General features: G+C 47.2%; 2 pseudogenes; one reads left to right on the top strand and one right to left on the bottom strand.

Annotated features, from left to right (window-relative positions):
• The first annotated feature begins 1,556 nt into the window (after nt 1-1,556).
• Nucleotides 1,557-2,543, top strand: LOC127038399 (olfactory receptor 1052-like; annotated as a pseudogene).
• Nucleotides 2,544-11,299: 8,756 nt separating this feature from the next.
• LOC127038398 (intelectin-like protein) lies at nt 11,300-40,753 on the bottom strand (annotated as a pseudogene).
• Nucleotides 40,754-60,948: the final 20,195 nt, after the last annotated feature.

The raw sequence follows: 60,948 nt of genomic DNA, 5'->3' as shown, positions 1-60,948 counted from the left end.
ATTTAGTTGGAAATTGGTCCTGCTTTGAGCAGGGGTGTTTGACTAGATATCTCCTGAGGTCTCCTCCAATCCTAATATTCTATGATTCTACTAATCAATTAAAGGCAGGTAAAGCTGTCACAAACATCTTGGGATTTTAGACCCTGCTTTCAATTTCCTGATTTCAGTGCATTCAAAATCTCATACTGAATAGTTCAGTAAAAGAGGACGTGTTTTTTCCTCTCTGAGTTCATGTACATTTATAATTTGGTGTGAACTTCACCAATCTCTTTGCCTTGAAGATCTCCTGCTCTAGGGAGTGCAGAAGGTTCAGATACACTGAGTGTTACCTTGCCTTGCTTCTCACTCTGCTAGCTGGAAAGACGATCAAATCTGATATTAACAAATAGCCTGACCCAAAGCACACTGAAAGAAATGGAAAACGCCCCTTGGCGTCAATCTGGTTTGGATCAGACCCCCTACAGTGAGTCGGAACACTACATGCCTAGGAAATAGATGAAAATTGCCCTCCTCCCACAAAAACAAACAAATCTCTTTTGCATTGAACTTTTCCATGGAAATGTCAGCATTTTTACAGCAAATAAAATAATAATCAATACAAATATTGTTATTAGGGAGTCCTAGCAATGTAGAGTGGAAGGGACCTCATGGAGTCAAGTCAGGCTCCCCATGCTGGGGCAAGACCAAGTAACACCAAGTAAACATCCCAATGGGTGTTTCTCTGCTCTCAAACACCTTCAGCAGTGAGTGGTCCAGATGTTGATCTGTCTAGCTGAAGTTCCTCACGCATCCCTTCTGCTTTATAGGCCAGTCTTGTTGGTTCGACTACATCTCCCAGTTGTTCCATTTCAAAACCAAAATACTTCAGATTTCAGCCAAAATAGGCCATTGCCAAAATAGTTTGGATTTGGGGTTTTATTCATCAAAGCTCAAAAATTTCCGAGGGGATAGGTGGGAATTTTGACCAGCTCGACATAAAAAACCTCTCTTAACAGGGAGGGTAATTAACCCTTGGGATGATTTACCAAGGGTCTTGATGGATACTCAGTTTACGGACAATTTTTAATTCAAGATTGGATTATTTTTTTAAAAAACATGCTCTACTTTACAATGAAAACTATTGGAAAAAAAATTATGACCTCTGTTATACAAGCAATTAGACTAGATTGGGGGGGGGTTGAATTTATCGTCTGTGAACACCCTGGGATCCACAGACTATATCTAAGGGGTCTTCCAAAGGTTGTTGTTACCACAGAATACCGCTTTTCAAGCTGTGGTCCGTGGATTCCTAGGGGTCCACAGATTATGTCTACAATTTCCATCTCCATTCAAAATTTTGGATTCATCCGCAAATGAGAAAAAAATCCACTAGTCTAGATAACCAAAATGGTTCCTTTGGGCTTTGGAATCTATGACTAAATTGAATTTCCATTGTTTTGGCATCTCTTAAGACATAACACGAGACTCCACTGTACATCAGATTTATTGTTGTGGTACCCATTGCTTCTATCTCCTCCTCTGCCTCTTCTTTGACTCAGAGCGCAGTGACAGGAGAAATGACTCCCGGAAACTGCACCAGAGTGGCTGGCTTCATTTTCCGGGGAATCACTAACAGTCTAAAGCTGCAAAACAACCTCTTTGTGTTCTTCTTGGCCATTTATTTCTGCACACTGGTGGAGAATGTCTGGATGATTGTGCTGATTAGCGTTGACTCCCAATTCCACAGCTCCATGTACTTTTTCCACAGCAACTTGTCCCTCTTAGATGTTGTCTCCTCCCCTGTGATTGCCCCCAAGGCGATGCTCAGTTCCCTAGTGAAGAGTAAAGACATTTCTTTCTCTGGGTGTGTGGTTCAGTTTTTCCTCTTCTCCTTCTGTGCCGATGAGCTTTGCCTCCTGGCTGTGACTCTCTATGATCGCTTTGTGGCCATCTGCAATCCATTGTTTTATGATGTCATCCTGTCCAAGAGAGTCTGCTTCCGGCTGGTGGCTGGATCTTCCCTATGTGCCTGTGTCAATGCCACTGTGCACACTTGAACTGTATTCAGTCTGTCCTTCGGCCACTCCAGTGTCCTTGATTGTTTCTTCTGCGATATTCACCCACTCCCAGAAATCTCCTGCTCTGACTTTTGTATCAATAAGTGAGTGCATTTCTTCTTTGCAGCCATTGAAACAATAGGCATCATTCTCATCAACCTCATCTCCTACACTTATATCATCTTTGCCATCCTGAGGATCCGCTCCACAGCAGGAAGGCACAAAGCCTTCTCCGCCTGCGCCTCCCACCTGACTGTTGTTTCCATTTTATATGGGACCTTGATCTTTACATATTTATGACCCTTTTCTGGCAGCTCAGTGGAATGGGAGAAAATGGTGGCCGTGTCCGATACCCTTGTGATCCCCATGCTGAACCCCCTGATCTACAGCCTGAGGAACAAGGAGGTGAAGGATGCCCTGAGGAGGACACTACACCAGAAAATTATTCCTCACTGTATGCAAATATGGGGACTGTTTTTTCTGATCAGTACTGGAGTGCAGATATGAGCTAGTTCTCGCTCATTAAGTCATTGTGCAGAAATTTCTGTCATCATGTGACTTACAGGAGAAAACAATATGGAAATGGAACTCGAGCCCGATAATGAAGGAAGGCACCATTTCCCTTGAAAAACAGTGTCCAGGAACTGTTTATGCACTGATATGTGATTTCTGCAATAGACACCTCCCCCTGCTTGATCCACTGCCTTTTGAACTACGTTGGTTAACTTAGCAGCTGATATAAAGAGGAGATGCTCAGACTGTAATTATTTCCATTTGTCACCGCTATTATCTCAGTTCCCACAGCCCCCTCCTCAAATCACTGAACACTTAAATAAAGTGAGGGGCACATGGAGAGGTGTTTTGATAGCTAGATAGTCAGACAGATGGGTCTGTCCAGGGACAGATAGGTAGACACTAGATAGACGGATGTTTTGCTATGGGGATAGATAGACAGAGACATGGTTATGTCTCGGGTTAGACAGACAGAAACACGTCATTAGACAGACACAGGAGAAAGGAAGGATGATCCAGAGGTTATCGCACTCGCCTAAGACTTGAGGGGTCTGAGTTTAAATTCCGCCCCCATTGCAGACTTCCTTTGCAACCTTGAGCAAATCACTTAGGGTCAGATTTTTTAGAGGGATTTCAGTTCCTAATTCCCATTGAAATCAATGGGATTTATGTGGCCTAAATACCTTTACAAAACCTGGGTTAAGTCTCCCTTTGCCTCTGTTTGCCACTTGTAATATGGAGGTAAGAGAAGGAGGGTTGTAAGCAAGAGATAAGAAGTGATTCTTCCGCCCTACTCCGCGCTGATTAGGCATCAACTGGAGTCTTGTGTCCAGTTCTGGGCACCACTTTTCAGGAAAGATGTGGCCCAATTGCAGAGAGTCCAGATAAGAGCGACTAAAACGTGAGTGCCATGTCTCCGTGTGGCTCGCAGAAGCAGCAGCACATCCCCTATCTGGCCTCTATGCATAGGGAAATCCAGGAGGCTCCACACGCTGCCCATGCCCCAAGCACTGCCACTGCAACTCCCATTGGCTGGGAACCACAGCCAATGGGAGCTCCAGGGGCGGTGCCTGCAGACAGGGCAGTTTGCCCATCCCTGGTCTAAGGGCTCACAGTGTTCGCAGTTACATGGCCCATGATGCTAACCACCATCACTCCCTTGTTAAATCTTCAAACAAGCCCCTTCGTGCTTCCTCCCATTTCCCCCCCTCACCCTCAGGAGGAGCTCCCTGTAAACATTAGCAAAACAACCTCCTCAACCCAGGGACTGTTTGACTCTTTATTCCCTGTCCAGCAGGATTGTCATCTCCTTATGAACTTGCTGCCATAATGTACCAGTTCTGTGGGATGCTTTGCTGGGTGCAGGTTGTGATCCCACAGTGTTCATTGTGCAAGTGAAATGAATTATATTAAAGAAATAGAATGAATTAAAGAATACTCTATGTGCCTTTAAGTAGAAATGAAAAGAATGCTGCAATCCAGGTGTCAGGAAAGCAGACATTAAGGTAGAACAATCGCTCCACTTCAGGGATATTGGAGATGTATTAGCCTTAGATCAATAAGAGTTAGTAGGATATGCATTTTGCTCTCTTTGGTCTTTTGTTTAGTTTGCACCTTTTTATCTGTATAAATAAGACTGTTTGGGTCTTGTAAAACAGAGTGATCTGACAAACTGAGTCCTGAGTCTAACTTTGACATCATCTTAGGCAATTTCTATGAGTCAGACCTGCCCTGCTTGATAATACCTGCCAGTGAAGCTGCACCACAGCCATGACCATGTCTTTTCACTTAGGGTGACCTCTTCACACACCTCAAAACTCTCGAGTGGGATATCCCTATGGCATTCAGGCCTCAGATCAGGAACAGGGGCTGTCTTACAATCCTCTGCACAGAATAGCATCTTGACAACGGCTTCACTGTTGTGGTGCACTTTTAACCTGTTTGTATGCACAGTCCGAGGTGCATCCCTGCTGCGGAGCCTATGTACTTTGCAGGTAACAGCATGACCCCTCCCTACCATCTCAGAAGGGCCCTCCCATCAGTTTTGCAATTTGTACTTTTCCATGAGGAATAACACCAGCAGCAGATCCCCTGCATCAAACGATCGCTCACAAGGAAAGCAGAACCCCCTTTATCCCATCGAATTGGGACCAGGGCCAGACTGGTGAACCAAAACATCCAATAATCGGATGAATGGGAACATGTCAGGCTGCAGTGCCATCTAGGGACCATAGGAGAGATTGCCCTCTTCTGGACCTGCGTGCGCTGGTTGCTGGGTTAATACGGAGAACCGGATAATGGAGGGTCAGATAAACAGGATTCTACTGTATTGTGATCATCTCATTCTTTCCGAGCTGCTTGGCTTCTAGCGAGGCTTTGCGTCACTATTCCAATCATGGATTTAGGGAAACTTAATTTAGGCTCCTCCCTGTGAAAGAGAAAGGAAAAGTGAAGTGCTTCAGTAAGATCAACCTTCCCAGAATGAAATGTTCCATTTTTGGTTTCAAAAGGACATTTGGCTTCATAAGTTTATTTTATTGTGGAGGAGATTGTGCCTTTCATGGTTTATGGCACCCAAGGAGACAAGTTAGAGAATATATAAAATACTCTTGCTGGACATTCGCAAAGTCTCGCTAATTTGTTTCTTAGCAGCCAGAACAACAACACGTAAGAACCCAAAACTCAGAGGGAAAGGCTACTGCCTATAACAGAGAGGCACAACTCACTAGGTACCTGGTGACTGGCTGCTGCTACGCCCCGATTGCGTGCTGCCCTACCGAGCTCCCTAGCATGCAAGCACGCCCAGGAACCCTGCCCAACACTTAAAGTCACAGTATTCAATTTTAGCACAATCACAAATACACCAGAGTATCAACATTTTCTGTTTTACAAGGTCTCTCCCTTTTTGGAATCCTTGTTTTAAACATGCCATGTGGGATTTGAAACAAATTTCAGCGACTAATTATCATGTGGGTGGAATCATCATTAATGTGCATTCTGGGTAGTTATGTTGTTGGCTTCTGTAGGAAATTTGTGAAAACAGGAACACTGGGAAAGCCTCCCCCCACACACACACAAATACACCACACATTTGCTGCCCACTGGTGCTGGCTGAGCAGTAGCCTTGTGACATCAGAGATAACCCACCACTCAGCACTCCCTCCCTCCAGTCCATTTTCATACTTGGGGAAAATGAGTAGCACCCTGGCTGCCATGGCGACAGCTACCTTTGACAACTAGTTGCCCCCTTGTTACCAGAACATCATCTCCGAAAGGAAGTCTGTAATGAAACATGGCCAGAGCTGGATAACCACGACAGCCCTTGCTGTGCTCAGGGGGGTTTGTGCTGCGGTACCGTGCTGTGTTCCTTCGCAACGGGCAGGTGTTTGCTACTCTCCTCAGTAAGGCCTAGGTGAAAACAAGATGCAAAATTCCAGCTCTTTTTCTTGGATATTGCTTCTCTGCTTCTTGTACATTCAGGGTTATAGCTGAGAACTTTCACTGACCCTGAAGTTGCACAAAGTGAGTTTTGTTTTAATGCAGTTTAATTTAATGACTTTCAATACTCTGAACAGCACAGCACTGAGCAGTGAAACAGGGATTTTCACCAAGATAACAATGGCAATAAAATATAGACTGAACCAACGCATGAGTAAGAGCTTTATTATTTAAACAGCTTGTAGAGGTGCGGATTTACCCCCGTGGCGCCTCCTGCTGGTGACTTCTGGGAATTAGCTCATTCCAGCTCCGGAGCACCCTCTGCAGGCCAGTGATCTGCCTGTTCTTTGGTCCCCGTGCCCCTCCCTGGACCCAGTGCCCCTTTAGCAGGGGTGCTGCCCCCTGGCAGTAACCCCTCAGTCTCAGGGTAACCCCCCACCCACTATCCCCACCTTGCCTCAGTATCAGGTTACTGCCAGTCATCATCTAGCCCCATGCCCTGGGGCAGGCTGTAGTATCAGCCACTCATCACTGGCAAGGAGGGTTTGGACCAGCTGCCTTGGCCTACCCTGGGCTGCCCTCTGCAACCCCCAGGACCCTTTGGCCTTCTGCTAGGCCACAGTCTGGGGCTTTCCAGGCTGGAGCACCCCAGCTCCTCTGCCTTTCCCCAGCCCTGCTGCACTCAGGTACCCTGCCTCTAGCTCCCTGCAGCCAGGCCCTTCTCCCTCTACAGACAGAGAGAGACTGATCCTTCCAGCTTCCCTGGCCTTCTTATAAGGCCCTGTTGCTCAGTTTGGGGCGTGGCCCCAGATGCAGCCACTTCCCCCAATCAGCCAGGGTTTTACCTTGTCTAGCCCCAGACCCTCTGCAGGGCTTTTCTAACCCCTTCTAGGCTGGAGCAGGGGGTGGGGGGTCACCCTGTTACACAGCACAGAGAGAAAAGCTTTTCTTTCTATTAAAAAAAACAAAGGAAATTAACAAACAAAAACCTTTCATTTAACATTACTCACGTTTGCTTTCATCAATAAAATCATTAGGAAATACAAAGTCAAGGTTTCGAAACAGGATGGAAAGGTTACAAAGTGAAGCATTCTCAGGTTAGCAAATGTCCAAAGACGTGTTGCCCAGGCACTCTCAGTTCAGTCCTCTTGTGCATTTGCAGGATGATGCAGATTTTATTGACATGATCCCATAGTATTTTTTTCCAGGGGGCCCCTTCCTTATTCAGTGCACCGAGTGTTCTACTCCGGGGCTGTGTACTGAAGGAGCCTGTTGCCTGTAGGATCCCTGCCTCATTTACTGCAGAGTTAACTCGCACAGGCAATGCTCATTCTGGCGTTTCCTAACCTGAGAGTGCTTCACTTTGCAGCCTTTTAGTCCTCTGGGCGTTTCCTAATGTTTATAGCTTGCTTTACTGAGGAGAACAGTCTTCATGACGAAGGGCTTGGTTATTTGTGTGTGCGTGATGTCTCCATTATTTATCTGGTCAGTGTCACTAGTGTGCGCTTTACAAGACAGAGAAAGTAAGGACACTCCCTCATACAAAACCCCTATGATCGAAGGAAGACTGACGCATACAAAGAAAGCAGAAGATGTAAGAACTAGGAGGTTCTTTCTTTCTTTTGAGGAATAGTCATTTATTTATTATGAATTATTAAGATGATTAAAGAAAGGGGGGTGGGTTGGGGAACTTGTGTGGTGAGGATGTTCTATGCAGAAGTTTCCATTGTTTGGCACATGCAGCTGATCTGAAGTGCCACGCAATGCTAGGTTTTGGGTAGCAAGCCCTCTCACAATGGCAAAGAGCCTTTTCAGAACTATGATGCAATCTTCTCTTGATGCTCATCATCTACGGTGGCCTTTAACCTTAGGCTCATCTCAAGTTCTTTCCACCTATGGAATGCTCTCTGGTGATTTCCTGCCTTCTCGTGGCATGCCGCATTTCTAGCCAGACTTTTCCAGTCCTTTGTTCCTGTAGAACGCAATGTGGCTGGAACATTAGACTGGAGGAGTTTGCAACAAAACCAATACGCAGCATTCTGGGTTTTTGAGTACCTAAGCCATGGCCTTTCCACTTTGTCACCACTGGGGATTTCACACCAGGAATGTGTTGGATGGAAACTTCTATTTTCATTGTCTTTGGGGAACATGAAATTTTTCACTCCCTGTGGTCCGTGCAGTACAAGGAAGTCCCTCAGGCTACTACTCAAGTGAGTCCACAATCCTGGATGATCTAGACTTAAGGAACTAAACTCGGCAGCAGCTGTTTCTTGTGCCTCCACCACACTCTTCTCTGAGCTACACTTTTCTTCAGGAATGTGATGGTTCCATCCATTTGAGATGGAGATATGGATGCTGCAGTAGCTGCCAGGTCACCTGCACTCTGACTAACTGAAAGATCAGGCATCTCCTCACCATTCACATCCTCACTGGGGCCGGAAGGCTCAGTGTGAACATTTGTGTCTATGTATCTCAGGAGAGCTCCTTCCTGCTTAGACAGAAAAGTTTCCTTTGCTTTCTTTCTTTTTCTGAATGCTGCCCCAAGGGGCATTTTCTTCTTTCACTCATGGCTGCTGTTCTGTGCCAGTTAGAGTGGCTCTCAACACTCCGTTGAAGGGGACAAATAAGCAGGCTGGTAGCAGGGCCTGAGTGAGAGAAGATATCAGCATCTTAAGGGCCTAACCTGCTCCAACTACTTCAGTTGACTGTCTGTTCTCCTCAAGTGGGTTCAGGGAAGCAGCAGGAAATAGGAAGCTCCCTGACAAGCTGGTGTGAATCAGTCCAGGCTCTGGGGGTGCTCGAGAGGTACATAAGAGGCTCCTCCTCTTCTCTCTCCCTGCAGCTCCTGCTGCTTTCTGTTATTCCCTCTCACCTTTCCTCCTGCCTGCCTGTTATGTCTCTTGTGCCCTCCTTCCTGCAGCACAGCACTCCACCATCTCTGTGCATCTCGAGTGGAGAGAAAACATATGCACCAGCACCAGACACAATTTTCTACACTTTGGGTCCTAGTCGCATCCTCCCACAGTCTGGAACCTGTGGCAGCCACCTCAGTTCGCCTCATGGTAAGGCCAGCCCTGTCCTGTGGGCATGGAGAACCTAATTCCTATGGAGGTCAGCCAGGGAGGCTGGATGTGCACATTGCAGGAAATAGATGGTCAGGGCAGCATAATCCACTGAAAAAAATGTGACTTGCTAATTGCAACCCAGGCTCTCCCTGTGTGGCTCTCTGTCCTGCCTCTGTTGACTGGAGCATGTGCAAAGCTTTCTGAGACAGCTGCTGCGGCTGTGGCCAGCCATCGAAGCGAGTTTCCCATCGTCTCTCTTCTGACTGTGGATGTTTGACTGCAGCAGCCCCGCAGAGGTCCCGGCCTCGCTCTCTAATGTCCATTCTCCCCTTGCTTGCATGGCGCTTCTTGGACCATGGCGTAGTCTCATGAAAACATCCCAGTTGTGGATACAGGGACCAGCACCAATTCCCCAAGCCAAAGTCCCCTTTGCAATCCAGGGAAACAGCCTGGGTTGTCTGGAGTGCAGGGTTCGGCCCAAGGTGACTGCAGACCCTGCCCCTGCTGCACAGCGACTCCTAGGACCCCTCTAGCCCATCAGCACTTGGCTATCCCACATTCTGCTGAGCAGCTGAGATCTGGGGGAACAGAAACCCTTTGTTAGAGATGGAAAATCTCCTCCCAGGAACACTCCGTCAATGGCTGCCAGAGGCCATCCCTGTGAAACCCGAAACGTGCAGCCCCTAGGATTCCCACAGGGGAGAACTCAGCTCATTCACTTGTCACCCGTGGCCGCAGTCTCTGACGGGGGGAATGTAGAGGGGGTTTTGCCAATTGTCCCTTCTACAGCGCCCAGAATGGGAGAAGGTTTGGCCTTGTGATGTGAGGCCCGGGTCTGAGAATCAGGGCTCCTGGGTTCTGGGGCTCTGGAATGGGGTGTGGTCTAGAGGCTGGAGCTGGATTTGTTGACAGTGAGTGAGAGGGGTTTGTGCTGAAGGACCCTGGGTCAATCCCCACCAATTCCTGTGATGTCTACATGTGGCCATGATTTTACTTACCTCTCAGTGTAGGTTATTTAGCCCATTTCCAGACACACGTGTTACATCTGCTGCTGGCCACCTCTGAGATGCAGGTCCTTCATCCACACAAGGGCATGGCACATCAAGGTCAATCCAGCAGCTCCCATCCAGTCTTCACCTCCGCAATGGACGGCGAGCTCTTACCTGACCAGAGAGAGACAGGGTGGTGTTCTTTAGGGGAATCTGCTGGAGCTCCTGCATCCCCTGCTCCACCTCACTCCCCGACAGGCTAAGGGTTTTCCAAAGATACCACTAATCTTGGATAAACAAAGCAGCTGAGATGAGGTGAATGTGGGTGGATTTACTGAGCAGACTGGTTCTAATGGAAGAACAGATTTCTCCCCTGCTCTAGGAAGATGCCCATAGAAAAAGTTTCTGATGGTGGGGGTGGCAGCAATGCAAATCAGGACTCGGGGAGTTAAGGGGTGTCTCTGTCCTGCTGGAGGGAGCAGATCCGGAGAGCAGGAAGAGAACGAGTGGCATTGTAGGAAAGACAGTGACTTCTACCTGTGAAGGTGGCTGAAGCTTCTGGTAGACACTAGAGTCCTGGATCCTTACACCTCCTTTGGGGATCCTTTTCCTAGGAATAAAATAGGGACACCACACAGAGAATGACATTTGAATCCCAGGTCTGGGATCCAGGGAAAAGGGATGATCTCAGCCAGGCTATGTACCAGGAACCTGATTTTGGTCCCAAGAGCCACAATTACCCAGATGAGGTTTTCTTCCCCATTTGCTTTCAGGTTATTTACTCACAGTATTCATTTGTTTGCTTTGCTGGGTCTCCACTCTCTGCAGCTGTTCACTGGTTTTAGTAATAGTCTTTCAGTTTTTGCTTCTGGTTTCCTCTTCTTACAGGGTAGCATCTGCTCAGCACTTTTTAAAAAGAAAAATCAATTCAAACCAAAATCCTGATCCTACATTGCAGAGGAAGGTTTCTCAGAATTTGGCTGCAGAACTTTAATGTCTGCATATTTCAGTCCCTATTATTTATTCAGGTGCAGGTCTGATGCAATCTGCACCCCCAAGAATGCCCATATGATGCACGGGGGGCCCTTAGAATACCTGTTAAAAGAGAAGAAGAGAGTAGATTAAAAGGTGGGGAAATCAACCAATGCATCAGCACTTCTCTGCATCATTGAAGCACCAGGCATGGGAGCGAAACAGGTTACAAATCCCCATGGTTCTTTCCCACTAGACAGACGTCCAAAGAGAAAAAGGCCTTCACTGGGTCACGCCAGCCTTTCCGAACTCAGTGGTAGAACAGCAGCACTGTGGATTCAATCATCTCCTTGGATATGCTCCAGTGCTGATGGGTTCCATAGCCATTCCAGTCAAAGGCAGGGAAATCACCGCACTGAGCAGGGTTCGCTTCTGGGAAGAACCCTCCTCCACCTATGCAGTACTGGGGAGAGAACAGAGGAATTGCCAGGCAGGAGCAGAGCAGGGGCCCATCTAGCCACTCTTCTGTCTCCAGGACAGTGCCAGCTGCTTCAGAGGAAGGCACAAGAAACCCTGCAATGGCCCGTTGGTGAATAATCTGCCCACAAAGTAAGCTACCTCCTGACACCCCCTATCAGAGGTCAGCTAATGCCCTGAAGCATGAGGGTTTAAATCCCTTTCTAACTCTTGGGACCAGACTCTCCATTGCCCCGACTGTTGTGCAGCCCCTTGCCCTGGTGCAATGGGTCCCCAGATGCCAGCGTTTGCCACTCCCTTTGCACTGTTGCGAATGTCTGCACAAGGGGCAGGGCCAGTTTAGGCCATTGAGTGGTGGTGGTATTTATCGTTTGCATTGCAGTGCCGCTTCGGAGCCCCAGGCCTGGGCAGGCCCTGGGGGGCTGGGTGCTGTACAGAACAGAAATACAGCCCCTGCCCCAAGGAGCTCACAGTTCAACCCTCACCAGAAAGTTTGGGAAAAACCTGCACTGGGAAGGTAGACAGGGGCCAGAACGCTTGATGCAGGAATCCCTGTGGGAGGTTCTCTGGCGGGAAGTCTGATTACAAGATCCATCATACTGACCCTACTGGCCTTTGCGTCTGTGGATCTGTGAAGGCACCAGAGAAGGGGCTGTGTTGGTGCAGTATCTGTCACTTGTGTCTCGCACCCTGAAACAGAAATCGAATCTTGACCTGGGAAGGCAGTGTGGCCTAGTGGATACAGCACTAGACTGGGACTCTGGCGATCTGGCTTTTATTCCTGGCTGTTCCATTCCATGCCTCAGTTTCCCTTTCTATGAAATAGGGATGATGATATTGACTCCTCTGTGCAGCTTTTAAGATTTGACAAAAAAGCCGTACGTACCAGAGCTAGGGATTATTATGACAAATGTGATCACGCAGAGCCCCGTGGACCTCTCTGGGTCAGGAGCAGACCGTGAGTGGGTCTGATTCACTCCCAACTTACCTGTGGCAAAAGCTTGGGCTGCAGGCCCTCTGCTGGCAGAAATTACACTTTGAAAGACTTCCCAGTGGTGCAAAGTGCCCACAGCAGCCAGCAACCCCTGTGATCTGTTCCCCCCAACATGATCCCTCAAAGAAAAGATGTAACATCCATCCCTCTTGGCCTGTCCTGGGGGATGATTGCCTCTGTGGCACAGCTGTCCCTACTGGCACAGGGGATATAAACTGAACCTACCCTGCACCAGTGCAGAGCTAAAAGGGTCCTTGTGCAGCCGACCAGCTCTGACAATGACACTAGGCAGCCCCAAGGCTGATCAGCTGGTCTTTGCTCCACAGCTAACCCCCACCCTGGCCAGATACTCACAGTCTCGGTGTTACAGCCGGTTACTTTCACCCCAGAACACAGAGCCATGGCCACCTTCTCATTATTAAACACGCGGAACTGGATGTAGCCAGCGATGAATTCAGCTAGTGACAGAAAAGGGCAGGTCAGGACCATTGTTTGCCATGGACAGGTGGAGAGAAGGGACAGAGCTCTGATCCCAGCTGGTCCTGTTGAACTGGGAATGACCAGGGTCTAAGAAGCAGGAACTCCAGTCCCACAAGTGATCAGGAACTGTGAGGCTCAGCCGGGATGTTCACAGATCTGTCACTATCACGGCATCTTTAAATTCCTAAGAGCTGGTTTGTGTTCAGTTGTCTTTTATCATGTTCAAGTGGGAAACACACACCGTGCTGTCTCCTGGGGATTTTCCATTAGCTCTCGTTGCATCGTTTTCCCTTTCTCTAAATGAGTGATGCTTTTACTATGTTAGTAACCAACTAAGTTATCAACTGGCACTAAGTTATTAACTTGTTTGCTGTGAGAATAATAAATATATCTATAAACTAAATAGTTCCCCTGTCATGCTGTTTAAATATGACTAGTACAATAGTAAATGACACAATGAATGTGCACTCCTGTGGCTCTTTTGGGTAATGTTGATTGCTAATTTGGCTCCTGGACCACTGAGGTTTGAGTCTCATTGCTCTAAAATGAAGGTTGTTCAGACTGAAACAACAGGCCCAGGACTTAAATTCAGAGGGGGCTGTCCGGAGCAGAGCTCTGGTAAATGTTTTCTAACCTCCTGGAGATTTTATAGCATATTGGGGCAGAGACACTGGGGGACTGCGGGAAATACTCTGAGAATTTAGTGCAGGTGAAGAGGCAGAACCGCACTCTCACTGCAGACTTACATCGGCTGTTTGGAGAGTAATAGTTGGCGGTTTGCTGGGCATCGCCATAGTCGTAGATGACTGGCACGACGGGGCCATTGTTGGTCTTGCAGAAGCCAGCACCGTATTTCACTGGGTATTTCTGGGAGACACAAACGCAGTGAGCATCCAGTGTTAGTTTGTCCCTGTGGCAGGGCAGCTCCAGCACAGACAAGGCAGCTTCACTGACACATGCTCACTGAGTGATTTGTTCAGTCAGTGCCACCTCCCACACAGGCCAGCCCTGGGACACAGCAGTGACCTCAGCAGTGGGCAGGGAAATCTGGCATGTCAAGGTGCCATTTGGGGTGGATTTGTCACAGACTGTTTGAGGTAGGGACTGTTTTTCTGTTCTGGGTCCGTGCAGCACCTAGCACCATGGAGCCCTGGTCTGCGGTGGGGCGGGAAAGGAGTGTCCGCTAGGAGCTGCCACAGTGCGGGCAGTAAATGATAATAGGTGAGAATCACTGTAACCCTTCTGCCCCTCTGAATTGGCAGCAACAAGGGCCGGGTTCAGTATCTAGGGGTTCCGTTTCAATAACATAATGCATAACCAGCTCGAGCCCCCACCCAGTGACCTGGGACACTTACATACCACACCCCCGTGGGCACCTCTAGGAGGCAATACTTCCCCTCTCGCAAGCACGGAGTCTGAGTGTAGCAAAATCTTTTTAATAAAGGAAGGAAACAATGAGGCATCCCACTGGAGAAACACCACAAACAGGATTATAACACAAACCATAAACAAACAAAAAAATAAAAACCCCACCCCCAGGTACATTTGGCAATGACCTTTTCCCCTTAGGGTCTTAAGTCCAATTACCCCAAAGTCCAACAACCCAAAAGTCTCTGGTCAGTGCCACCCCAGAATTTGAGAGTTTATCTGCAGAGTTTTACCCCCCCAGCCTGCGTGGAAAGGGGGGGGAAGTCCACACAGGGTGTTAAGGGGCACCTTACGTGGGCCAGGGCCAACTGCTCCACCTCTCCGTGGAGTTCTGCTGCAGCCTTCACGACCAGCTCCACCACACCAGCTGTGCTGCTCCTCCAGCTGTCCCTGCAAACCGCTTCACTCCGCTCACTGTTCCATGGGCTGCTCCAACACACTGCAAACTGCTCCGCTCTGCCAGCCGCTTAACAATAGGTCTTCAGGCTCCCCCACTAGTTAGCACAGCACTCCGTGATCTCAATTCAGCTCTTTCAGCTCTTAGTAGAGGAGCCCTGGTGCTGGTGCACCATTGGCCCAACATGAATTCAGCTCAGCAGTCTCCAGACAGACTCCTAATAGAATTAAAAATTAGCTCTATTCTTTAACATTGGAGAGAGGAGAATGTGCAATTGGTGTTCCAGGCCCTCAAAAGGGGCCCATACCATCAGGTACACACACCAGTCCCCAACCTCTCTCTCCATTCATGGGGTTTTGGAACCCATGTCCCATGTTTAGCAAGTACCATCCAATTGAGGCTGAGTCATTTCTGTCACAAAGCAGTCCCATCCCAAGCTGCTGTGCGGTTATGCTAAGTGGGGCGGTACATGCCAGTGCAAATTCTTAAAATTCTTTCCACACTCTCTACAATTCACCACCAGATGTCAGGGTAGCACTCATCCTGACTCTGCTTACATCAGCATGTGTCCAGCACCACTACCCGCTGCCCTGGCACTGAGGAGATGCCACTGCTAGGACAGTGAACCCCAAAGCTGGGTCTCAAGGGTGGGTAAAGGGCTTGGACTGCACCAAAGCACCTGTGTCCAATGGCCCCCCATCTCCAGGGCATGAGGTTAGGTCAGTCTCTGTGGCCCGTTCAGCCCCTCTGCTGAGTCTGCCAGCACATCAGTGCCAAGGAGGTGGCTGGTTTGGGATGTGAACACCAGCAAGTGGCTGAAACCAGCCAGCTCACCTCACACCAAGGTCATGGTCAGATTCCAATGCGTCGAGGGGAAGGCTCCTTCTCCCATTATCAGCCTCTGGCCCCCAAGCATGGAGCATTTGTAGCATGTTGAGGATTTACCCAACTCAATCCCTCCGTCTACACTGAGGCCAACAGAGCCACCGGTCCCTCCTGCACATGTCCTCCAAAAGCCCCCAGCTCCGTGCCATCACCTGGTAGAGTTTAAAGAGGTTCCCCCCCTCCGAGGACAGGAAGCCGGTCTCGGTGTTTTACCTCAGGATGGACCTGTTCTTCCATTCCTTCAAGGGTGTCTTACATGCCACACGGTTACATGCCACACGGACAGGTCCTGGGCTTGCAGATCATAATAACCAGGGTTCTGAAAAGCGAGGACCCAGCTGAAACTTCTTAACCACATCCCCGGTACTTACCCAGCAATCCTCATCCCCAGGGCATCTGGGCACCTCCCCAGCTGTGGCTCATGCCCAGGAAGGCAGAGAAGCACCATCCCCATTGTATGGGGGTGAGGGGGAACGGAGCCACAGAGATTAGATGACTTGCCCTAGGTCACACAGGGGGCCTGTGGCAGGGCAGGGAATGGAAGCCAGGGCTGCCAAGCCCTCAGTTAGCACCTTGACCTCTGGACCATCCCCCCATATAATCCCCATGCCCTTGTCCCCCACCTGCCCATGTGCATTCAACCACCTCTAACGCTCCCTCTCTCCCCAGCAGGTAGCTATTGGCCACGGAGAACGGGACCCCACCTTGTAGTCGTCACTGGTGGAGCCCATCGCGGAGCCGAAGGTGTTGTAATTGGCCCAGTTGCCCTCTCCCTCTGGGTAGTTGATGTTGCTCCCCTGCTGGCTGGACCAGCGATCGCCACTGGTGCACTTGCCGTAGACGTTGTTCTCGTGCACGCTGGCCACCAGGCTCCAGCCGCCCCCTTTGGTGGTCATGTCGCAGAAGATCTGGTAGGTCTCGCCATTCTAGGTGTGCAGGATGTAAATCCCATCTGCAGGGGGCGGGGTGGGAAGGGGGGAGCACTGAGCTGGTCAGCCAGGGCTGGGGAAAGGGGCAGGGCCCTCTCGGAGCCAGTCATTAAATGGAAAACACTCAGGTGAGGAGCTTCTAGTGCCCTGCAGCAGGGTGCAAACCCGGAGTCACTGGAGCAGGACATGCCCCTACATCCAGAAGCAGAGTGGTCCGATTCCCAGGGACACTAAAGCCCCCTTGGCAGTGGGAGGTGAGTGCAGATTACAGGGACTTCCAGAGGACGGGGCCTGAGCCTTTCCACACACAAGCTGTAGCACTTTAATGATACCGGTGTAGTTAAAGCGCTACAACTTGTGGACACAATTGATACTGGCTTTGTTTGTATGGTCACCTACAAAGGATTATCCGGATGTGCTGGAATTATGAGTTAAATGTGTTGAAACCAGATAGACAAGGGGATAAGGGAAGATCTTTTATTGGAGCAACATCTGTTGGTAAGAGAGAGAGACAAGTGTCTTGCGGGTGGCAGTCTCTTCCTCTCCGCAGCTGCTCAGAACCAGGAGCCTGGGGGTTTGCTGTTGAACCTATCTGCTCAGCCCTGCCTGAGGGCTAGAGCTAGTGACTGTTTGTTGCCCCGCCCTGACCCAGGGGCTGCTAATATTGACCTGTTTGCTCAACCCCTGTCTGAGGGTCTGTACTACTGACTATTTGTTGCCCCGCCTTGACCCAGGGCCTAGGCCTGCTAATATTGAACGGTTTGCTCAGCCCCCACCAGAGAGCTGGAGCTGCTGACTGTTTACCACGCAGCCAAACAAATTCCCTGACCCATCTGACCAAAGTAGTGAGGTGGTGTGGCTCCCCGCCGTCCCGGAGAGGGAAAAGCCCATCCAGAGGCCGGAGTGAGCGGAGCTAGGGAGCTCTGAGCCCGCCCCCAGAGGGTCAGGTGGTGACCTAGAAGTATAAAGGCTCCCCCTGAAAGCTCAGTAAGGCCCTAGCCGCCGGAGAAGCTTGATGTCTCCTGTCTATCCTGCAACTAGGAGAGCCCCGCGGCCCAAGGCGGCCGCCAGGACTGGCCGGGCCTGCCCTGCGCCCGCTACCCAGAGGAATTGCTGGGCCTGCCCTGCGCCCGCTACCCAGAGGAATTGCTGGGCCTGCCCTGCGCCTGCTACCCCAAGGAGCCTATGGAGCTGGACCCCCCAGAGGACAACACCCTGACCCAGATACGACCCGAGGGGGAGTGTGGAAGTAGCCCGGGGGCAGCCGACCCTAGTCTGACTGCAGCACTGCCAGCGCCCATGACAGTGTGTTGCAGCCAGGATCCCCACTGACTAAGCAGTGGGTCTTCTGCCACTGTTAGGGCCCCGGGCTGGGACACAGTGGAGTGGGAGGGCCTGTGTCCCCCCTGCCACCCAATTCGTGGGTGGCTGTCTCCCAGGCCTGTGAAGACTTGGGCCTACTGTTGTTGCTCAGCCCTGCATGAGGGCCTGAGCCCCTGACTCTGTACTGCCTGCCCTGACCTAGGGCCTGGGCTTGCTACTAATTGTACTGTTGTTGCTCAGCCCTGCCTGAGGGCCTGAGCACCGGACTCCTTGTTGCCCCGCCCTGACCCAGGGTCTGGGCTCACGGTGTTTGTTCCAGTACCGCAAGGGCTGCCGAGGAAGACCCCGCGGCCAGACTAATTCCCCCGAATATCAACTGTGTGTAGGGAGGCGGTATGGCTCCCCGCCGCTCTGGAGGAGGTCAAGCTGCGGCAAACCCTTGTACAATCCTATAATTAGGTGTGTCATTCCTAAACAAATTGCTGTAATGGGGCACACCAATACTATGGCCCTCGGTGCCATTTTAAAATCCTAGACCAGGAGACAGCTGACTTTCTGGACAGTGACAGCCTCTTGGCTCCAAGCTCACTCTGTCTTTTCAAATATTCTTCCTCCTCTCAAATCCTGGCTCTGCTCTGACCTGACCCATATTTACATCTCCCGCAGGAAGTGATTCCTAGATTCCAAGGCCAGAAGGGAACCACTGTGATCATCTACTCTGACCTCCTGGATCACCCAGGCACAGGACTTGCCTGAATTAATTCGTGTTTGAACCAGAGCAGATCTTCTAGAAAAATATCCAGTCTTCATTTAAAAATTGCCAGTGAGGAAGAATCCACCACAACCCTTGGTAAATTGTTCCAGTGGCTAGATACCCTCACTCTTAAAATTGTGCTCCTTATTTTCAACCTGATGTTGTCTAGTTTCAACTTTCAGCCACTGGACCTTGTTATACCTTTGTCTACCAGAATGAATAGCCTATTATCAAAGTTTTGTTCCCCATGTAGGTACTCATAGACTGTGACCAAGTCACCCCTTAACTTTCTCTTTCACATAAATAGATTCAGCTCTTTCAGTCTCTCACTATAAGGCAGGTTTACCAATCTTTTAATCATTCTCGTGGCTCTTCTTTGAACATCAAAAAGAAAATATGTCTGGAACTTAGGCTTTTACTAATTTTAAAAGAGCAATTCCAAAAACTAAGCACTCAAAATAGCTTTCTTGGGGGTTCAGCTTAAAGGTTAAAAGCAAACAAAAGCATCTGGGGTTAGCACAGAGGAATCCACTTGTACGGGGAGACTTTGGCAAATCAGTAAAGTGCCTGAAACCACTATGGCTTATTGTTAAAGACAGCCTAGTCAGCAAGCTGTTAAAAGCAAGTCTCAGCTTGACCAAGGCAGGAGGGGAGGGGGGTTTAGGGTGCCACCAAAAGGGCTGCTTGACCCCACGTCCTTCCTGATAATTGTGTGGAAGTTGCCGATACATGCATTTTAAGAGTAGGATATGCCACAGGAATGTCTATTGAGGTTTCAAGGCTGCAAGTTCTGGAAAAACCCACACCTGGTTATTCAATAATCAGAAGGAACCTCTTACTTGAAACTTCTTACTTAACAAGGTTTCTTTAAGGGACATGTTTCAGAGTAGCAGCTGTGTTAGTCTGTATCTGCAAAAAGAACAGGAGTACTTGTGGCACCTTAGAGACTAACAAATTTATTTCAGCATGAGCTTTCGTGAGCTACAGCTCACTTCTTTGGATGCATAGAATGGAACACACAGACAGGAGATATTTATACATACAGAGAACATGAAAAGGTGGAAGTATGCGTACCAACAGGAAGAGTCTAATCAGTTGAGATGAGCTATCATCAGCAGGAGAAAAAAAACTTCTGAAGTGATAATTAAGTTGACCCATGGAAGGTGTGAGGAGAACTTAACATAGGGAAATAGATTCAATTAGTGTAATGACGCAACCATTCCCAGTCTCTGTTTAGGCCTGAGTTAATTGTATCTAATTTGCATATTAATCGAGTTCAGCAGTCTCTCTTTGGAGTCTGTTTTTGAAGTTTTTTTGTTGCAAAATTGCCACCTTCAAGTCTGTCACTGAGTGGTTAGAGAAGTTGAAGTGTTCTCCCACTGGTTTTTGAATGTTATGATTCCTGATGTCAGATTTGTGTCCATTTATTCTTTTGCGTAGAGACTGTCCAGTTTGGCCAATGTACATGGCAGAGGGGCATTGCTGGCACATGATGGCATATATCACGTTGGTAGATGTGCAGGTGAATGAACCCCTGATGGTGTGGCTGACGTGGTTAAGTCCTATGAAGGTGTCACTTGAATAGATACGTGGACAGAGCTGGAATCAGGCTTTGTTGCAAGGATAGATTCCTGGGTTAACGTTTATGTTGTAAGGTGTGCGGTTGCTGGTGAGTATTTGCTTCAGGTTGGGAGGCTGTCTATAAGCGAGGACTGGCCTGTCTCCCAAGATCAGTGAGAGTGAGGGATCATCTTTAAGGATAGGTTGTAGATCTTTGATGATGCGCTGGAGAGGTTTTAGTTGGGGGCTGTAGGTGATGGCTAGTGGTGTTCTGTTGTTTTCTTGGTTGGGCCTGTCCTGTAGTACCCAGAAGCCACCTACTACAGGACAAGAACCCCAGGTAACACACTAGCCATAAGAAATAAACAGAAATACCTAATGGCGTCTTTCTAAATATTCCTGATCTACTTACATATTTTGGGGTTCCAAATAAGTAGTTCTAGGTATGATCTGATGATCTATGATCATACCTGGCTTAAAGCTTCTCATAGCATAACTGCTCCCTGTTCCACTCTTTCCTGGAGAACAACAGAGACAACAAAGGGGAAGCTTTTCCCCCCATTTTAAAAAGTTCTAGCCTTCCCATTGGCTCTTCTGGTCAGGTGCCATCTCCATTTCCTTTACCTGGGGGCCTTTTTAATCCTTTAGAGGTAAAGCAAGCAGAGAACAGCCACCAAGAGGGACCTTATAGTTAACTGGCTGGCTGAGTGTCCATAAAAGGGAGCTACCCCACCCCCTTCATTTATCACTCCCTCCATCAGTATGTAGCGGAACCTTGAACTGCTTTTGTCTGAGGATCCCACCAGATCCATATCCTCTCAAACAGTAATTCCACCACCACGAGGGGAATCGGGGTGCCTTGGGTATTCCTTTAGGGCCAATACATTGACATTCTGGACAAGAGGCACAGAAATTGCTCACTTCTTTGTGAATGCTGGGCTAGAAAAACCTAAGGGTTACTAGCTATAGAGTCTTCTCCTGCCCCATGTGTCAAGCCCAGGGCTCCTGAATGCACCAGATACAGCAGGTCTCATCGGAACATTGCCAGAACTTCCGTGGCATGAGCAGTTGTTGGATCACCTCCTGGGTCTGTGGATCCTTGGTCACACAGTATAGGCAGTTACTGTGGACCTCAAAGGAGGGTCTTTGGGGTGCTCATTGGTTGGTAACAAACAGTTCATCACTTGTGACTCAAGGTTGGGTCTTCCCTTTCCTCCCTCATGAAGTCACTATCAACCATCAGCGACTCGTGCTCAGCTTCCTCTGGCACTCCCACCTCTATGGAGCAAGGCCCGGGCTCTTCCATCTGGTCAGGGGGTTCCTTCTTCCACCATTTGTCTTCTCTTTTGCTCAGGAACTCCCTCATTTGTGGTCTTAGGTTTCTTTCCAATGGCAGCTGGTTTTCCCCCACTCCTGCATGACCTCCCTGAAACACCAACAGTCACAACCTAAGACCACAGGGTATGCTAGCTTCTCAGCCAGGCGGACCCAGCATGTCTCTTTGTAACTGCTCACCTCTAGCTTTACCCTTGAGATGGGATATGTCTGTATATCCCCCTGGATGCACTGGAGGTATATGGGGCCTCTTCTGAGCCAATGGCTTCTCTAGATAGGCCTGTATGAGCATCTGGCTGCACCCTGAGTTGACAACACCTGTTACTTGAGTGCCATTGACCTGCATAGTAAGTATCAGTTTGGGTTGGCCTGTATTAAGAGCCAGAATGCCTGCTACATAGGCATGGCAATAATTAGAGTCCATAAAAGGGCAATTACATATGAAGTGCCCCTCCTGGCTGCACTCATAACATCGATTGTTCATTTTCTCTGGGGCCTCTTGCTGGGGTTCAATGTAGCTTCTAGGTTTGGACTTACCCCCCACGATCCAGGTCTAATCCAGGGTCTCAGTTCTTTGGTTTTGTACGGTCTCTCACATGGGTCCTTCTGGTGGCTTCTGGGATTGCCTGGTTTAAGCATCTATAGCCCAGAACCCTCTGCAACTTAGTTATCCTCCATTAGAGACACTGCCTCTGTGAGAGTCATTGGACAGTGTCGATGGACCACCACTCCTTCCCCCCGGGGGAAGGATCTGTGTTCAAGGACAATGACCTCCACCATTGGAGCTCCTGTCACCATCTCGGGACCTAACCATCACCAACAATAGTCTCAGAGTCTCTGGACCACTGCACAAGGTCATGCTCCTGGGAGATATCTCTCCTGTCAAAATCACTCACAGAAAGTTTCTGGGCTAACCCAGAGTGACCTACGATGGCAGCCTTTACTTTGTCATAATCGAGAGCAGCAGTAGGGTCTAAGTTCTGATAGGCAGTTTGTGCAGCCCGGTCAAATATGTGGCAAGTAGTGTAACCCAGTGCTTGGGAGCCCAGTGGGCTGTGCTGGTGACTTGCTCAAAGGTGACTAAGTAGCCCTCTGGGTCATCTCCAGGCCCCATCGTAGCCAGTCTAACTGGTAACCCTGTCAGAGCACTCTACGTTCCCCAGCTCATCCCAGCAGTACCAGGCAATCCCAGTGGTTGTAGGAGCACTACCATCTGTTGAACCAGTCGCTTCTGTTGGACTTGGTGTTGTGCTGCTAGCTCCCTGATCAAGTGCTGCTGTTTTTCTTGGTGTTGGGCCATATGTTGTGGTTGGGCAGCCATTTGCTGTGGCAGCTGGTTCCGTTGCTGCTGTTGTTGGGTAGTCTGCTTCTGATGGTTTTCTGGCATCCATTTTAGTACCTTTTCAGTATCCATACTAGGTTGGGGGTTCTCACATAGTTCTCCTCTTTTGGTCCTCTTAAGAGGGCCTGACCATTGCCCGCATTCTCCACCACATCTCAAGGGGGGCCCTGCGTGTTGGGCAAGGTCGTCCCCCATTGGCCCAGTGCAGGGTTGGTACACTCCATCACACAGTCATCAGGACTCCCTAAGAGATCAGGTAATTGCAGCAAGAAGGGCCCCGTACCCCTGTTGGGGCCAAGCAAACAAACAGTCTGTAGCCCGTGATGCATTTACTATACATTGCATCACACATATTTGGCTTGGCTTGGTTACTTTGCAGGAACCAGTCCCCCTGCAGCAGGTGCTGTGTACAAGCTGATCATGATGTGACTTGCTCTTTATCTTATCTCTACATTATTTGTCTCTTCTTATCCAGTTCATAGTAAATACTTCCCCGAGTGTTTTGCATCTTATTTTAGTTGGCTCAAACATTCTGTCTTCTTGGCCTCCTGACTTATCTGATTTAACACAAACATTCTGTTTGCCACCAAATCATTTATTTCCGTCCCTAAACATATCTTCTAAATATTTGGCCTCCCTCTGTGTGTTAATTACTCATGTCAGGCTAGGCCTTAGTTACATTCCCCTACTTCCTTCTTTTCATATCAGCATTTGTTTCCTTTGCATCATAGCAAAGGAAAGTGGTGGATGTGATATATCTTGACTTTAGCAAAGCTTTTGATATATTCTCCCACAGTATTCTTGGCAGCTAGTAAAAAAAATATGGCTTGGATGAATGTACTATACGATGGACAGAAAGCTGGCTAGATTGTCGGGCTCAATGGGTATTGATCAACAGCTCGATGTCTAGTTGGCAGCCAGTAACAAGTGGAGTGCCCCACGTTACGGTCCGGGGGCCGGTTTTGTTCAACATCTTTATTAATTATCTGGATGATCGGATGAATTGCACCCTCGGCAAGTTCGCAGGTGACATTAAGCTGGGGGGAGAGGTAGATATGCTGGCATCTCCCTCTGGTAGCCTCTGCTGTTCGCCGCTCAGCTGATTCGCTGCTGACTGCTAGGAAGCAGTTCTGCAGAAAAGGACCTAGGGGTTACAGTGGACAAGAGACTGGATATGAGTCAACAGTGTGCCCTTGTTGCCAAGAAGGCTAATGGCATTTTGGGCTGTATAAGTAGGGGCATTGCCAGCAGATCAAGGGATGTGATCATTCCCCTCTATTCGACATTGGTGATGCCTCATCTGGAGTACTGTGTCCAGTTTTGGGCCCCACACTACAAGAAGGATGTGGAAAAATTGGAAAGAGTCCAGCAGAGGGCAACAAAAATGATTTGGGGGCTGGGCTTATGACTTATGAGGCGAGACTGAGGGAACTGGAATTGTTTAGTCTGCAGGAGAGAAGAATGAGGGGGGATTTGATAGCTGCTTTCAGCTACCTGAAAGAGGGCTCCAAAGAGGATGGATCTAGACTGTTCTCAGTGGTGGAAGATGACAGAACAAGGAGCAATGGTCTCAAGTTGCAGTGCGGGAGGTTTAGGTCTGATATTGGGAAAAACTTTTTCACTCAGAGCGTGGTGAAACACTGGAATGGGTTACCTAGGGAGGTGGTGGAATCTCCTTCCTTAGACGTTTTTAAGGTCAAGCTTTACAAAGTCCTAGCTGGGATGATTTAGTTAGGAATTGGTCCTGCTTTGAGCAGGGGGTTGGACTAGATGACCTCCTGAGGTCCCATCCAACCCTGATATTCTATGATTCTACCATAGAGATAGGGTCCAGAGTGACCTTGACAAATTGGAGGATTGGGTCAAAAAAATCTGATGTTCAACAAGAGCAAGTGTAGAGTCCTGCACTTAAGAAGGCAGAATCCCATGCACTGCTACAGGCTGGGCACCAACTGGCTAAGCAGCAGTTCTGCAGAAAAGGACCTGGGGATTACAGCAGATGAGAAGCTGGATATGAGTCAACAGTGTGCCCTCATTGCCAAGAAGGCCAATGGCATATTGGGTTGTATAAGTAGGAGCATTGCCAGCAGATGGCGGGAAGCGATTATTCCCCTCTATTCAGCACTGGTGAGGCCACCCTTGGAGTATTGTGTCCAGTTTTCATCTCCACACTACAGAAGGAATGTGGACAAATTGGAGAGAGTCCAGCGGAGAGCAACAAAAATGATCAGAGGGCTGGGGCACCTGACTTGTGAGGAGAGGCTGGGGGAACTGGGGTTATTTAGTCTGCAGAAGAGAAGAATGAGGGGGGGATTTGATAGCTGCCTTCAACTACCTGAAGGGGGGTTCCAAAGAGGATGGAGCTCGGCTGTTCTCAGTAGTGATAGATGACAAAAGAAACAATGGTCTCAAGTTGCAGTGGGGGAGATCTAGATTGGATATTAGGAAACACTATTTCACTAGGAGGGTGGTGAAGCACTGGAATGGGTTACCTAGGGAGGTGGTGGAATCTCCTTCCTTAAAAGTTTTTAAGGCCCGGCTTGACAAAGCCCTGGCTGGGATGATTTAGTGGGTGTTGGTCCTGCTTTGAGCAGGGGGTTGGACTAGATGACCTCCTGAGGTCTCTTCCAACCCTAATATTCTATGATTCTATGATATTCTTGTCTTTCTGTGCTTTCTTCTTCAAGCTGATTACCCAGCAGCTCATTCCCAGAACTGCAAAGGAGGTAATCATTTGAACCTCCATCAATATTAGGATTAACGTACAAAGTTCACCTCCTCTGGTACATCCCACCCTGGTGTTTCCACTGGCTAAGCAGTACTATTCTCAATTGCTTGTTGGGCACCAATTGCTCTATTTTCCTTTGTACTCAATGAGCTGTGTTAATGGACAAGAGAGGTACAGGTGCAAAGAGCTTGTCACCAGTGATTCCCATGCGGTGCTATCTGTCACAGCCTCTGTCACTTTCTCCTTTACCTTCACACTTGACCATAAGTAGGGTCCTTTGTTTTCAGTTTTTATTTTATTTACTTTTCCCCAGGAATTTATCAGTGTTTATTATCACCACAACAAAAACAGGTGAAACAGGTGCAAAAAACTATTAATGGTTTTACTCGGTAAATATTGGAGTTTATTTGATGGAAGGAAAGACAAAGGGAACAAATATTGAGTAGAGTAATTCTTTGAATTCCGCTCATCAACATGGTTTGCTGCCGAACTAAAACAGAACTCAAAACACAAGGCCACCTTTAAGTTTAAGAAAACAATATATCTCTAATCCTCAAATAAAACTTTTACTTTGAATAAACTGTTAACTGTTGTAGCCTTACAACTATTAGGCTATAAATATTTACATTTAATAATTGGGCCACACCATTTGCAGCACATACACTGAACTTCATCCTTTTCTCCTGTTTTTGTTTTTTTAAAACATTTGAATACTTCCTTGTGTTATGAAGTGTATTCTCCTACAGATTTTCATTTTCTTCCCATTTTAGTATGTCAGATCATTAAACTGTTATCTGCTGACAGCTTGTGTACTTGGTGAGCGTGAGCTTCATCAGTAAGTTCAGATGCACATGCACGTCAGACCTTGCATGTGTGCTTGTTTGTTTATTATGTGTATCTTCTAGAATAATAGCAAACCCATTAACTGCATTTTATGGGCCACTGTACTGGAATTATTACTTAAATATCCTTTTCGTTCTATCTACGAGAAATAACTGATACCAGATATTGCAGTAAACTTTATAATGAGATTTTCTCATCTTGCTTATAAATGTAGGTCCTGATCCTGCCAAGTTTTATATATGTGCTTAATTTTAAGCACTCTAGTCCAATCAGTGGATCTTCTCACATGCTTAAAGTAAACACGTGTATAAATCTTTCAACCCTGAGATTCTGTGTTTTCCTAAATTTAAACTAACATTATTTTTTACTTAATTAGACCCTTTAGTCTTAAAACTAATTACTGTTTTATGTAAACTAAAATGTCCTGATACTGTCACCACTCTTTTTATGTCCAATTAAGAGAAATGTAATTTTGCAATATTTAAGCCCCTTCTGAGATTTTTCTGCAAGCCTCTATTTAAGGTGCTGCAAGATATTTTAAAACAGCTAAAAGCTAAATTTCTTGTTACACCCCAGCTTTCATTTTTTTAAAAAGTAAGATTACTTTTTTAGTAAGATGGTTGTAGGAAAAAAGCTTGTAAATGTGACCCAAGTGCATCCTAAAAGTTCAGAAACCAGCAGGCAAATTAAAAACAACCCATCTTTCCTTTTTCTTTTTTTAACCTCAGGATTTTTTGAGGCCTGATTCTCGATTTTTGAATGTGTGGGATGGGCCGCACTGCCCTGATCTCTGGCATATACCTCTTTTATGTGAAAGGACAAACCTAACAGATCTTATTGGCATGTACATCGGATGCTGTTCTGTGCTAGGGAGGATAAATTAGTAGCCACCTAGTTTGTGTAGAGTCAGGAATGTTTATTGCAACTGGGCTGACTGGTTGTTAAGGTGGGGTTTAAAGAGGTAAAAAAGAAGCCGCTGTCCTACGGACCTATTCGTTTTAATTCTGCTTTAGTCAACCCTCTCCCTCGTTTTGAAAGAAGAGTGTTTCTTGTTTAGTTATGGATAAAATATCTCACCTTGTTGTCAGACCTTCAGCTGCATGTGTGTGTTCTTTGTGTGCTGTCCCAGCTCTGCACAAACAGTTGGCACAGCAGACCTCAATCAACCTGCCTAGTGACCACACGACTGGGTTTAGTAGTGAAGGCGCCCGTCCAGGTGTATTGTCGACCAAGCACGATAACAGCACCTGGCAGACGCTGCGAGGATACTAAGACATGTATGCCCGTGACAATGGATTCAGCTCAGTTAATATTGGGAATTTCCATTGCCCCCTAGGCCGCAAGAAGGGTTAAAGCGAGGTATCCCAATATTTATAGACTGAAACAAACGATCTGGTATAAACAGCTTATGTATCATTTTACGCTTTTCATGCCATGTTTGTTACTGCCCCTTGTACTTTCCTCCACAAGTTTCAGACAAAACACTCCTATTCACTACCTATTTTTGTATTTTCACTCCTAATGGTTCAGACAATATATCCCTAGTCATCACTTTTGTCAAACCATTTAATCATGTGCTAGGCTGGGGTGTTCTTGTGCCTGCCTGCTAGAATGTGTTCACATATTCAGTGTGTTTTAGCAATGCTAGCAATACTGGTGCCAAGTTCGTGTACCAGACGCTGACTTGCAGGCAAGCATCTGCTTTTGACAGGGCCTGATTGTTGCTCAGAGCATAATTTTTGCAGACTTTGGTTCAGGCCTTGCACCAGGCCCAGGCTTCAGGCTCGCTCTTTCTACTACATTCCCCCACTGTTTGTCTTTTTGTGGAAAAATACTGCATGGACTGAAGATGACCCCGTGGGCTAAATACTATTATGTGGTCACCTTACTTTTACCATCCACACATACATGCCCCATCTGTCCCTTGGTCTGCGTATTCCCTTGTACGACTGATGGACAGATTTTATTTTCCAGCTGTGTTTAGTCCCTTAGGGTCGGCCTGGGAATATTAGGCCTGAGACTTTTACTGAGGAATGTAGTTTTATGATTGAGCCCTGGGGCACTTACATATATATATATGTATGTATGTAACTCTTCTGCCAGGCCGAATTGATAGCAGCAAGGGCCGGGTTTAATACATAGGGATCCCTTCCCTAGAACATAATGCAAACCAGCTCAAGCCCCCACCCAGCAAACCAGCTCAACATAATGCAAACCAGCTCAAGCCCCCAGTGACCTGGGAAAATCTTACACACACATCCCTGGGCGCCTCAAAGAGGCAATATTTCCCCTCTCGCAAGCACAGAGTCTCGGTGTAGCGGAAAATGTTTAATAACATGAGATAAACAACATAGCATTAAATTGGGAAAACACCTCAACTAGGCCATGTCCTTTTCCCTGGGCTCATGAGTCCAGCAACCCCAAAATCACCCCAAGACTCCAAAGTCCAATACCTCATATGTCCCAAGAGTCCAGCAACCCAAAAATCACCCACAGTCCCACAACCCAAAAGTCTCTGTTCCCGGGTCAGTGCAGCCCCAGAGTTCAAGAGTCTATCTGCAGGGGTTCCCACCCCCCACCAGCCTGGGTAGAAAGAGGCACCTTACGTGGTCTGGGGCCGACTTCCTGCCTCTCAGTGGGATTCTGCTTCCGCCTTCCCCACGAACTGCTCAGCTCCGCTCCGCTCCGCCAGCTGCTCTGCTCCACCAGCCATCCCATGATCCGTTCCAGCTGTCCCCGCAAACTGCTCGGCTCCTCTCGCTCTGTGGGCTGCTCCAACCATCCCACAAACTGCTCCGCTCTGACAGCTGCTCTGCTCCACCAGCCATCCCCACAAACTGCTCAGCTCCGCTCGCTCTATGGGAACTCCAACTGTCTCACAAACTACTCTGCTCCACCAGCTGCTCCGCTCCGCAATATAGCTTCAGACTCCCCCACTAGTTAGCACAGCACTTCAGCTCAGTAATTTTAGCTCTTTAGTGATTTCAGCTCATAGTAGGGGAGTCCTAGTGCTGGTGCACCATTAGCCTAAAGTAAGTTCAGCTCAGCAACCTGTAACTTAGATTCTTAAGAGAATCAAAAATCAGCTCTGATTTTCAACAGTGGGGAGAAGAATAGGTGGTGCAACTGGTGCTTCAAGCTCACACAATGAGTCCACACCAAGTACAAACACCTATCCTCAGTCTCTCTCAAGTCACTAGGTTTTGGCACCCATGTCCCTTGTCTAACAAGTGCTACTTAAGTGATGGTGAGACTCTCTGTCATAAAGCAGTTTCATAGTTCCTCATTCACGTAATCAGGGTGACAACACTTTATTCCTCCTGCCCCAATAACAAAGAAATTGGGGATCCCACAGCTGTCAAAATAACCATTTTAGGCTACTGTGGGCTATGCTAGGTGGGTGTGCCTATGCAAACACGATCAGCCCCTGAAATTCTTTTCTACACTTGCCATAATTCACCACCAGATGTCAGGGTAGAGCTCATCCTGACTCTGCTTACATATTTTTATATATATATAGTTGTAATGACAAAGTTCCTCCTCTGCCTTGGTGGGTCCTGCTCTTATTGGCAGATTTGCTTGCCTCAGAGATTCACAACAGCAAACCTGCTGTTCACTCAGCTAACCTCATCACTGGCCAGTACGGGGAAAGGAAGGAGAACAATCCCCGCAGTTTTGCTGACCCACCTAGTGGGTCAGGGGACAGGCCAGGGACCTTCCCCTCTGGTGGGACCCACAGTCCAGGTCAACTCCTCTTGTATCAAATAGGGAGTTGGGAGGATGGGAGATACCCAGGCCCACCCTCTACTTCAGGTTCCAGCCGAGGGCCCTGTGGATCGCAGCTGTCTACAGGGTTTCCTGTACAGTACTGTCCAGCCATATTACAGGTTACCCTTACTGCTGGTTGTCCCCCTCTGGGATAAGCTTTACTGGGCAGGAAACAGGAACGGCTAGCTTCTCTGTTCCACTGATTGCATTGCTCTGCGATACCCCAGTAGCTGACATAGGTCCAGTTATTTCTTATTGCTGCTGTCTTCCAGATAACCTACTGAATGGAAAGTAGCCAATTTATCAAACATTGCTGTGTCAGGATTTAGTGTTGGTACCCAGACATTGAACAAGGTTGTTTTGAATAACATGTGTTGTTAGCCCAAAACAGTTTAACTATGGTCTACACAGATCAGAAGATGGGCTGTCTGCAGATCCCACCCCCTCCAGCATCTATCATTGGGTGATTTATTAAGACAGAGGCAGAATAAGATGTAACACACAAATATTTATTATGTCACTACTCAGTAAACTAGACAAGGACCCCTTCAGACAATAAACAACATAAGCAAGACACACTCAGTTGTTAACAGTTACCAGAAGCTCAGGGCCCTTAAACCTCCTTAACCTATGGATGTAAAACAGAGGAAAACCACAATGGGTATTGCAATACCATATCCTGAAGACAAGGACACAATGAGAAAAACTCAGGATACCAACAGGGATAGCGGTGAAAATCAGGGGTGCTGGACACCAAACAGGAACTCAGGAACTGGGTATTCTTCTGTCTCTGGACAGGTCCTCTCTCCCTTGGGCAGATCTTCTCCCTCAGATAGGTCTTCAGTGCTTGCCCACGCAGTCTCTGCGTGACCTCGTAGTCCAGTGCAAGTATGCGCTTACTAATCGTGTGTAGCAGTTGAGTGCAAGGATGTTAATAGAGACCAAGAATCCAAAGTCCTATGAGTCCTGGTCCCTCCGAGGCTCCTCGCAGCTAGCTGAACTGTGTGGGACACTGGCTGCCACTCAGATGCCACTCACTAAATAACCTGCAGTTGCTAGGCAGATTATGGCGGTCACATGACTCTAACTGCCCTGACCTTTCCCCTCCTTGATTTGAAAAAGGCTGAAAGGGCACTAAATCATCTGAGGAGAACGGTATTCAAGATGGAGGCTTAGCAGTCCTTTTACAAATCCAAGATGGACATTACATAAACCAGGTCAGAAACAGATTTGCCCATCCCTTCCCAGTGGAAGGACTTCCCCAACCGGTCCTTGGTTCTGTTCACCCCAGCATGGCCACTGGGATGATTATGGGCTAAGCTTAAGAGCTTCCTCCGGTACTTAGTTGGAACCACCAACTGTTTTTGCGGCTGCCATTCTTCCCGGTGTCCACCAGAAAGAATCTCCTTGTATAAAAGTTATTGGTCTATAACAAACCGGGATCGATTAGAAGAGCTGAGAGGCTGTGGGGTGCTCCATGCCGCCGCCCAAGCTTTCTGCAGGCTGTCATCTGCTTCCTGCTCAGTCTGGAACTGTTTCCTTGAGGCTGGGGTCACCAGTTCTTCCTCAGATTGTGGACTTGGGCTTGGTCCCTCTGGAAGCGATGTAGGTGATGGAGTTGTTTCCGTTGCTGGTGAACCGCTCTCCACTGGTGCACCTGAGGGTATTTCAGGCTCTGGCTGAGCCGTTTGGGTATGGCTGTCTGTTGCTTCTGCCAGTTTTGGCTCGCTGGTGCCCTCTGGCGTTGAGTTTGAAGACGTGGTTGCAATTGCTGGTGCTGGTTGCTGTTCCAGTTCCGGGCCTGGGACTGGAGGTGCTGTGGCTGTTTCAGTGGTAGGCATGGAATCTGGGTCCACTACCTCTGTCTGGGTCTCTGGTAACACAGACGGGGCCTCTGTGGACGGCTCAGGAACAGGAATGGGTCTGGAAGCTTGCCTGGTTTGGCTACGTGTAACCATTCCCACTCGCTTGGCCCGCTTCACCTGGTTGGCCAAGTCTTCCCCCAGTAGCATGGGGATAGGATAATTGTCATAGACTGCAAAAGTCCACATTCCTGACCAGCCTTTGTACTGGACAGGCAGTTCAGCTGTAGGCAAGTCTACAGCTTGTGACATGAAGGGGTAAATTGTCACTTGGGCCTTTGGGTTGATGAATTTGGGGTCTACGAAGGATTGGTGGATAGCTGACACTTGTGCCCCCGTGTCTCTCCATGCAGTAACCTTCTTTCCGCCCACTCTCAAATTTTCCCTTCGCTCCAAGGGTATTTGAGAGGCATCCGGGCCTGGGGATCTTTTGGGTGATGGTGGTGTAATGAATTGCACTCGGATGGCGTTCTTTGGACAGTTGGCCTTGATATGTCCCAGTTCATTACACTTAAAGCATCTTCCATCTGATGGGTCACTGGGTCGAGGTGAGTTACTGGAGACTGGTGAGGTGGAAGAATAGGGTGTCTGTGGCTTTCCTTGGGTTGTAGGTGGGGTCTTTGGTTGTCCTCGGTTGTAGGATTTATGGTCGGTGTGCCCCCTGGGGTATTCGTTCTCCTTGACAATAGCTTTCTTGCTTTCTGCCACTTCCATCCATCTGGCTCCAATCTCCCCTGCCTCAGCGAGATTTTTGGGTTTTCCATCTTGTATGTACCGTGTTATGTCCTCAGGAACACCATCCAAGAACTGATCCATTTGTATGAGGAGGTGCAGTTCTTCCAAGGATTTAACATTGTGTCCTGATATCCAGGCCTCATAATTTTTCCCAACGTAGTAGGCGTGTTTGGGAAATGACACATCTGGTTTCCACTTTTGGGTTCTGAAACGCCAACGAGCATGATCCAGGGTTATCCCCATTCTGTATCTGGCCTTGGTTTGAAAAAGTTTATAGTCGTTCATGTTCTCCTTAGGCATTTCAGCTGCCACCTCTGCTAAAGGTCCACTGAGTTGTGGCCTCAATTCTACCATGTACTGGTCTTCAGAGATGCGGTACCCAAGACAGGCTCTTTCAAAATTTTCCAAGAAGGCCTCGGTGTCATCACCTGCCTTGTAGGTCGGAAATTTCCTGTGATGTGGAACAAGTACTGGCGAAGGGTTGTTAGGATTGGCTGGCGCATTCGGCCCAGCTTGCGCTAAGTCCAGTTCATCTTTTCTCTGTTTTTCCTTCTCTTCACTTTCTTTTTCTTGTTTTTCCAACTCTCGTTGGTGGGCTGCATTGTTGGCTTCTTCTTGTTTTTGTAGCCTTTCCATCTCTTGTTTGTGAGTTGCCTCATCTCTGGCCATCTGTGTTCTGAGCAGTTCTATCTGTTTTTCCATTGCTTCGAGCTGTACTGTGTCTGGTTTTCGTGACATCTTGTTTTCTTGTGTTGGGGTGCCCGCCGGTGTTTGTTGTCTGAACTGCAGGTTCTCTGTTGCCTCCTGGGGTCTGCCTAGCAACAGTGCCTATTTCCCTTTCTTCCTCTAGCTAATATTTTAAATGTAAAGTAAACCAGAAAAACCACTTTATTTGCGTGTGTATAGTGCTGGTATTTGCCTCCTAATGGGAGTGCTATTGTCTGACAAAAGACCTGTAATAGTTACTTAATGGTTGCTTGCTTAATATGCAAGCCACAACTGCCAGAGAGAGCAGAAAAAAAATTCTCTCTGTTTCCCTTTTAAAACCAAACTGTTTCTCTCTGCTAAAAAGCCCCTAGCAGAGAAAAGAAAAATATAATATTCCTACTGGCTTCTGGATTCTATCTCACCACTGCCACTCATGTCATAAACCTATTCCCAGATTTGGACCTTAGCGTCCAAAATATGGGGTTTAGCATGAAAATCCTCCAAGCTTAGTTACCAGCTTGTACCTGGTAAAGCTGCCACCACCCAAAAAATTAGAGTGTTTTGGGGCACTCTGGTCCCCCCAAATCTTCCCTGGGGACCCCAAGACCCAACTCCCTTGAGTCTCACAACAAAGGGAAATAAACCTTTTCCCTTCCCCCCTCCAGGTGTGCCTGAAGAGAGACACAGAAGCAAGCTCCGTGAATTTAAACAGAGGGACTCCACCCTCCCCGTTCCCAGTCCTGGAGAACAAAATTACCAAGAGCTAATCTCTCTTCCCCCCTCACCCAGAGGGAATGCAAAGTCAGGCTAGTAAATCTAACACACACAGATTTCCCCCTGACTTCTTCCTCCCACCAATTCCCTGGTGAGTACAGACTCAATTCCCTGGAGTTCCCCACTAAAGAAAAACTCCAACAGGTCTTAAAAGGAAAGCTTTATATAAAAAGAAAGAAAAATACATAAAAATGGTCTCTCTGTATTAAGGTGACACATACAGGGTCATTTGCTTAAAAGAAATATGAATAAACAGCCTTATTCAAAAAGAATACAATTCAAAGCAATCCTGCACCTATAGACATGTAAATACAAAAAGAAAAACAATGGAAACCTTACTGTCTTACTATTGTACTCACAACTCGGAAACAGAAGATTAGAAAGCAGGAAACAGAAATCACTTCTCATAGCCGAGAGAGCATACAGGCAGAAGACCCAAGAACAAAGGACTCATACACAAACTTCCCTCCACCCAGAGTTGAAAAAATCCTGTTTCCTGATTGGTCCTCTGGTCAGGTGCTTCAGATACTTCTTTCCAGGTGAAAGAGACGTTAACCCTTAGCTATCTGTTTATGACACACCCAACAGTGCCTCAGTTAGGATGCAGTGTCAGTGACCCCAAATTATGACCGGTGCTACCAGGGAATTTTTATTTACCCGATTTGTAGTTACTGTGTAACATAAGGTGTATTTTTTTACCCATTTTTTTTCTTGCCTTCATGTAGTTTGCTGCCATTCATTTGTTGATTCTTACCTGTGTTTTGGTTAAACAATTTAGCAGGGTTATGCACATTGTAAATGTTGTACAGCAATAATACAGTAATAATACAGGTGCTTTTACACAGTAACCAAATTTAAATTAAATGACAGTTTAACCTGGTCCAGCTAGTGTTTTTTAGCTGATTGCTAGCTTAATTGTCCATATATAATACACTGAGGTGTAATTGACCAGTCTGTTATTTATAAAGCACTTCATTTTTTCTGTTCTTGATGTTTGGGAGTTCCTTCACTGTGTACTGATATCTTCTGGTCAGGGCCGGCTTTAGGAAGTGCGGGGCCCAATTCTAAGTTTCGACGGGGCCCCAGCAGGGATGACTAAAAAAAAAACCAAAACACGTGGGGCTTGCACTCACTGGGCGGTGCTCTGAGTCTTTGACGGCACTTCAGTGGCGGGTCCTTCAGTCGCTCCAGGTCTTCGGTGGCACTGAAGGACCTGCTGCCGAAGTACCGCCAAAGACCCGGAGCAAGCAAAGTACCTGCCGTTGAAGTGCCGCCGAAGACCCAGAGCACCACTGGGTGAGTAAAAATTAAAAAGGCGCCTCTAGCAAGGGAAGGGATTCTCACTGGGCACGGGGCCATCTTAGGCGCAGGGCCCGATTCAGGGGAATTGGTGGAATAGGCCTAAAGCCGGCCCTGCGTCTGGTGTCTTTGGGGTGTGATATCTTCTGGAGTCTTTGGTCTGTGGGATGAAACCTTAAACAGCTTAAGTTAGTTCACATAATAAAGTGTTTTGTTTGTTTGTTTGACATTTCTCTTCAGGGCCGGCTTTAGGTTTTTTGCCGCCCCAAGCAAAAAAATTTTTGGCTCCTCTCCTCCTCTCCACTTTTTTTTGGCTTTACACATGCTTGCACTTTGCAATTACGTTTTGACTGTTTAAAATTTTAAAAAATGAAAACAGAATTTGTAGTTAGTGAAATAAAATGATTTCCTACTAGTGTAATTTTAACATTTAATTTTAACAAAAACACAATTACAAACAATTTGAGTTCAACTATACACTATAATGAAAAGCTTTAGTGTCTTCCAGTTTCTCATAAATTAAAAGAATTTATATGAACTGAATTTTTCTGGTTTTTATACTTGCGTAGTCTTTTAATAAGTCAGTGAAATCTAAATTTTTTGCAATAGTACTTTCAACTGAAATTAATGCAAGTCCTGACATACGATTTTGAGACATGATGGACCTCAAATAATTTGTTAGTAATTTCAGTTTTGAGAAACTGTGCTCATCAGAAGCCACTGATACTGGTAATGTTAAAAGAATGCGTAATGCTATAGCAGTGTTTGAACTGAAAAAAGCATTTCTTGCTATAAATTCTAATACTTTTAGAGGAGAAGTTTTAGGACTTATTAGCTCAGATAAAGCTATTAATTCATCATACAATTCTACTGCATCAATGTCAGCAGTGTTATCAGTACTGAGCTCTAAATGTAGGTCTCGGCACTGCTTCATAAGGTCTTTGGAAAACTGATTTTTAATATTTCCAATCTCGTATAAAAATTCAAAAGTTTCACAATGACCATGCAACTAACAAAATCTTTCTTCAATGGAAGTTATAGCTATATCCAAAATACAATAGAAACATTCAAAGTTAAATCTTTTGTTTGGATCTAGAATAGGATCATCATGAACCTCATAACAAAACTGTCTTGTTTTTTTCCGAGGATGAATGAATTGTTGAGGTGCAAACGTCGGTTCAAAAGCAAGATCCTCTGCTACTGTTGTTGCTTCTTTGACAGTTTCTTCAAATCCTTCATCTGAATGGTATTTTTTTAAATATTCCAGCGTTTTACTCAAAATCATCTTTGCCTCGGATATGTCTATGGTTATGTTCTGCATAACCTTGCTGGTGAAATTAATTTGATTTAGAATATTGTGCCAAATAACCGTGCTACATGAAAATTGAAACTGCATCATTTTCTGAGCCAATGTTTCAGCTTCATGTCGAAATGAAGGATCATACGACAAGTCCTGGTTTATTTCGAATAGTGCATCATAAATCTCTCCTGATGAATATCAAAATGGTCTAACAGCATCTATCCTGTTTCCCATCTAGTTTGACTTAGAGGTTTAAGTGTGAGTTTTTGTTCAAGATGCTTCTTCAAGACTGCCCAACGGTGTATGGAAGCACTAAAAAAGTTGTAAATTGCTTGCACTGTGGTAAAATATGAAACGGCATCTATAGATGTTTTGGCAGCATCGCTGACAACCAGATTTAGTGAATGTGCATGGCAGGGAATGAAAAAAGCTTGATTGTTTAAATTCAATATTCTTTGCTGTACACTTGCCTGTCGTCCTCGCATATTTGATCCATTATCATACCCTTGGCCACGCATATTTTCTAAATATATTCCATAGTGTTCCAATCTCTGTAGGATTACATCTGTGAGGGCTTTCCCAGTAGTTTCATTCACTGGTATAAATTCTAGAAAGTGTTCACAAATTTTCACTTCTGCCTTTTCATCAGTTTTCAGAAATCGTAAAACTATTGACATTTGCTCGGTTTTGCTCAGATCTTGAGTACAATCTACTAGAATTGAGTAATATTTGGCATGTTTCAAATTCGATAAAATTTCATTATGCACTCCATTAGAAATTAATTCTATTATCTCATTTTGTGTATTTTTACCCAAATAATGGGTGTGAATCTCTCCATCTTCCACTCTTCATACATGCTCAGCCATAACATCATCAAATGTTGCCAATAACTCAACCAATTTTAAGAAATTTCCATTGTTATTCTCATATAAAATATCCAAGGACCCACTGTTCGGCTAGGAAATTAATGATTGCCAGTAAGCGTTCCAACACCGCTTGCCAACGTAGAATTTCTGAATTTAGTTGACATTGCTGTACTGCATCGATTGTTGTACCGGAAAGTAATCTGTTTGACAGCTCAATCCAATTTGTCAATGAGTGTAAATGATTTTTTGATGTTTCATGTTCTTTCAAATGCTGATACAAATTTCGCCAGTCATTAAAACCTGAAGTTGCCAGAAGGATGTCCGAGTTACAGAACAGTTTGCAGCAAAAACAAAAAAATACATCTTTGGTCTATGAATACACTAACCATGATATATTAATTTGTTCCCCATTTTTCATTTTTTCTTCATACTGGATAGCATAAATCGACAATTTGACTCATTAAATGGATATTCAAATGTAGGATCTAGTTTTGAAGGACCTTTTTTCACAATAATAATTCGCATTGTATCGGTAATTATTTTCGGCCATGTACTTGGATCCGATCCTATGTCAATCTCTCCACCTTCCAATAATTATTCTTCAGTTTTAGATTTGGATAACAGTTCTTCATATCTGGACTCTTCAGCTGAAGTAGTAAATCTTCAGCTGGATTGTGATTATTCGTCTTTATCAGTTAGTGAAGATAATCTTTGGTCAGATTGTTGTTCATCTTTATCAGTTGATAAAGGTAATCTTTGGTTCAATCGGTCTTCATCAGTTGATGAATAATCACCTTCAATGCATTGCTTAGAGCTTTCTCCTTGATTGTCGTCTTTTTAAAAATACTTTTTTGAAGTACGAGATAGTTTTTCTAATTCTTTTTGCTGTTTCTCTCTTTGTTGCCGGTAAGCACCACCAGAAAGTCATTTTTGTTTTTATCCCGGCATTTTTGCCCTATAACCACTGGCACTGATGCGAAACGGAAATTAGCACAAATGGGGCCAATGGGGCAGCACAGTACACACATGTAATCATGATTTGAGTGACCGTGTCACAACATGACATGATATTTTTCACGTCACACTCCTATTGCACTCTTGTACTTGCCGTAGGTAAGGCGCTAGTTATTGGGGCGAGAGAGCTCCCTATGAGCTCAGATACACACTGGACCCAGCCCTGCTGGCATTTTCCCAGCGCTGAGGCCGCCCAGTTGGGAGCCAGAGGGGCATGCAATGGAGAGAGCTCTGGGGCTGGAGGAGCCAAGGAAGAGGTGCTGGGCTTGCTGGACAGATGCTACCCCTCTGCCAGGTCGCTCACCCCCTGCAGGAGGGGAGGCAGAAGGAGACGCCAGGCACTGGAGTGCTGTGAGGGACTGGGGAGGGAGGAGCAGCCTCTGGGGCTCCAGCAGGCAGAAGCTCCCCAGGGGTCCCAGGGGCCCTCCTGCCCAGTCCAACTCTTACCTCGCTGTGGATCTGGCCCGAGGTGGATTCATCTCCCGTCACTGCCGCTCCCAGGGCCAGGGGTTGGGGCTGTTGCTGGATCCCAGCCCTGCTCATCCTTGGTCTTTGCCTTGGCCCTGGCACGAGCTGGGCTCAGCCTGGGTTGCCACTCTGCCCCCCTCTCCCCTCCCCTGGCAGGAGGCGGCACAGAAGGGAGGAGGAGGCAGAGGTAGGGACAAGCCAAGGAGGAGTAGCCTGCCCAGGCGCCATGTTCCCCCCATCCTCTGCAGCCAGGGAAGGACCGCGCTACTGGCTCCTGCCTCTCTTCCGCGGTCAGCGGCCACCACCCCAACCTCCCAGGCAGAGCTGGTAGCACGGCCCTGCCCCGGCTGCAGAGGATGGGCCGCTCCTCCTCAGCATGTTCGCGCCGCTCTTCTGTGGTCAGCGGCCACCCCCCCACAATCTCCCAGGCGGGAGCCGGTAGCGCAGCACTGCCCCGGCTGCAGAGGACGGGCCGCTCCTCTTCGGATTGCACCTCCTGTATGAGGAGCTGTTCGTGAGAAGCGAGCCTGAAGAAGGACGGGGAAGGAGGGTGGAGGGCAGAGAATTGGAGTGAATATCCCCTCTCTACTGTGTGGAGTACCCAGCAATACAATGTAATACAGGCCCACACGTGGTAGAAAGGGGATAAATGGGATGAAAATGCAAGGTGGGATGGATCCAGTCTTTGCACTGATGTGTTGCCCCCAGGAGCACCTTCAAAAGGCAGGATCTGGGTCTGAGGAGGGTTTAGACTGGCCAGAGCCCTGGCCAGAGGAGGGGTGAGGTCTCTTACTTGAGTTTCTATTTCTCCTGTGCGACCCGTTCTGCCTACCAAGAGGTTGATAATTCCTCTGTGGGAGCTGGGGTCTAAAGTGCCTCCATTGGATGGCAGGGGTGTGGAGGCCCAGGGACTTTGAGGTGGCTCAAGAGTCCTTGAGGCTGTGCAGACGAGAGTCTGTCTTCTCGGAAAACAAAGACTGACCCTCAAAGAAGACCAGACCTGCAGCCAGGAACTCCTTCTCATGGCCATGGTGTGAGACACTGCATCCACTGCATCCAGGGCCGCCTGCAGGGACTGACAGGAAATTTATTTGCCCTCCTCTACTAGCACGGAAAACTCCGCACAAGAATCCATAGGAAGGATTCTGCCAATTTCTGCCCCACAAGTATTATAATTGTACTTGCTAGGCACCTCCTGATGGTTAGCAATATGGAGCCACAACCCCTTCCCCATGGAGTAGCCCTGGTGCTTGCGCTGGTTGGCTTTGTTCACTACCAGGGAGTCCGGTTGGGGGTGCATGTAAAGATGTTCGTACCCCTTTGAGGAGATAAATTATCTCCGCACATACCTCTTGGAGGTAGGCAGCAATGAGGATGGGGTCTGCCACAGGGTCTTTGTGGCATCGCTGATGGTTTTAATCAGCGGCAGCGCGATACGGGATGGCCCTGGAGAGGAAAGAATGCCAACCATTGGGTCGGCCTCCTCCACCACTTCCTCTGGTTTATAGTTCAGGTTCTGGGCCACCTATCACAGCAACTGCTGTAGGACCCTGCTGTCCTCTAAGGCTGGAGCGGTTGCTGAGGCCACCACTGCCTCATCCAGAGATGAGGAGGATGAGATGATGGCCGGTACCAGAGCCTGCTCCCTGCCATCAGCCCCTCTGGTGTCCCTAGGAGCGAGGAACACTGAAGCCACAGTCAGCACCGTGGACAGTGCCATGGATGGTGCGGTGGTTGATGCCACAGTCAGTGAAGCTGACTATTCCGTGGGTAGTGCCGCAGTCAGTGTCACTGGTGGTGCCAGGGTTGGTGGTGATGGCGGTGCTGCAGTTGCTTACTGTGGAGGTGCCACGGTTGGTGACTGTGGCGGTGCCACAGTTGGTGTTGCTGACAGTGCTGTGGTTGGTGACTATGGCTGTGCTACGGTCAGCGTCACTGGTGGTGCCACGGTTGGTGTTGCTGGTGATGCCGTGGGTGACTATGGCAGTGCCGCAGATGGTGCTGCGATCAGAGCTCCGATCTGAGCCACAATCGGTGCCAAGGATTGTGCAGCAATCAATGCCTAGATCGTTGACATCGCGGTTGGTGCCGATATCATCGACATCAGTGTAGCTGCCAGATGGGTCCCCTGCAGCACTGTGGAGGGCATATGTGGCAGCCCAAAGGATGCCGAAGCCACCGACATCAGTCTGGAGGCCTGGCTCTGCCCCTGGCTCTGGTGATAGGCCCAGGGTATCCAGAAGGGCCACTGAGGAGCCTGCCACTGTCCCGGCCACAGTGCCAGGTAGGGCTATTGATCGCAGCAGGAGCATAGTCTTCTGCTTCTACTGGAGAGCAATCACTCTGCTTCCAACTCTGAGGTCTCTGACTGTGAAGATCACGGAGGAGCAGAGCCAACTGGGGGACCAGAGCTGCTCCCCCACCATGGGCAATGGTGCCAGAGGTTGGCACGCAGGGGATGATACCCTCATCAATGCCATCGTCGCCAGCTTGCCCACAGAATGGATTGGGCCAGGAACCAGTGCCGGCGACCTCTCCCGCCTTGGAGGGGATGGTGGTGCTGTCAGCGCCAGGAGGTCCGATGCATCTTGAACGCTTCCAGCATGGAGGGAAGCTGAAGGTCCTTGTGGCGGTGGATTGGTGAGCAGTGTGGGCAGGGGCGGCTCTATGTTTTTTGCTGCCTCAAGCTCAGCAGTCAGGTGGCCTTCAGTGGCATGCCTGTGGGCGGTCTGCGGTCACAGGAAATGTGTCTGTACAAATGGCAAGTTACATAAGTGCTATGCTGAATTGATCAAATTCAAACGCAGGGGGGACCGATGCAGGTTACATTACAACTCCATAGTTACACAGAAACCTTCTCCCTTGATATACATTGCACATCTCATTGCATTTACTATACACTGCATGTAAGGGACCCCGGAAGATATTATTACGGTTTGAGCTAGGGCTTGCGCTTTCTCAAGGAGAGGTTACGAGCGGACAGAAGTTGCTAGCATCTGCTGCTTTTAACCGGTTAAAACTGCCCTGTGTGGGAAGCCCCGGTGTTTTGAGGAACTGCGAAAAGTTTGCAGAAAGTCCCTGGCCCAAGGCCAGGGGAGGTGGCCATTGCTGCTGGAGAGTCCCTTATTGCATATGTATAAGGCTAGTTTGCATGCTATTAGCATGATGCTATAATTGCTAAGGGCTAGAGCTTGCGCATTGAACTTCGCACCTGACCGAGCTGTTCGGACGTTGGACTCCCCAAGCTAGTGGCAGCAAAGCGTGGAGTTCCCGTTGCGGGTGTGTCACTTAACTTTCATTAAAGCCAATTAATTCACCTGTATGTGTGGGCCTCGTCCTTGCAGAGCATCCAGGCACGTAACACTGCATCACACATATTTGGCTTGGCTTGGTTACTTTGCAGGAACCAGTCCCTGTGCAGTAGGTGTTGTATACACACTGACCATGATATGACTTGCTCTTTATCTTATCTCTACATTCTTTGTCTCTTCTTATCAAGTTCATAGTAAATACTTCCCTGAGTGTTTTGCATCTTATTTTAGTTGGCTCAAACATTCTGTCTTCTTGGCCTCCTGCCTTATCTGATTTAACACAAACATTCTGTTTGCCACCGAATCATTTATTTCCTTCCCTAATCTTATATTCCAAATATTAAGCTCCTTCCGTGTGTTAATTACTTATGTCAGGCCAGGCCTTAACTACATTCCCCTGCTTCTTTCTTTTCATATCAGCATTAATTTCCTTTGCATCATATTCCTGTCTTTCTGTGCTTTCTTCTTCAAGTTTATTACCCAGCAGCTCATTCCCAGAACTGCAAAGGAGGTAATCATTTGAATCTCCATCAATATTAGGCTTAACGTACGAAGTTCACCTCCTCTGGTACAGCCCATCCTGGTGTTTCCACTGGCTAAGCAGTATTATTCCCAATTGCTTGTTGGGCACCAATTGCTCTATTTTCCTTTGTACCCAATGAGCGGTGTTAATGGACAAGGGAGGTAAAGGTGCAAAGAGTTTGTCACCAGTGATTCCCATTCAGTGCTCTCTGTCACAGCCTCTGTCACTTTCTCCTTTATCTTTACACTTGGCCATAGGTTGGGCCCTTTGTTTTCAGTTTTTATTTTATTTAATTTTCCCCAGGAATTTACCACAACAACAAAAACAGGTGAAACTCAGTGCAAAAAACTATTAATGATTTTTCTGGGTAAATATCAGAGTTTATTTTGGTGGAAGGAAAGACAGAGGGAACAAGTATTCGGTAGATTAATTCTTTGAATTCCGTTCATCAGCATGATTTGCTGCCGAACTAAAACAGAACTCAAAAGACAAGGCCACCTCTGAGTTTAAGAAAACAAAATATCTCTAATGCCCAAATAAAACTTTTCATTTGAATAAACTGTTTATTGTTGTAGACTTAGAACTATTGGGCTATAAATATTTACATTTAGTGATTGGGCCACACCATTTGCATCACATACACTCAAATTCATCCTTTTCTCCTGTTTTTGTTTTTCTTTAATCCGTTGGATCTTCTCACATGCTTAAAGGTAAGGACGTGTATACATCTTTCAAAGATTGAGGCAATACATAGCTTTGTTTTTATACATTTTCTGCTATCAGTTTACCTGTGAGTAAGGCCCTTCACGTTCAATTTTATTTTGTTTTAAAATTCCTGGGAATTTATCAGTGTTTACTACAAAAAATAAAAAATGGGTAAAAATCAGAGCAAAAAAATAACTTCAGTTTTCTGGTAAATATCATGGGAGGGGAGGACAGAAAAAACAACATATGGAGAAAAGTGAGAATTCTGAAAGTAAAAGGAGTTTAATGCTGTGGTTTATTTCATGAAAAGTACATTAACAGTTCATACACATATGCACAGGTGTGTATCTTCCACTACCTTCCCTTTAACAGCCAACCTCGCAAGTGCACTTAGAATAATTTATTAACAAACATGTTTACCTCATATAATGTATTACAGTTTCCTAACATTATCAGTATTTTCCAGTACATGAGTGGTCCAAACTGAGGATGAAAATCAATAAAAACTGAATAATAGTTTTTGTAAATCCTGGGAAATTTTAAGTACAAATCAGTAACAGCTGAAAATGAAGGGCCTTGGCCATAGGCTGCTGCACGGTACCCTCTTGACCATAGTGCCCCTGGGCGGTCACCTGGGTGGCCCATCCCTAAGGCTGGCCCTGCATCCAGGCTTCCCGGGCATGGTGGTGTTCCCACCGAGAAGTTGTGGTATCTCAGAGCACATACTGTGTCCCCAAGCAGAACCACCTCCGAAACTCTCTCTTTAATGACTAGATAGGCCTAACTGTTTGTGGTCAGGTTCATTCCAGCCTAGCACTCAAAGAACCATCTGCTTCATTCGTTGACAGCGGGCTGTGTTAATTTGGTCCTGCCATGAGGGCAGGAGACTGGACTCGATGACCTCTCGAGGTCCCTTCCAGTCCTAGAATCTATGAATCTATGAATTTAATCTCCTTCAGGTGTTGCCATTTTCACACTGGGATAGTGCTGTTTATAGGTCCCATTCTCTACTCTACACATACTGTTAACGTATAAGGATTTTTTTAGGATTACTTGTCCATATAGGAATAGCAATTATAATTGGTACAGTCCAATTATTAATTTCATGTGGTGCTCAAGATCCAGGAGCTTCTAACCTTGCAAATTTCATTTGTACCCCACTCCGAGAGTGTGAATTCCCTTTTCCACTCGTGTGGTCCATGTGATGGGTGTATCAACCCTGCACTGGCCCAGAGGGGCCGGGTCAATCATTTTGAGCCCAGGACGACATGCCCCTTCTCCCCAGCTGCACATGCTCCAGGTGGAAGGGACAGCTAAAAGGAGGTAGCCCAGCTCAGGCTGAGCTAGCTGAGGAAGAGGAAGTACGTGTGCTATAGGCTTCTGCAGAGGCACCTGTAACTCTCCAGCGGTGGAAGCTGTGGACCTGGATTATGCTGCAGATGACCAGCCAAATGTGGAAACTGTCTGGGATGCCAAGCCGAAATGCTGGAGATGCACTTAGTGGTAGGAAGTGACCCAGAAAATGTAGTAGGAGTCAGTGTATAAACCCTTAATGGGAAATCTCCCAGCTTCATAGGGTCTTGAGTCCGAACCTGGTGGAGTGGGTGGGCCTGGGTTCCCCTTCCCTACCCCACTGGCCACTAGGCGTGGTGACAGTTTGTTTTCCAGGGACATTGACTGTTTGTTTTCTCTGTCCCACCCAGGGGCTACAGACTGATTGCCAATGACCTTTACATGTCCCAGCCACGAGTCTCAGAGGCTACAGACTGTTTGTTTGCTTGGCCCTACCAGGGGTCTTGGGCCCTCCTTGCTGCAATTACCTGATCTCACAGGGAGCTCTGACAACTGTGTGATGGGGTGTACCAACCCCGCACTGGGCAAATGGGGGGCAATCCACCCCTTCATGCAGGGCCCCCCATGACATGTGGTGGAGAATGCGGGCAATGGTCAGACCCTCTTAAGAGGACCAAAAGAGGAGAACTATGTGAGAAAGCCCCCCAGCTAGTATGGATAACAAAAAGGTACTAAAATGAATGCTGGAAAACCACTACCAGCAGCAGGATACCCAATAACAGCAGCAATGGGCCCACCTGCTACAGCAAACGGCTGCCCAACAACAACATATGACCCAACACCAAGAAAAACAGCAGCACTTGCTCAGGGAGCTAGCGACACAACACCAAGTCCAACAGGAGTGACTAGTTCAACAGATGTCAGCGCTCCTACCTGCAGTGGGACCTCCTGGCACCGCTGGGATGAGCTGGGGAACAGAGAGCACTCTGACAGGGTTACCAGTTAGACTGTCTAAGATGGGGCCTGGAGATGACCCAGAGGCCTTCTTGGTCACTTTCGAGCAAGTCACCATCATGGCCCGCTGGGCTCCCGAGCACTGGGCTACCCTAGTTGCCACATATTTGACTGGGCCTGTCCAAACTGTCTACCAGAACCTAGACCCTACTGATGCTCTCAATTATGCCAAAGTAAAGGCTGCCATCATAGGTTACTCTGGGTTAGCCCAAAAACATTCTGTGAGAGATTTCGATGGAAGAGATATCTCCTAGGTGCATGACCTTGGGCAGTGACCCGGAGACTCTGAGACTATTGCTGGTGATGGTTAGGTCCCAAGATATTGAGAGGACCTCCAGTGGTGGAGGCATCATTCTTGAACAGTTTACACAGATCCTTCCCGCAGGGGGAAGGAGTGGTGATCCATCGACACTGTCCAATGACTCTCACAGAGGAAATGTCTCTAAAGGAGGATTACTAAACTGCAGAGGGTTCTGTGTTACAGATGCCTAAACCAGGGAATCTTGGAAGCCACCAGAAGGACCCATCTGAGAGATCACAAAAAAACAAAGAATGGGGACCCTGGATTAGACCTGGATCATGGGGCGTAGGTCCCAACCTGGAAGCTACATGGAATCCCAGCACAAGGCCCCAGAGAAAATGAACAATCGATGTTATGAGTGCGGCCAGGAGGGGCACTTCATATGTGATTGCCCTTTTATGGACTCTAATTATGGCCATGACTGGGTAGCAGGCACCTGGGCTCGGAAGAAAGGCCCACCCAAACTGATACTTACTATGTGGGTCAATGGCACTCAAGTAACAGGTGTTGTCAATTCAGGGTGCAGCCAGATGCTCATACAGGCCAATCTAGTGAAGTCACTGGCCCTGAAGAGGCCCCTATATACTTCCAGTGCATCCAGGGGGATATACAGCTATATCCTATCTCTCGGGTAAAGCTAGAAGTGAGCCATCACAAGGAGACATGCTGGGTCCGCCTGGTTTAGAGGCTAGCATACTCTGTGGTCCTAGGTCGTGACTGCTGGTGGGTCAGGGAGGTCAGGCAGGAGTGGGGACGCCAGCTTCCATTGGAAAGACCCAAAGGGAAGCCGAAAGGGTGGGAGGAGGAACCCCCTGACCAGATGGAAGAGCCCGGGCCTTGCTCCATAGAGGTGGGAGTGCCAAAGAAAGCTGGGCATGAATCGCTGATGGTAGACGGTGACTTCATTAGAGAGCAAAGGGAAGACCCAACCTTGAGTCGCACATGGGAGCAAGTGCCCAACACTGAGGAGGTGGGGGTTACCAACCAAGGACCCCCCCTTCAGGGTCTACAATGACTGCCTATAAAGTTGGAGCCTGGGGAGGAGGCGGCTGCATGTTCAGATGCTGCCCATGCCTCTGTCCCCCGCAGATCACCAGAGACCAGCGTTGGCTCCTGCCCTGGGAGCAGCAGTGGGAGGTGGTGCAGGACTAGGAGAGATGCTGCTGTGGACCGTGGTGTTCCTGACCATCACCATCTGGCTGGCTTGGCGGGAAACCTTCATGGCGCTGCGCTGAACATGGGAGTTTTTCCCTGAAAGGAGAAAACAGATTCAATGACAAAGAGCATGAAGAAAAATTACCAAGATTAAACAAACCTCAATGCCAACTCTGCCCACATATCTACACCAGTGACACCAACACAGGACTGATAAAGAAAAATAACCCCAGGCCCAAAAGCCAGGTCTTAATCAAGCTAATAATTACATCAAAACAGTAGGCCTCAATCATACTAACATATAGTAAAGTAAAAAAAGCTGATTTTCCACTAACTCTCCTGAGGCTCACTCTCTGATTTCTCTATACACTACTATTATCACACTATTATGCTATTAAAATGCTGCCTTTAAGGGATTAAACTAATATAAAGTCCCTTGTATTACTACTGAAATAGACTAATAACTGCAAGGTCACTATAGTTTATTAAGAAGCTTGTGCACGCACAAAAATAACCCCAATGTACTTGGCCAAAGGAACAAACATGTATTTTTGAACCCAAGTTCCTCAAATTTTGCTTGGGAGCACAGCTGCAGAAACCGCAAGTAGGTGGACACCAGGTGCCAAGATCCTGACAAACAAAACAACCTGTAAAAAGGGGAAGTTGCAAAGGGCAAGCTTGCAAAATTAGCTTATTTTATATGTTTTTAGGAAATGGTGTCATTGTATTAACCAAATATGGTATATTCGGATGCATAAGTTCATATGCTAATGTGCGGTTTTTGGCTATATAAACCCAGGTACCACTGCTGTAAGGTAGAGCGACTTCCCCTTGCTAGGGGACTTTGTCGTCTCTCCCTGCATATATGCTTGTATTCTCTGATTAATCAATAAAGGAGCCTCAGGCTGTCTGATCAACTCAACTGAGTGGTGGTCCTTTTCCACGACAGGACCTAACCAGATCAGTCACACCATCACCGGTTCATTCACCTGCACCTCCACCAATGTAATATACGCTATCATATGCCAGCAATGCCCCTCTGCTATGTACATCGGCCAAACTGGACAGTCGCTACGGAAAAGGATAAATGGACACAAATCAGATATTAGGAATGGCAATATACAAAAACCTGTAGGAGAACACTTCAGCCTCCCTGGCCACACTATAGCAGACCTTAAGGTGGCCATCCTGCAGCAAAAAAACTTCAGGACCAGACTTCAAAGAGAAACTGCTGAGCTTCAGTTCATCTGCAAATTTGACACCATCAGCTCAGGATTAAACAAAGACTGTGAATGGCTTGCCAATTACAAAACCAGTTTCTCCTCCCTTGGTTTTCACACCTCAGCTGCTAGAACAGGGCCTCATCCTCCCTGATTGAACTACCTTATTATCTCTAGCTTGCCTGCATATATATATACCTGCCCCTGGAAATTTCCACTACATGCATCTGACGAAGTGGGTATTCACCCACGAAAGCTCATGCTCCAAAACATCTGTTAGTCTATAAGGTGCCACAGGATTCTTTGCTGCTTTTGCCTATACTGAGTGACCAAGGATCCACAGACCCAGGGGGTGATCCAACGACTGCTTGTGCTGCGGAAGTTCTGGTGATGTTCCAATGAGACCTGCTGTATCTGGTGCACTCAGAGCCCTGAGCCTGACACGAGGGGCAGGAGAAGACTCTACAGCTAGTAGCCCTTAGGTTTTTCTGGCACAGCATTCACAAAAAAGTGAGCAATTTCTGTACCTCTTGTCCAGAATGCCAATGTACTGGCCCTAAAGGAATATCCAAGGCACCCCTGCTCCCCTCCCGGTGGTGGGATTGCCATTTGACAAGATACGTATAGACCTGGTGGGATCCTTAGACAAAAGCAGTTTAGGGTTCCGCTACATACTGATGGAGGTTGTGATAAATGAAGTGGGGGGGCGGGGGAAGCTCCTTTTTATGGACACCCAGCCAGTCAGTTAGCTATAAAGTCCCTATTGGTGGCTGTGGTATTCTTGCTTTACCTGTAAAAGGTTAAAAAAGGCGCCCAGGTAAAGGAAATGGAGAGGGCACCTGACCAGAAGAGCCAATGGGAAGGTTAGAACTTTTTTAAATGGGGGGAAAAACTTCCCCTTTGTTGTCTCTGTTGTTCTCCAGGAAAGAGGGGAACAGGGAGCAGTTATGCTATGAGAAGTTTTCTAGAACTACTTATTTGGAACCCCCAAATGTGTAAGTAGATCAGGAATGTTTAGAAAGACGCGATTAGTGCCATTTCTGTTTATTTCTTATGGCTAGTGGACTCCTCTGTGCTAACCCCAGATGCTTTTGTTTGCTTGTAACCTTTAAGTTGAACACCCAAGAAAGCTATTTTGGATGCTTAGTTTTTGGAATTGCTCTTTTAAAATCTAGCAAAAGCCTAAGTTTCAAATGTATTTTCTTTCTTTTTGTTTTTAATAAAATGTATCTTTTTATGAACAGGATTGGGTTTTTGTGTCCTAAGAGGTTTGTGCATATGTTGTTTAATTAGCTGGTGGCAACAGCTAATTTCCTTTGTTTTCTTTCTCAGCTGTTCCCCGGAGGCTGGGGGGTGAAAGGGCTTGTGGGTACCCCACAGGAAGGAATTCCCAAGTGCGCCTTCCTGGGTTCCAAAAAAGGGGGGTTGCATTTGGGTGGTGGCAGCATTTACCAAGCCAAAGTCAGAGAAAAGCTGTAACCTTGGGAGTTTAATACAAGCCTGAAGTGGCAAGTATTAATTTTTTAGAATCCTTGTGGGCCCCCACCTTCTGCACTCAAAGTGCCAGAGTGTGGCTATTACCCTTGACAGAGATAGACTATGCAACCCGATACCCTGAGGCTGTCCCATTGAGTTCGACAACCGCAACCACCATAGTGAAGGAACTCTTGGAAATATTCGCCCAGGTCGAGATACCAGAAGAGATACTGATGGACTGTGGGGATGGGCAACTTTTCATTGTGCTTCATGATGGAGCTGTGCGAGCTGCTGAACATTCATTCCTGGAAGACTTCCTTTTACCGCCCCCGAACTAATGGCCTAGATGAGAGATTTAATGGGACCCTGAAATCAATGCTCCGTACGTTTGTCGAGGATGACCCGAGACATTGGGATAAACTGTTACCCACGTAGCTATTTGTGGTACAGAAGGTACCCCAAGCATCCATGTGATTCTCCTCATTTGAACTGTTATGCAGGAGGCAGCCCAGGGGATCCTGGACCTCCTCTGAGCAACCTGGCAGAAGCAGGAGTCCCAAGTTATGGGTTCCATTCCCTATATATTGCAACTGCAGGAGCATCTCAAGAGGCTCGGAGGATTTGCCTGCGAGAATTTAATGAATGCTCAGCAGACCCAGGAGCAGAGATACAATCAGAGAACCCGTCTCTGGACCTTTGAGCCTGGTGATCGCATCCTATTGAATCCAAGCTGTTAGCCAAATGGCAGGGGCCATTTGAAGTGCTCCGAAGAGGGGGACCGCTAGACTAGAAGGTCCGGTTACTCGGATAGTAATGTAGTGCCCAAGTATACCACGTCAATCTTCTAAAGGCCTGGAAGTCCCAGGAGAGCTTGCTAGTTGCCCCCTACCCAGCTGAACCCAAATTGGAGGCCAGTTGCGTCAAACCCTTCCAAGGCAACAACAGTAGCAATTGGACAAGAATTCAATGAAGCACAATAGTAGCAGCTGCAATGACCGGTCCAGTCCTTTCCGGCCGTTCTGTCACCTCATCCTGGACGGATGAATATGACTCACCACCACATAGCCACCAGCCCAGGACAGAAGGTGTGAGACCATTATCAGCCGCTGCCCAAGAAGATGTATGGAGTCGTCAGGGAAGAGATCAAGGCTATGCTGACCTTGGGGGTAGCAGGGGAATCTCACAATGAGTGGAGGATCCCCATCATCTTGGTTCCAAAAGCTGATGGATTGACTCGGTTCTGCTTAGACTTCTGGAAAGTCAATGCGATCTCCGGGTTCAATGCCTATCCAGTGCCACAGGTAGATGAGCTGCTGGAGCAGTTGGGGAATGCCAAGTTCATATCTACACTTGATCTGAAAAAAGGCATACTGGAAAATTCCCCTGACCCCAGCTTCCCAAGAGAAGACAGACTTTACATGCCGAACGGCCTCTTCCAGTTCATGACTATGCCATTTGGGCTACATGGGGCCACTGCAAACTTTCAAAAGCTTATGGACCAACTACTGTAACCACATGAGTAATACACCACAGCCTATATTGACAACATAGTAACATACAATCTCAGCTGGGAAGACTATCTTAGGCACCTCACTATGGTGCTGCAAGCTCTTGGGGAAGGAAGGACTAACAGCAAAACCTTCCAAGTATCACCTAAGGCAGAAGGAGGTGGCATATCTGGGATACATGGTGGGGCAGGAGCGGCTGCTCCCACTTGTGGATAAGGACGAAGCCCTGAGAAGCTATCCAACCCCCATGGCAAGAGACAGGTGAGGCAGTTTTTTGGATTGGCCAGGTACTACAGATCTTTGTTCCAGACTTTGCCAGCCAAACAATGCACCTGATGGATGTTATGAAAAACTCCTAGCCTAGAAGGTTACAGTGGTCCAAGGATTGTGAATATGCTATACAGTCTCTGAAGGAAAGGTTGAGTGGGGAACTATTCCTATTCCACACACATTTTTTGAAGCAGTTCTTATTCCAGACCAACACTTCAGAGGCGTGCTTGGAGCGGTGCTATCTCAAGAACATGATGGAGAAGAACAGCTGGTGCTATATCTGAGCAGAAAGTTATTCCCTCATGAGACAAAGTATTTGAAGATAGATACTGTGGTAATAGATAACCGTTATCCTCTTCTTGATACAGGAGAGAAGGAATCACCCTCAACAGTTAAGGAGGCGAAGCCTCGTACCCCTAAGGCTGGGAGGTCTGCTACCATCACTGATAATAAGAAACGTAGGGTAGTGGTAGTTGGAGACTCTCTGCTGAGGGGGATGGAGACACCCATCTGTTGCTCTGACCGTTCATCCCGGGAGGTATGCTGCCTGCCTGGGGCCCGTATCCGAGATGTTACGGAGGCATTGTCGAGGATTATCCAGCCTTCTGACTACTACCCCATGCTACTCATCCATGTGGGCACAAATGATACTGTGAGGTGTGACACTGAGCAGATCAAGAGTGACTACAGGGCTCTGGGAGTACGGGTTAAGGAGTTTGGAGCGCAGGTGGTATTCTCTTTGATTCTTCCTGTCGAAGGTAGGGGCCCGGGCAGAGACAGATGCATCGTGGAGGTGAATGCCTGGCTGCGAAGATGGTGTCGCCAGGAGGGCTTTGGCTTCCTCGACCACAGGATGCTATTCGAGGAAGGACTGCTAGGAACAGATGGCGTTCACCTTTCGAGGAGGGGAAAGGCCTTATTTGCACACAGACTGGCTAACCTAGTAAGGAGGGCTTTAAACTAGGTTCGACGGGGACAGGTGAGCAAACCCCACAGGTAAGTGGGGAACAAGACCTGGGAGATGGGTTGGAAACAGGAGGAAGCACGGGCTATAATGGCAGAGAGAATGGAGGGTCAGAGCAAAGCTGGGAGGCAAGATCAAATCAGTATCTTAGATGCCTATATACAAATGCAAGAAGTATGGGTAATAAGCAGGAAGAACTGGAAGTGCTAATAAATAAATACAACTATGACATTGTTGGCATTACTGAAACTTGGTGGGATAATACACACGACTGGAATGTTGGTGTGGATGGGTATAGTTTGCTCAGGAAGGATAGACAGGGGAAAAAGGGAGGAGGTGTTGCCTTATATATTAAAAATGTACACACTTGGACTGAGGTGGAGATGGACATAGGAGATGGAAGTGTTGAGAGTCTCTGGGTTAGGCTAGAAGGGGTAAAAAACACAGGTGATGTCATGCTGGGAGTCTACTACAGGCCACCTAATCAGGTGGAAGAGGTGGATGATGCTTTTTTCAAACAACTAACAAAATCATCCAAAGCCCAAGATTTGGTGGTGATGGGGGACTTCAACTATCCAGATATATGTTGGGAAAATAACACCGCGGGGCACAGACTATCCAATAAGTTCCTGGACTGCATTGCAGACAACTCTTTATTTCAGAAAGTTGAAAAAGCTACTAGGGGGGAAGCTGTTCTAGACTTGATTTTAACAAATAGGGAGGAACTCGTTGAGAATTTGAAAGTAGAAGGAAGCTTGGGTGAAAGTGATCATGAAATCATAGAGTTTGCAATTCTAAGGAAGGGTAAAAGGGAGTACAGCAAAATAGAGACAATGGATTTCAGGAAGGCGGATTTTGGTAAGCTCAGAGAGCTGATAGGTAAGGTCCCATGGGAATCAAGACTGAGGAGAAAAACAAGTGAGGAGAGTTGGCAGTTTTTCAAAGGGACGCTATTAAGGGCCCAAAAGCAAGCTATTCCAGTGGTTAGGAAAGATAGAAAATGTGGCAAAAGACCACCTTGGCTTAACCACGAGATCTTGCGTGACCTACAAAATAAAAAGGCATCATATAAAAAATGGAAACTAGGTCAGATTACAAAGGACGAATATAGGCAAATAACACAGGAATGCAGAGGCAAGATTAGAAAGGCAAAGGCAAAAAATGAGCTCAAACTAGCTATGGGAATAAAGGGAAACAAGAAGACTTTTTATCAATACATTAGAAGCAAGAGGAAGACCAAGGACAGGGTAGGCCCACTGCTCAGTGAGGAGGGGGAAACAGTAACGGGAGACTTGGAAATGGCAGAGATGCTTAATGACTTCTTTGTTTCGGTCTTCACTGAGAAGTCTGAAGGAATGTCTAATATAGTGAATGCTTACGGGAAGAGGGTAGGTTTAGAAGATAAAATAAAAAAAGAGCAAGTAAAAAATCACTTAGAAAAGTTAGATGCCTGCAAGTCACCAGGGCCTGACGAAATGCATCCTAGAATACTCAAGGAGTTAATAGAGGAGGTATCTGAGCCTCTAGCTATTATCTTTGGGAAATCATGGGAGACGGGGGAGATTCCAGAAGACTGGAAGGGGGATAATATAGAGCCCATCTATAAAAAGGGAAATAAAAACAACCCAGGAAACTATAGACCAGTTAGTTTAACTTCTGTGCCAGGGAAGATAATGGAGCAGGTAATTAAAGAAATCATCTGCAAACACTTGGAAGGTGGTAAGCTGATAGGGAATAGCCAGCATGGATTTGTAAAGAACAAATCGTGTCAAACTAATCTGATAGCATTCTTTGATAGGATAACAAGCCTTATGGATAAGGGAAAAGCGGTGGATGTGATATACCTAGACTTTAGTAAGGCATTTGATACGGTCTCTCATGATATTCTTATAGATAAACTAGGAAAGTGCAATTTAGATGGGGCTACTATAAGGTGGGTGCATAACTGGCTGGATAACCGTACTCAGAGAGTAGTTATTAATGGCTCCCAATCCTGCTGGAAAGGTATAACAAGTGGGGTTCCGCAGGGGTCTGTTTTGGGACTGGCTCTGTTCAATATCTTCATCAACGATTTAGATGTTGGCATAGAAAGTACGCTTATTAAGTTTGCGGACGATACCAAACTGGGAGGGATTGCAACTGCTTTGGAGGACAGGGTCAAAATTCAAAATGATCTGGACAAATTGGAGAAATGGTCTGAGGTAAACCGGATGAAGTTCAATAAAGATAAATGCAAAGTGCTCCACTTAGGAAGGAACAATCAGTTTCACACATACAGAATGGGAAGAGACTGTCTAGGAAGGAGTATGGCAGAAAGGGATCTAGGGGTCATAGTAGACCACAAGCTTAATATGAGTCAACAGAGTGATACTGTTGCAAAAAAAGCAAACATGATTCTGGGATGCATTAACAGGTGTGTTGTAAACAAGACACGAGAAGTCAATCTTCCGCTTTACTCTGTGCTGGTTAGGCCTCAACTGGAGTATTGTGTCCAGTTCTGGGCACCGCATTTCAAGAAAGATGTGGAGAAATTGGAGAGGGTCCAGAGAAGAGCAGCAAGAATGATTAAAGGTCTTGAGAACATGACCTATGAAGGAAGGCTGAAGGAATTGGGTTTGTTTAGTTTGGAAAAGAGAAGATTGAGAGGGGACATGACAGCAGTCTTCAGGTATCTAAAAGGGTGTCATCAGGAGGAGGGAGAAAACTTGTTCACCTTAGCCTCCAATGATAGAACAAGAAGCAATGGGCTTAAACTGCAGCAAGGGAGATTTAGGTTGGACATTAGGAAAAAGTTCCTAACTGTCAGGGTAGTTAAACACTGGAATAGATTGCCTAGGGAAGTTGTGGAATCTCCATCTCTGGAGATATTTAAGAGTAGGTTAGATAAATGTCTATTAGGGATGGTCTAGACAGTATTTGGTCCTGCCATGAGGGCAGGGGACTGGACTCGATGACCTCTCGAGGTCCCTTCCAGTCCTAGAGTCTATGAGTCTATGGGTCTATGAGAAAAAGAGGCACTGGCAGTGAAATGGGCCGTTGAAGCCCTACTTTATTATCTGTTGGGGAATCCTCTCCAGCTTGTCAGAGACCACATGCCCCTCCAATGGATCCCTCAAGCCCTATGAGTCTGAGATACTTCAGTGCCTGGGGCGAGCCCATGCGAACGCTGACTTCTTTTCCCGGGTAGGATGTGAGGGAGACAATGGAGAACCACCTAACTTAAGCAGGAAGGTGTGTGATGGGGTGTACCAAACCCACACCGGGCCAGTGGGGCCAGACCAATCACTGTGGGCCCAGGAGGCCACACCTCCTTGCCCCTGCTATGCATGCTCCTGGTGGAAGGGAGAATAAAAGGAGGCAGCCCAGCTCTGTCTGAGCTGGCTGAGGAGGAGGAAGGACGTGTGCTGCAGGCTTCAGCAGAGGCACCTCTGATTCTCCAAGCGGTAGAAGCTGTGGACCCGGACTATATAGTGGACGACCAGCCGACTGTGGAGACTGACTGGGATGCCAAGCCACTGCCACCTGGGGAAATGCCGAGGATGCGCCTAGCAGTAGGAAGTGAGCCAGGGACTTTTGTAGAAGTCACTGTGTAAACCCTTAAGAGAGAATCTCCCAACTTCATAGGGCCTTGGGTTGGAATCCGGTGGCACGGGTGGGCCTGGGTTCCCCTACCCCACCCCACTGGCCACTAGGCGTAGCTACTGTTTGTTTGCCTGCCCCACCCAGGAGGCTCAGGTCCATAGACAATTTGTTTACTCTGTCCTGCCCAGTGGCTACAGACTCACTGTTTGTTCTGTCCTGCCCAGAGGGTCAGAAGCCCAATTGCTATTACCCGCCCCAGCCTGGAGGCTCAGGGGCTATAGACTGTTTGTTTGCTTCGGCCCATCAGGAGTCCTGGGCCCTTCTTGCCTCAATTACCTGATCTCACAGGGAGTCCTGACGACTGTGTGATAGGATGTACCAACCCCGCACTGGGCCAACAGGGGGTGACCCTGCCCAATACACAGGGTCCTCCATGACAGTTGAGATAAGTGTGCTGTTTAACAACCTTGATCACTTCCCTTCCTCTGTTTGATTTCTTCTATTCTCTGCATTTGATGCACAACAAATTCAGTATCATATGTACTGCATGTAATTGCCTGAAAAACAAAATTATTATCTAATAAATCAACTGCAGTATTTCTAGGTATATTAATCCATTTTAAATTTTGTGAAATAAAATGCATATTACTAATAATTAATGACTGTTGCTGCATGATGAAAGTACTAGTCCCTCCCCCTTTTGTAATGGATTGACCTAACCCATCAGTTAGTGAGTTAATTTTAAGGTTTAATTTCTTAATGTTTGCAGAATTTCATAGGGAGACCCGAACTTCCACCCATCATTATGGGCTTGCTAAAGTACAATTGTTTTGCCTTAGAAAATCCCCAGACTTGTTATATGCCACAACATTCAACATATCTTCACCAATTTGTTTTTTCCTTGCCTTTATACTGTTTGCTGCAATTAACTGGTTAATTTTTAGTTGTAGCTGGTTAAACAGTTTAGCAATGGCATACACATTGTATATGGTGTGCTGTTTCTTCAGTAACTGGGCCCTTAACTCCATGAATTACAGGTTCAGAGACAGTTTCTGCTGCCTGTTGGTCAAAATAGTCAATGTTTTGTTAGATGCATGCACTCATGCACATATCTAAACAAACATATTTTTCATATCACCTGTTTCAAATAGATCTCCAGACTCAGATAATCTTGCAATATACCCAATAATTTCATCTAGATTTTGGAGTCTCCTATTTTAAAAAATATCGGACTGCAGAATAGTCTTTTGCCCATCTCTTGAGCCTTGTGCACATTCCTGATAAAATGCTAGTATATCAATTAACAAAGAAGTATACAGCAACAATACAGTATCACTGAAATATGTATGAATTTGGCTAAAGATCTAAAATCACAGGCACATGAACTTATTTTGGTCAATAATATACATTTTTAAACAACAACTAAACCTGGCCCAGCTAGTGGTTTCTATAATGTCTCTGTAGATGATTGCATACTCAATGGTATGACAGACTGAAATTAGTTGACCAGTCTGTTATATATAAAGCAGTTCATTTTTTTCCTGATGCTTTGGGGTTTCTTCACTGTGCAGTGATAGCTTCTTACTCCTGAGGGAATTCTGCACCAAAAAAATTAAAATTCTGCATACAATATTTTAAAATTCTGCATATTTTATCTGTCAGAAAAACTAGGGTAACCCATGTGGCCCTGCACTCCCACAATTATTCAGACCCTGCCCTAGTCTGCCCCCCAGTAGACCTTCTGAACCCCAATCTGTGACTTTGCCAGCAGTCCCATGTGCTCCATGCTGTCCATCTCCCCATATCCCATTCCACCTGACTTGACCCCATGGGCAGGGCACTGTGAGGAAGGCAGCCTCTTTCTCTTCCTTGCCCAGGAGTGGCAGCTCTGGTGCCACAGGGACCTCTGGTGGGCAAAAGGTGTAACTGAAGCACCTTTCTGGCAGAATGTATTTTCTCAAACATTCTGCGCGGCACATGAATTCTGCACTTGCACAGTGACGTAGAATTCCCCCAGAGGTAATATTCTGGACTCATCAGTCTGTGGGATTCACTCTGAAACCACTTATGGTTAGCGTAATAAAGGTTTTTCTTGTTTTTCCACCACGAACTTATCTAGTTCTTTTTTTAACCCTCTTATGGTCTTGGCCTTCACAACATCCTCTGGCAGAGAATTCCACAGGTTGACTGTGCATTGTGTGAATAAATACTTTCTTTTTTTTGTTTGAAACCTGCTGCCTATTAATTTCATTTGGTGACCCGTAGTTCTTGTGTTATGAGAAGGAGTAAATAACACTTCCTTATTTACTTTCTCTACACCAGTCATGATTTTATAGACCTCAATCATCTTGTCACTTAATTAGGACTTTTCAGCTGGGAAAACAGACAGACAATCTTATTAATCTCTCCTCGTACGGAAATTGTCCCATACCCCTAATAATTTTTTATGTCCTTTTCTGAATCTTTTCCAATTCCAATATATCTTTTTTGAGATGGGATGACCACATCTGCATGCAGTATTCAAGATGTGGGCATACCATGGATTTATAGAGAGGCAATATGATATTTTCTGTCTTATTATCTATCCCCTTCTTAATGATTCCCAACATTCTGTTACCCTTTTTGACTTCTGCTGCACATTGAGTGGATGTTTTAAGAGAACTATCCACAATGACTCTAAAATCTCTCTCGAGTGGTAACAGCTAATTTAGACCCCATTATTTTGTATGTTTAGTTGGAATTATGTTTTACAATGTGCACTTCTTTGCATTTATCAACACTGAATTTCATCTGCCATTTTGTTGCCCAGTCACCGAGTTTTGTGAGATCCCTTTGTAGCTCTTTTAAGCCTGCTCTGGACTTTCAACCACACAGCTGCCTCTGTAGGGAGTGTAGCCTAATGGTTAGGCATTAGACTGGGACTCAGGAGACGTGGGTTTAACTCCAGCTACACCATTACTCTTCTGGGTGACCCTGGGTAGGCTGCTTCCCTCTCTCTGCCTCAGTTAGCCCATCTGTAAAAGGGGGATATTGCTTTGGGCTCTAACGAGGAGAAGCCCTCTGCCCAAGCAGGGGGTTATTGGAAAGAAATGTGGCCAAGCTGTATTTTCAATGTATCATTTTTAACATCACTTCCTCTCTGCACCTCCCATTTGCTCCTCCCTTGAACTGGCCTGGCCGACTGCCACTCGTTCACCTGGGGGTGAATCAGGAGTGACTTCACAGTCCGTCAGTGTGAGTAGAATCAGGCCTGTAACGGGCTGGCTGGGAAGCCAGCATTGTTACCGGCATTAGAGAGGGAGCAGACAAGCTGGGCAGGCCGGTAGTGTTGGGGGGTTCAAGGAGCCGGGGGTGGGAGGTTGCAGCTCCTCTGGGGTCATGGGCAGGGTCAGCAGCTGAACACTGGCAATGTTCAGAAAGACCAGAGGGAGGAGAGCGCCTGGGCCAGATCCACAGCTGGTGTAACTCACTCCATCGACTTCAGTGGAGCAGAGACAATTTATATCCTCTGGGGTCTGTCCCACTGTGTCTTGCCTGATATATACAAGAGCCAGGATGGGGCTAAACTGCCTGTGCCTGGGGAAAGTTCTACATGGGGGTCAAAGATCCCCTGGTCCTAGGAGAGGATGCTCTGCCAGCACCCGCCCACAACGCTGCCGCAGCCCCACCCCAGGCTGTAACATACTGATGATGTGTGTGTGTGAGCCTCACTGTAATGACACACTTTGTAGTCACCCAATGCTCTTCCTCCAGGTGCTCACACCAAGCCACTCCCGCTCCAAGGTTCTCCCCTTAACCAGCCTCTGCCACGTTTTCACCTCAAACTGCTCCTGCAGTGCTCATATCCCACCCCCGGATGCTCACACAAACACTCTCCCCCGGCAGGTATTCACCCTAAACTCCTTCCCCCAGCCGGATACCTATAGAACAGTTCCCCTCCAGCTGCTCACGGAGAAGCACTTAACTCAGCTGCTGAACCAAAACCACTCCCCCAGGTGCTCGCACTGAATTCCTCCCCCTGGGTGTCCACCCTAATTACTCCTCGTAGCTTCTCACCTCAAACCTCTCCTCTTCTGGGTGCTCACCATAAACTGCCCCCAAGGATGCACCCTAACCACCCTCCTCCACAGGTGCCTGGCCTTGGATCAGGGACTGGAAGAATTGTGCGGGAGACACAGACCTAGGTGTGATCCACTTTGGGAAAACCCCGTAAGCCTGTCTCCTTGCTATCCCCTCCCTGACTTCAGATGCACGCTGAGCAATGGCTAAGAGAATGAACCTGTGGCACACCACATGTGAGTGCCTTGGGGCTGGGCTTTCCAGAAGGAAGGGGGGATGCATAGC

The sequence above is a fragment of the Gopherus flavomarginatus genome, chromosome 20 (genome assembly GCF_025201925.1).
Source record: "Gopherus flavomarginatus isolate rGopFla2 chromosome 20, rGopFla2.mat.asm, whole genome shotgun sequence".
Taxonomy (NCBI): domain Eukaryota; kingdom Metazoa; phylum Chordata; order Testudines; family Testudinidae; genus Gopherus; species Gopherus flavomarginatus.
Note: the sequence above shows the minus strand (reverse complement) of the source record. Positions and strands in the feature narration are given on the sequence as shown.